Source organism: Salvia hispanica, chromosome 3 (genome assembly GCF_029641045.1).
Source record: "Salvia hispanica isolate PSC_SH4W2 chromosome 3, Shi_PSC_v1, whole genome shotgun sequence".
NCBI lineage: Eukaryota > Viridiplantae > Streptophyta > Magnoliopsida > Lamiales > Lamiaceae > Salvia > Salvia hispanica.
In genome coordinates, this window is record NC_142694.1 from 55,867,812 (window position 1) to 55,930,440 (window position 62,629).

At 35.1% G+C, this 62,629-nt stretch overlaps 4 protein-coding genes and 4 pseudogenes across 4 annotated transcripts in view; 5 read left to right on the forward strand and 3 right to left on the reverse strand.

Moving 5' to 3' along the window:
- The window catches only part of LOC148931110 (uncharacterized), a 1,395-nt gene extending 577 nt beyond the window's left edge, over positions 1-818 (forward strand). Inside the window, exons 2-4 of the mRNA XM_089066725.1 lie at positions 1-90; positions 223-586; positions 732-818. The exon at positions 1-90 is cut by the window's left edge and continues 358 nt beyond it. Of these exons, the coding sequence (XP_088922851.1) occupies positions 1-90; positions 223-586; positions 732-818 (541 nt within the window). The remainder of the gene's footprint in view (positions 91-222; positions 587-731) is intronic.
- Positions 819-3,104: 2,286 nt separating this feature from the next.
- On the reverse strand, positions 3,105-6,138 carry LOC148931111 (uncharacterized; annotated as a pseudogene).
- Positions 6,139-7,956: 1,818 nt separating this feature from the next.
- Positions 7,957-19,071, forward strand: LOC125213242 (protein TOPLESS-RELATED PROTEIN 2-like). The gene is made up of 25 exons (XM_048113672.2): positions 7,957-8,880; positions 9,293-9,472; positions 9,562-9,675; positions 9,752-9,910; positions 10,095-10,272; positions 10,362-10,488; positions 10,588-10,697; positions 10,787-10,934; positions 11,125-11,234; positions 11,401-11,470; positions 11,564-11,637; positions 11,734-11,829; positions 11,902-11,997; positions 12,143-12,270; positions 14,341-14,575; positions 14,667-14,831; positions 15,006-15,107; positions 15,246-15,392; positions 15,547-15,657; positions 15,748-15,930; positions 16,051-16,179; positions 17,433-17,528; positions 17,668-17,853; positions 18,307-18,473; positions 18,649-19,071. Exons 1-25 carry the CDS (start codon positions 8,801-8,803, stop codon positions 18,860-18,862), a joined length of 3,405 nt encoding a protein of 1,134 aa, XP_047969629.1. The 5' UTR covers positions 7,957-8,800; the 3' UTR covers positions 18,863-19,071.
- Positions 19,072-21,267: 2,196 nt separating this feature from the next.
- Positions 21,268-23,356, forward strand: LOC125212508 (pentatricopeptide repeat-containing protein At2g22410, mitochondrial pseudogene; annotated as a pseudogene).
- Positions 23,357-23,683: 327 nt separating this feature from the next.
- LOC125212149 (uncharacterized) lies at positions 23,684-25,241 on the reverse strand. The gene is made up of 3 exons (XM_048112230.2): positions 24,898-25,241; positions 24,454-24,600; positions 23,684-24,378 (listed from the first exon to the last, which is right to left on the reverse strand). Exons 1-3 carry the CDS (start codon positions 24,968-24,970, stop codon positions 23,933-23,935), a joined length of 666 nt encoding a protein of 221 aa, XP_047968187.1. The 5' UTR covers positions 24,971-25,241; the 3' UTR covers positions 23,684-23,932.
- Positions 25,242-33,571: 8,330 nt separating this feature from the next.
- LOC148931112 (putative late blight resistance protein homolog R1A-10) lies at positions 33,572-34,351 on the forward strand (annotated as a pseudogene).
- A 9,749-nt stretch (positions 34,352-44,100) lies between these two features.
- LOC148931113 (putative late blight resistance protein homolog R1A-10) lies at positions 44,101-46,776 on the forward strand. The gene has a single exon (XM_089069341.1). It carries the CDS (start codon positions 44,119-44,121, stop codon positions 46,774-46,776), a length of 2,658 nt encoding a protein of 885 aa, XP_088925467.1. The 5' UTR covers positions 44,101-44,118.
- Positions 46,777-53,330: 6,554 nt separating this feature from the next.
- On the reverse strand, positions 53,331-57,902 carry LOC125210406 (disease resistance protein RGA2 pseudogene; annotated as a pseudogene).
- Between the last annotated feature and the right edge of the window lie 4,727 nt (positions 57,903-62,629).

The window sequence follows — 62,629 nt, forward strand, 5'->3', positions numbered from 1 at the left end:
TGGTGAACCTGAATATATTGATCAAGTTGAGACATCTTATGCTTGGACTCAAATGAGGGAAGATTTGGCTAACTCTATGTGGAACAATGTGTGTATATGCATCTATTTCATATATAAATTTTTTTCTATGATTTGCTTTATTTGTGAATGGGTTGGTAAGACTGATTTAAATATGACACATTCTGACTTTTTTGTCATTTTATTTTTTTTGTTGATTTACAGCCTACTAATGTCAACGACAACAACCGACAGTGACATGATTCCCGAGTGTGTTTGTGGTCAAGGCAAGATGAATCTATTTTGTGCTGGGAAAGATGCCATACACAAAGGTAGATGGTTTTACAAATGCCCGATTAATGCAAATCACTCGGGGTCTTTCTTATGGTGTGACGACTATCATAGTGGGATTGGAGATGGGAAGCAACCGGATTATGTCTTGAACCAAACGTACCGATCTGCAAAAACTGTTCGCAACAAGGATGAAGAGAAGAATAAGAGGAGGGCCAGCACCGGACATGGTTGTGGAGTTTTTGGCCGGTGCCAGGCTGAAATTAGACTGAACTATGTATTGGTTTTCATGGGTTTGGTATTGTTATTGCTTGGGATTGTTTTAGGAAAACTATTCTAGTTTGCATTTGGTCTTATTTTCAAGTATGAACTTTAATTTATGTTCACTGCATGAACATAATAGGTGTTGCTTTTGCTATAAACATTTATATCTATTTTGTAAGGCCTATCACAGTGGACCCTTTGATGAACATTGTCTGAAACTTCTTTGCAGTTTTGTTGCTTATCCATTTCCGGCCAGGGGGAATTAGGCATTCATTTGGTCATAAAACATTTGATTTGTTTAGTTTATTTAGTATAGCATTGATTGAGTCCAATGGTATTGGGTGAAGCATTGAATGTGATCTCCTTTTCAGAGGTGTAGTCTTCAGTTTTAGGCCATTTTGTGTACCTAGCATTGGAGACTAATTGAGGTCATTATGTTTACTTTGCAATTGGAGAAAGCAGATTGGACATATACCAAACCATCACAGACGACGCTTTTCATTAACTAAGGAGCTGCAAGTCTAAATATTAAATTATTGTATCCAATTTATTCCACCCAACAATGAAGATCCATTTACTAATTAAACTACCCACTGCATTCGACGCTGGTCAATTAAGTGGGTAGTTGCATGGCAAAAACCTTAAATTCTTTGTACTTATGTATTCTTCATTATTTTGGCTTATAAATATGGGCAGCATGGTGATACCAAACCATTCACCACTTCAAAATTGCTTGCAACCTTATCATCCCTCCAAAATGTCCGATTACAGTGTTATCCAAAGCTCATTCCTCTACGGCTCACGCTGGAGCCACGAGATTGACTCAGTCTTGCTGGGTACATTGCTAAGGTTGAAGCAGGCTGCAGGTTGCGTGGGGTCAGTTTTTCCCAGCCATTTCATATCCGATGCCAAGCTTGCGATTGAAAACCAGGTTGGCATCTCGTTTGAGTGGTATGATCTGGTTGATCGTGTGCATTTTCTGGAAAAGCGTTACAACACTTTCAACGAGATCGTGGCATTGGAGGCAACCTACTGGAATCCGTCAACCAACGTCGTCATTGTTGTTGCGTCTAATTGGTCGGAAGCGCTAGAAGTAAGTACATCACTTAATAATACTACGTATGCTTTAAAGTGTTGATTTTTCATATATCATTTGGTTTTCTTGAAGCGAAACTCACTTCTCGGAGCTTATTCCCGACGTGGTGACCCGGCATACAATCAACTCAACGAATTGTTCGGTGTGAAAGCTGTCAAAGAGGAGCAAGCGAACACGGTGATCGTGGTGTCGGACTCCCAATCTCCTGGTCTGGTGTGCGCTGGGAAGGCGATGGAGAGGTGAATAGCAACCAGGCCTCCTCATTTGCGAGGAGTAAACTCATGTTCGACGAAGGCGGCCCTCTGGATCGGGAGTCGACCACCAAGAAGGCTGTATGTTACAACGGCCCCGATGCTAAAGGAAAGCTGGAAAGGAAGGTTGAGGGAAAAAAATCTCGTGTACTGCCGAGGCCGTTGCCACCAAAGTCCCATATTGGCCCCATCATGTGCATCAAACAGTCCGAGGATGTGGTTTAGGGTGCTAGGGAAGCCCCACATATGAATGGGGTGACAATTTCTTAGCTTCGCTCGGAAGACACTGTTATGTTTTGCCCAACGTCTTCTACATCGGATGTGAAGCTAGTGTATCCACTATATTATATTGCTAATCGTTTTAGTTTATCTTAGCTTATCTAGATGGCCAATGTTCTTGTATATCGGGAACGATTTTCTTTGTATTCCAAGGCCTTTTTTTGCGGCTAGTATAATTAAGTAATTTAACCTATTATGCATTATCAACTTGATGGAGTTGCATGGAATTATCTGCACATATTCAATTTGAGCTACAACTATAGATTGTTATTATATATATTGAGTAGTTTGGTTCTTCGTTGGTGTGTACACTCCACAATTTTTAGCTGATACATCTATTCATTAAAAGTGGATTATAAGAAGTGATTTGATTTAAAATATTTATTTTTGATCTTATTAAGTATTGCATATTCGAGAGACATTGTATAAATTTATTCATATCATGTAAAAAATGAAGACCGTTTGCATCTAGAGGTATTATACCATATTCAACCTTATTAGAAATTCTTTGTGTTATTTGGGAAATTGCAACTGAATACTTTTGTTCCAGATTGATGCTCAAGTCGGAGCAGTGAACGATCTTGCATTCTCCCATCCCAAATAATCAGCTCTCGGTGATAACATGTGGGAAACTACAACATCATGTCAAAGGGAGATGCAAAGCAGATCGTTTACAACAATTAAAGGGAAACCAAATACGAAATTTAATGGAAATGCAACTAGTTAGTCATACATCATCGCGAACGATTAGTTTTAACGAGCGATTAAGTCGTCCATAATTACAATACCAAAAAAACATCTTCAAATAGCCATACAAAACCCAACAGAGAAGTTTTGGCCACAAAACGATAAGACAAAACAACTACACCACCAGTTAAGTAAAGCTGCAGTGATCATAAGACAAAAAAACTGTGGTGCAACGCCATCTACAAGCGAGCTTCTTTCCCCAGGACACACTTCACATATCCGGCCTTCGAAGCATCAAGGAGTCCTCTAAAGATCTCTAGACGGGTGTTCTCTTTACCAATAATGTCGCACAGATCATACCTTTCATTCTAGGTCAGTTCTGGTATGTTGCACAAATGACTAAAGATTTCAGCCCTTGCTTTTCCCAAATCAATCTCGTACCCAATGCGTGATGCCAATGTTTCCAGACGAGCGTTGGTCTCGGCGTGCAGCTTTCCAAGTAGCTCAACTATGCCGTTATCATCATCCCGGACCTTGCGTTTGCGCTTACTTTTCTGAGGAACCTGAACGTTTGCAGTAGCGTTCGCTCCACTTTGAGTGCTACTGTCACCAACCCCAGTATTTGCAAACGTAGCCTAAACCTGCTCGTCGTACTCCAGAAAATCTTCAAAGCTAGGATGATAATCACTACTCTCACATATCTCAGGTGCATCTGGAGAACTATCTGCCACTGCATCAGCAACCCATTCGGATTGGCCACCATTTGCCCTGTCTTTGCCGAAGATGACCTTCCAGTCTTCCCAGTAAGGCCAAGACCTCGTGCGCATTCCGCGTGCACCGCTGTCTTGCTATGTGTGAACATACAAATGTCTACAAGGTCAGAACCTATGGCAAAGTTTCTATCACTTATGATAACTATTGAACATCTAGAGAAATATAACGAACCTTCACGATTTGATCCCATCGATCATCGTCACAATCAATCTTAAAATCTCCATGTACATTGAAACCCACACCACTCCGGTCAAGGATTTTTGCTAGTGAGTTGTAGCTTTTCTTCACCGCCGTTATCTTAGACTGAATGTGCGGATTAGCTTTCAAATCAGTTCTCGGAAACTCCTTCTTCAGCCACCCCTCTACCACTTTCAAGTAGCCTCCGCGGAAACCATTATCCGATTTCAACCCACGGGCCACCAAATCCTTCAAGGCTGTGACATCCTCAACCCGAAACATGCATTATTTTGCATATTAGCATATTTTCTTGTCATTTATACTACAGAGATATTAAGTGTGTCATAGAAAATATATTTATTATTATAGTGACTCAATATAGTCGAATATATATAGATAGTTTTGATTTATGGGATTATAATAATTTTTAACAGATTAGTATGATGAGTTAGTTATATATTCATAACAAAATTATATTTAATTAATTATTAACTTAAAATGTCATAGGTGTACGAATATATGTATACTATATATATCATGTGATTTCTTTATATTATATCTATAGAGTTATGAAAAAGAGAAAAAGAAATAGAAACATGTTTAGTGATTCTAGAAGAATTATAAATAAAATAGTAAATACAATGCAATTTATATATATAATTTTGTTGCACACATGTTCTCATTTAGTAGTGTCACTAATCTCCTTAAAAGAGAAGCAACATAGCATGCATGTTTATCTTTTGTTTTCATTATTTTATAAATCAAATGTCTATATATATGTGTGTAAAATAGGTGGATATGGGAGGAAGGAAAAACAGAGAACGATGAATACTTTATTTCCTTTAGATATAGACATATTTAGTAGGGATCGGGAACAAAAGAAAGAAAGCAAGAAGAATCGAGTGTCCTGAATCAAGAAGCAAAATTAAATGTTCGGATGGATTATTTTCATAATCAGGTGTGTATAAATCACACTTTTGATTTTACATGTGTTATGTACTTCTTTGCTAAGTGTTAAATAAAATGAATGATTTGATTATATGATGTGACTCTGATATAATTATGTGTTATTTGATATAGATGGTGGAATATGGTATGGATATGTGAAATGATTATATGATAGAAATATGTGATTAGTGCAATTGATATGTTTGCACATGGTTTTGGAATTATTTGAATCATTGGATTAAAGAGGATCTGTGACAATCATGCCCTGAGTCTGATATCAATGGCAATGGACCTACGGGTCATATACAATGGCAATGGACCTACGGGTCATATATACAATGACAATGGACCTTCGGGTCATATATATGTATACAATGGCAATGAGACCTACGGGTCATATATACAATGACAATGGACCTTCGGGTCATATATATATGTACAATGGCAATGAGACCTTCGGGTCATGATACAATGGAATCCCGGGCAGATGTTAGGCTTGATTTGTCACAGAATAATAAACTGAACAAAGTGGCATATGCATATGTACATGAAATTGATTCTAATATTTGTTGGTTATTGTTACATATATTGGTTAAAGAATATATTGATATCTGAGATGTGAAATTAAAGGTAAGGTTTATATGCACTGAGTTGTGGCTCATACTGAGTTGTGGCTCATATAAACCACTAATATTTTTCAGGAATAGATATCAGTGAACTTTTGGGTTAACGTGAGTCATAGGAACTCCACATGTTATCAGGGTCGGCGGCTGACGCATTTTGGCAAATTCTCTTCCTCATCATTTTTGCATGTAGATAAATGTGAACTATATAGAGTCGTGAGAGGGTCCACTACGGTTTAGAATGTTTTGAAATATGTACATGATAAATGTTTGTTTTTGAAATTATATAATATGTGTGTTTTATGTACTTGAAGTGTGGGTTAATTTATTTAATATTTAAAATTTATTTATAGTAAGTGCATATGTCATAAGGGTTGAGGTGTGACAAAGGCAACCACGAGGACAACTTCTTCGCGGTCAGACCAAGAACGACGGGGTACAACAATTCTGGTATCGTTTCCCCTTCGGTATTGGCTATTCCCCGAGACAAATTGAGGAATATAGGGCAGCATGTACAAAAATATCAAAGTCTGTAGACAATACCAGACTATGGACAAGAATAAATTCATAAAAACCCAAACCTTGTGTGTTCTGGCTACCATCTCCTGAGGGTACAAATCGTCGAGGATCGGACATAGCTTCGAAAAAATAAATGAGCAAGAGTCACATTCAAAGTAAACAGTAAAACTCATTAACAGAACATCAAATGCAGGAAATTTAGCAAAAAAAAGCTTAACATTCATACCAACATTTTACATCGAAATTTCAGTGACATACACACATCATATACACCACAAACACCAGGTTTATCTCGTCATGAATTAGTAGAGAAGGAGTGCATAATGGAAGGGCAAACTAAGAATCACAACATAAAATCAGGTTTAAATTAGCAGATGAGCGAAATACAAATAAATAATCTAACCTGGATAGGATTTAGATCGTCTTTCTAAGAGGAATTTTGCAATCGCCGCCGATGTGGGGAGGCTGCTCCGAAAAAAAAACCCGCGCGAATGATGAAAGTCTAAAAGGAATTCGCGTTTTTATGTCTGTGCAATCCTAAAATTCATCTGCAACCCTAGGGGCAAAATAGACAGCACAGCTTAACAGTCCATACCACTACAATCAACCAAACGAGGGGTTGGGCCTTGTTTTAATTTGGGTTGTATTCAACCAAACGCCCGTTTTGTAATTAGCCAAGACATCCTCAGATTATACACCACTGGGAAGCCTGATTATAGACATTACCCATGTTAATAACCAAACGACCCCTTAGGCTCTAAGTATTCTTGGCCACCAAGTCTCAACTCTTTGACTCCTAATATTCTTGGACACCAAATCTAATTATTGACAATATTATCCTTTCTAAAGGAAAAAAAGACTCATATATTATAACATGCTTACTAATCTAATTTTTTTTTCACCATTTTTAAATTTAGTTTACATTTTCACAAGCATATAGCCAGCCATTCATTTGAAAAGATATACAAACGTCTATTTATAGTAAATCCGTTTACTTGTGTACGTGCACGAATATTTAATAATCATTATAACAAGACACTAAAAAGAAAAAGAGAAAGAAATTTGCCAACAGATAAAAGAAATATCACATGCAAGAGAAATTATTCCAGAAAGTCCCTTTCCATTTCATTTTCTCACGCATGGGCTCTTTAAATAATGCACATATAAATATCAATTCAATAAAAGACAACTCAATATTTTTAGTCCATCTCCATGCAACTTTTTATGCCTAAACTAATCCGAAAATGGAAAAAAAAAACTAATAAAGCAGTTTCCTTCAAAAAAAAAAGAACGACAAAAAAGAGAAAAACGATTAGAAGGAAATAAATAAGAAACAAATAATACCCATATAGTATGATTTAAATATATCCATCACACTTAATTTAAGTGGAAATTTCCAGTCATTAGCAGTCATTATCACCATTTTGACGTATAACACCAAAATTAACCTAAGAAACCATACCAACCGATATTAGCAAAAAAAATCTTAGACAACATTTCCTTTTATATTCATATTCTCCTATTTAAAAAAACCCTTAAAATAGTTAAATATAAAGCACGTAGCATTCTTTTAACATGAACTAAACAACACACAAATCATAATAGTAGTAACATAAAGCTTAATCCAAATTTAATTTGACAATATAACTTTAGTTAATTAAGGGAAAGTTTATAACAAAACAATATCCCGATTAACTATACAAGAAAAGAAAGAATGGGAAATTTTATTTATGTGTATAAAAAGGCTTAGAGTATTTCAGCTTTTACTACTCTATTAGTCCACTAATAATAGATTCATAATGAAATTGATAAAATATGAGAAAAAGAAAGATAAAATGAATAAAATAAAATAAAATAAAATAAAAAAAGAAAAAGTAAACAAAATAGGAAAGAGTATAAATTTTTATTTTAGTAGTATAAGATTAATTTTGATGAATGGATGAAACTAGAAAGATGCGATTATGAACATAGATTAAAATATTTGACAACAATTTACAAATATTATACGAAAAGGGGTCTTAATCATCGTCCCCAATTTCAATTTATTTCTTTTGCAGCAAACCTGCTTTTAATGCACATCCCCATAAATTGTTCCTAGTATATATGCAACGGTTACTGTTTTTAGAGAGAGAAACATTTACGTGCCAAAAAAAACCATAATAGTTTAAGAGAGAGAGAGAGTGAAAGACCAGAATAGGAAAGTGGAGGGGGTGAGTGTAGCAGAGAGAATTAAGGATATAAATTGGGTTAAAGAGGCAACGAGACTGTTTCTTCCTAGTAAAACCCTAGCTCTCTGCATTGTTGACTTCTCAGATAGTGCAGACGAGCTCTTCTTTGCGCTGCGATAGGATGTGCCCTCAGATCTGGATATAGTGCTATTCAGCTCGAATTATTGCGGGTCCCGAATGGTAGAGGCTTGCGTAGAGAGCGGAGTTGTGGTTCTGTGATATATGGTTATGGATTGAATTATGAAGGCTTATTTTGTTTTTAGGAATTTGAATTTGTAGTTTGAAGACGTTTTCTCTTTTTTGGGGGTTTCTGATATCCTCGTCGTTTTATTTTGATTTGTTGTCATTTAAAAGGGGCTTTTGATCTTGAATAAGTAAGTGTAATTGGGAAATATTATTTGAGCTCTTCAGGTACTTCTGGAATTTGGATTAGGCTTTTATACCCCTAGATATGGTCCGATATCTTTCATGTTGCCACATAAGTTATTAGTGTAATTTATTTATCTGTTCAGAGAGATTGTGTAATTTTGCATTCGAGAGCAAAGGTTTCTGTGTTCCTTTTCCTGTTGGTTTGGAGAGGTTAGGTTCCACCCTTTCCCTTAATTTGATTTGGGTACTAGTTGGGATTTTGCGCTGGAGTGGCTGGGGGGGCCGGGAGGCGTCACTATGTCGTCCTTGAGTCGAGAACTGGTGTTCTTAATATTGCAGTTCTTGGATGAGGAGAAATTCAAGGAGACTGTTCATAAGTAAGTTCTGTTTTGGTTTGTGTGACAACTTAGCTTTTGTGAATTTATCGTAACATGCGACTGTAAATACACAAGGCATTGCTTCTTTGCTTCCTTTCTGGGTTGGGGTGGGGTGGGATTGAGTATTTTGCATTTATCTTCATATCTCTATGAGGATAAGCTTGAGGTATACCCGGTTTATAAAATTTTGGGTATAATGGAATGAATGAACACCTGCTTGCTTTGAACATGGTAATGTATATGACCCACTAGTTTATTGTAAAGAAAATTATGGGAGTAACTGTTGCTTCAACCACTGCACCTTTTTCTTTTTAAAATGACTTGTCGGCACAAATCAATTGGGTTCCGTTTTGTTGTTTTTTTTTGACACAAAAGGTTTCTGCTGTTTACATTGCATGTGTAACGTGTACAGATTGGAGCAAGAATCCGGATTTTTCTTCAACATGAAGTACTTTGAGGATCAAGTCCAAGCTGGTGAATGGGAGGAAGTTGAGCGTTATTTAAGTGGATTCACCAAAGTTGAGGACAACCGATATTCGATGAAAATCTTCTTTGAGATTAGAAAGCAGAAATACCTTGAAGCTCTTGATAGGTATGCTGTATTTCAGTGTCATCATATAAACTGAAATCTTGTGTGTCTCCGAGCAGTTGTCAAATCTGTTATTTATCCAACATTTTCAGACAAGATCGAGCAAAAGCTGTAGAGATTCTTGTTAAAGATCTGAAGGTGTTTGCCTCTTTTAATGAGGATCTATTTAAAGAGATCACACAGCTGTTGACTCTTGACAACTTCAGGTTATACTTTTGTTTAACTGTAAACTTATCATTTATCCTTTTCACTTTTTAATTTGTATGGGAACTACATTTATAGGCAGAATGAACAGCTCTCCAAATACGGGGACACAAAGTCAGCACGCAACATAATGCTTGTTGAGCTTAAAAAGCTGATAGAGGCAAATCCTTTGTTCCGTGACAAACTCACTTTTCCTGCTTTTAAGGCTTCGAGATTGAGAACATTAATCAACCAGAGGTGACAATCCAGCCCTGGCATACGATTTGGACTTACCTTCTACTAATTATCTGTGTCATTTTTAAGAAGTACATATCTGCATTCATTTGAATTTTCATTATAGCTTATTTCCCATTCCAGAACCACTTTAACATTTAATTTCTAGATTATTTTTTGTTGTTATTTATGTCTGATGGTTTTGCAGTCTTAACTGGCAGCATCAGCTCTGCAAGAACCCACGCCCGAACCCGGATATTAAAACACTCTTCACTGACCATACTTGTTCTTCAAGTAACGGAGCACGTGCCCCCCCTCCTGGTAACAACCCTCTAGCAGGACCTGTTCCTAAACCTGGTGTGTTTCCTCCTCTTGGAGCCCATGGTGTAAGTAGGGTCTTTGTTTTTTTTTTTTTTTAAATCTTGCTGACTGGGTTACATTTATTGGCATCTAACCCTTTGCTTTCTTTTTGCAGCCTTTCCAACCTGTTGTTTCTCCCCCTCCTAGTGCTATTGCAGGTTGGATGTCAACTGCTAACCAGTCTATGCCTCATGCTGCTGTTGCTGCAGCTCCTCCTGGCCTTGTTCAGGCACCTAGTCCTGGTGAGGTTTAAAATGATCACATTGAACTTAATTTGCAATCATCCTCAGCACATAAAAGTAGTGACTAAAAGAACAAGTTCTTTGACATGTTACTACCAGCTGCCTTCTTGAAACATCCAAGAACCCCTCCTGGTGGCCCTGGAATGGACTATCAGACTGCTGATTCTGAACATTTAATGAAACGTCTCCGCCCGGGACAACCTGACGAGGTCTGGAAGTTGGATGCAACTCTGTTAATCTCTTAATATATATTATCTAATGATGTTTTGAGTTTTGACACATGTTTGATGATGTCTAGGTATCATTTTCTGCATCGACCCAGCCACCTAACAGTAATAATATGTATTCACCAGATGACCTTCCCAAAACTGTTATTCGGAATCTTAGTCAAGGATCTAATGTTATGAGCATGGACTTCCATCCACAACAACAGACTGTTCTTCTAGGTTGTTCCTTCTTTTCATTCTTCTTTTGAATTTCAGACTAGTTTACTCTTTTTTATCACGAGACTACCTCCAATTCATTATTGTTACAGAGTGTTGTAGAGAAATCTGAAATTGAAAATATGTCATTTGTAAAACATGATGATGTTAATATATAAATATGCTAATGTTACTGACGTTGTCTCCAATGTAGTTGGAACAAATGTTGGTGATATCAGCATTTGGGAAGTCGGTTCTCGAGAAAGGTTAGCACTTAAAACCTTCAAGGTTTGGGATATATCAGCTTGTTCAATGCCATTCCAAGTGAGTATTCAATGTGCTTGCCTTGTCCTGTGTATCGTACAACTTTTAAGTTACATACTATTTTTTGTTTATATATTATAAATTACATGTATATGTAACTATGGTACATGTTTATAATTGTGAAATTTATGACATATCTATTTATTTATACTTTGGTCTTGTCCAGACAACTTTGGTTAAAGATGCGACAATATCCGTTAATAGATGTGTATGGGGCCCAGATGGATCTATACTTGGTATATAACATTGTCATATTACCAACTATTTAATTTCTACACTTCATAGACTTGTTTGTTCTGTCGTTGATAATTTTTTCTTCGATCTTGGAGGTGTTGCCTTTTCCAAGCACATAGTTCAGATATATACCTACAATCCAGCTGGAGAATTAAGACAACACTTAGAGGTCAGGATTCCTCCCAACTTCTCCTTTGCTCACTCTTTCCTACCGGGCTTGAGAATTGTTTAGAGTTGCAATGACAGATTATTTCCTTAATTGTAGATTGATGCTCATATTGGCGGTGTGAATGATATTGCTTTTGCCCATCCCAATAAGCAACTTTGCATAGTTACATGTGGGGATGATAAGACAATTAAGGTAACAAGTGCTTTTACTATTTGTGCCCCATTGTTTGGTCTCCTTGATCTAAACAAGTAACTTTGCCCCTAGATATGGGATGCAGTAGCAGGACGTAGGCTGTATACTTTTGAAGGTCATGAAGCTCCTGTATATTCCGTATGTCCTCACTATAAAGAGAATATTCAGGTGCGTTATTGTAAATGGATGCTCACCCTCCTTCTCACTGCGTACCCTTTTGAGTTGTAATTTGTAATTGAACTGTGTTGGTGGCTTATTCATTGGTCGAATTGATAAAGGGATATCTGATTCTAGTTTTTGATTCTGTTTGCAGTTTATTTTCTCTACCGCAATTGATGGGAAAATAAAAGCTTGGCTTTATGATTCCTTGGGGTCGAGAGTGGATTATGATGCCCCTGGACTTTGGTGCACGACAATGGCTTATAGTGCTGATGGTACCAGGTACCTGTCAATTTTTCTGGTTGGTTTGTCCTTTTTGTCTACCTTCATTGTTTAAGGTATCCATGACATTACTTGCAAATAATAATTGTTTGATAAACAAGGACATACTCCCTCCATCCATGAATAAGAGTCCCGTTTTTCCATTTTTGTCCGGCCACGAATAAGAGTCCCGGTTCATAATTACCATAAATGGTAAAGAGACCCCACATTCCACTAACTCATTCCACTCACATATCATTTAAAACTAATATATACAAGTGGGACCCCTATTCCACTAACTTTCTTCCACCCACTTTTCTTAACATTTCTTAAAACCCGCACCATTTAGAAATGAGACTTTTAATCGTGGACGGAGGGAGTAAATGGTAAGAAATGCACCAACTACTTCATGAGATTTCTAGTTATTGACTCCGGGTGTCCTATGGAAGTATGGATTTTCCTCTTGCTTGGTGATCACTGATTTCCCAACAATAAAATATTACAATTAAACAATTATTGTGGTCGATTAGCAAACAGTGCATCCATAGTAAAAGAGACTAAAATTATGAAAATACAAGCAATAAATGCAGACACTTTATAGTAGTATTATTCAAGCTAAACTATGGGATTTGAGAATTATGATTATTAACTAGAATACCAAATAAGTAAACTAAAAAAATTAAATTTAAAAAAAGTAGACTCATTTAGAAAAAGACTCAACTGTACAAACTTAGATTAAAATTCAGGAATAAAAGGCTGATGCGATAGAACTATCGACTCTGAAGAAACTATACAATTAACCTATTAATCCAATTCATATGAAGGATCACAAACATAGCCACAATCTCTCTCTGGACAACTTTTGTGATTTGTTTACTATAGCCTAAATCTCAGCAAATTATACAACTCCTAAAAGCTAACAAAGGTTTAAAATCTCCTCTGAATAATCATTCATATTAACAAAGGTTTAAAATCTCCTCTGAATAATCATTCATATTGTGTGTTCTTGAATCTCATTGAAAAATTAAACCTGCAATTCGTAAAGTATTTTATTGAATTATCACCAATCAATAATGACTAACCTGGCAGTTCTTTGTTGGTCATTGTGGTTTGGAAGGCATATGCGAGTTTTCTAAGGACATGAATCCTTCAAGGTGTGGGGCTGCGTTAGGTTTGGAGTTTTGGTTAAGGCTAGCTTAAAAAAAAAGTAGTTTTAGACATAACTAGGTATTTTTGTTGTATTTTGAACTAGGATACTGTCCCCTTTCTGGTGTCACTCGCCCCTTTAAAAAAAATACTAATAAACTTGTCTTGCGTTCTACCAAAATAAAAATGATGTTTTGGCCAAATAAAAGAAGAAATTGAGTAGGTAATAATGTAATATAGGTATGTGATAGATATGCAAGGCGCCAGGCAGTGATGTCACAGTAAGTGTTTGCATAAAAGAGAAACTGTATTACGGAATAGCTAAACAAGCGTAACAACTTCGATCCTCCTTGGAAGCCGATTACAACTCAATATTCAGCATTCCTTTATCAAACCTCAAGACTCCTACTGCTCATAAACAATTGAGACATAAAGATAATCCTAATCCTGCTCGACTCATGATAAACTAAAATAACAAAAAATAAACTCAAAGACAAGTAGACAACTAATCCAATCTCCAAGATCTTGCATGTTGTATTCCACCACATTTTGCTGGCCTCAACGATATACCTGCTATGCCATGGTTGTGGATCAATATCAGTAAGGGGGAAATTGATCGTTTTAATAGTTGAGGAGGACCCCTTCCCCATAGAATCTGTGTTTGAGAAACAGTTATTTTACCTTTTTCATATGTCATGTGTGAGGGAACTTTTAGCTCATATAAGTGAAAACATCACCTTGATTCTGAGTAACTCAGTATGAGCAATGTCAAAAAATAAAAAATGTTTTAAAGTAGAAAATCCAGGATTAATTGCTGCTTACAGGTTCTTTTACTTCCAGAGTTTGCCAATTATGCAGCTCTTTTTTTCCCCTCTTTTCTTAAAAACAACATTATCTTTCATGGTTATATAGGTGAGATATTTATTTACAATAAATTATTTTCAGGCTGTTCTCTTGTGGAACCAGTAAAGAAGGTGAATCTCACCTTGTTGAGTGGAATGAGAGTGAAGGAGCCATTAAGAGGACATATTCTGGTTTCCGGAAGCGTTCTTTGGGTGTGGTGCAGTTTGACACCACAAGGAACCGTTTCTTAGCAGCTGGTGACGAGTTTCAGATAAAGTTCTGGGACATGGATAACATCAATATCCTTACTTATACTGATGCTGATGGTGGATTGCCAGTTAGTATCTTTAGCTTATTGCATCTTTCAGATTGCTGTCATTATTGCCTTCATATTTGAAACCTTAAGTTGGTCTGTACTATACTTGCAGGCAAGCCCTAGATTAAGATTCAATAAGGAAGGTTCATTGCTGGCTGTTACCACCAGTGAAAATGGAATTAAGATCTTGGCTAATACTGGGGGTCAGCACATGCTAAGAATGCTGGAGAGCAGAGCGTTCGATGGTGCTCGTGCTCACGCTGAAGCTAATGTCAAAGTAAATTTCAGTTTTTCTGACTATTTGATTCATTCACTGTATTTCAGTTTCAAGCTCTCCTATTCTGCAGCCTGATATTGCTGGTGCATTGAGTCCCGTTGCTACTGTTTCTGCTTCAGAGTCCACAACACTTATATATTCGTTTAATGTATTTTGGCTTAATTTTCTCTGCAGCCTGCTATTGCTGCTGGTCCATTGGGTCCCATTGCTAGCGTTTCTGCTTCAGCATCCCCCTTTGAGCGCAGTGATAGGATCCAACAGCCAATGTCTCTTCTGGTAGTGGTCTTGTGCAGTTGTGATTCATTCAATCAATCTATTTCACTTTCCTTAATTGATAAGTTAGTTGTTTCGGTTCATCCTCAAGGATAGTTGAGAATGTGCAGCCAGCTCATTTTGCTTGGAAAATTTTTTCAGGCCAGCATGGAAAGCAGCAGGGGAACTGATGTAAAACCGAGGATCCTTGAGAACACTGAAAAAATCAAAAGCTGGAAGTCTTCTGACATATCTGATGCATCTCAACTCAAGGCTCTGAAATTGCCCGACTCTCTGGCACCTAACAAAGTATGTGATGTGGACAATTTGTTGAACTGACATGCAATCCCCTTCAGTTGAAGAATGTCTGCTTGAATAAGGAGATTGCTATATTCTTATTCAGGAAACTGATCGTTGTTTTGGTTATGTTCAATTTGATGTCTAATAGCATAATGCATTACAGGTCGTGCGTTTGCTATACACGAATTCTGGCTTAGCTGTCTTAGCATTGGCTTCTAATGCTCTTCATAAGCTGTGGAAGTGGCAGCGCAATGAACGCAATCCATCTGGAAAAGTCAGAATTTGATTATCATTTGCTTAGCAATAAGCCTTCCTCAGCATTGTTCACTTAAACTAATTATAATGATATGATGTCTATTTTCAGTCTTCTGCCTCTAGTGTGCCTCAGTTGTGGCAGCCAAATAATGGGGCTCTCATGTCGAATGATGTGTCTGATTCCAAAGCAGCTGAAGAATCTGTTGCATGTATTGCCTTGTCTAAGAATGATTCCTATGTTATGTCTGCATCAGGGGGGAAAGTCTCCTTGTTCAACATGATGACCTTTAAGGTGTGCTAACTTCTTCACTTCAGATTTCCAAAATTGCTGTAGTTATTGGACTGTACTACTTCCCACATGAGTATACTTTAAACATGCTAGATAATTGATTTGCGTACTAATTCTGGTCAGGTCATGACAACTTTCATGCCACCGCCTCCTGCTGCTACTTATCTGGCATTTCATCCACAAGACAACAATATAATTGCTATTGGAATGGAAGACTCTACGATACAGATTTACAATGTTAGAGTTGATGAGGTAAGTATCTTGACTGTGTTTGGGGGTGTGCTAGCATTCTAGAGGAATTGATATATCTACTTATTGAATTTATAATCATGTGTCAGAGGGGTACAGTGTGTTACTTATTGTTGGTATTGAGCCAGCCTTTTGCTCATCTATCTTGAATCAGAGAATTTTAGTAGTTAGCACCTTAGTAGTGCTTATTTATTTAAGACTAAAGACCAATTTTGGTCCCTTGCATTTGCCCTAAAATTCTTTTTGGTCTCATACATTAAGTTTGTGACCTTTTGATCCCTAACATATTATTTTGGTACTTTTTGGTCCCAAACATATTGTTTTGGTCCAAAATAACCATTTTCTGTTAAAACTAACGGTCAAAGTGTTTGACCAAAATTTAAGTTTGTAGTAGAGAGCTATGAAAAATCCTGTTTAAATAATCAAAGAATTTTTCATGTATATAAAAATTCAATTTTTATACTAATGAAATTTAAATTTAAAAACATCAAATTTACTCCACTTTATTATCTATCCATTTAACACTCTAAACATTCTTTTCTTAGATTCTCTGCTGAAAAGTTTTGTCTCGGCATTGAGGAAACGGAAGGAGTATTAAGTTAATTAGATTATAATTAAGTTATTAAATTGGTCAAACACTTCGACCGTTAATTTTAACAGAAAATGGTTATTTTGGACCAAAACAATATGTTTGGGACCAAAAGGTACCAAAACAATATACTCCCTCAATTCCATAGTAATAGAGTCATTTTGCCATTTTGGTACGTTCCATAGTAATAGAGTCATTTCCCTTTTTAGCAAAAGTCAACATATTTTTCCACACATACTTTACTCTCACTTTATTCTCTCTTACTTTTTTCTCTCTTCATCTCTCTACCTTTTTCATTTTCCACTTTATTCTCCCTTTCCTTAACTTATCTAACACAATTTTTCTTAATCTCCGTGCCGAAAAGAAACGCCTCTATTACTATGGAACGGAGGGAGTATTAGGGATCAAAAGGTCACAAACTTAATGTTTGGGACCAAAAAGAATTTTAGGGCAAATGTAGGGGACCAAAATTGGACTTTAGTCTTTATTCAAGGTCCTTGTAATGACATAGTGTTTGGGCCTTTTAATGTTTTGAATATGTACACGTAATAACTCATCTTGTCCAATCTCTGAATGATGAATTGTCCCGTGCTTGCATATGATGCTCTTACTGTTTTCATGATCATCTTTAGATTTACTGATTCTGTCATGCTTGTTCACATTATAGGTTAAAACGAAGCTCAAGGGCCATCAGAAACGGATCTCAGGGCTTGCATTTTCTCAGAGTTTGAACATATTAGTTTCATCTGGAGCTGATGCTCAGGCAAGTCATGCCCAGCATTGACTTGTTTTAACCTATGTTCAAGTTATAAAATTTAATATTTCTTCCGAGTATTGCTAAGTTATTAGCTGAGTTGTATTATATGAAAACCAGCATGTTTAATTTTCTATCCCGATTTCAGCTGTGCATGTGGAGCATTGATGGATGGGAGAAGAAGAAATCACGGCCAATACAGCCACCTCCCGGTCACCCATCTACCCTGGTTGGAGAAACTAGGGTTCAGTTCCATAACAATCAATCGCATCTACTGGTTGTTCATGAAAGTCAAATTGCTATATATGATGCTCAACTAGATTGTTTACGTTCAGTGAGTGTTTTTCTTCTCTTTCGTTTCTTATATTTTTCACAAAGCAGTTATTTGAATATTTGCTATTCGTGCATTATCTATTGCATATGGTCCTCCAGAAATAGGTAAAAGTTTAGTTTTAATAAAGAACAGAAGTTTGCAAGTGTCACACAGTAGGAACAGTGTTATAATATGACAAGAGACTAGTGATGTGCCAATAATACAATATATTGAAGTTCATACCCCCTCGGTTGCATGTCTGGAATTTACATAGAGTATATTTGACATGCTAAAATCTCCATGTCACTAATAGTTCCCATTACGGAAATTGGAGAAAACAATAAATGGTTTGTGCTTGCAAATGTTCATGTACTAGTTAGTTGAGTTGGAAGCTAGGTCATAACCTCAAATGCCAATCACATGCATTTTTAATGGCCGAGAATGTCATGATCCGAGTATTTTTTTCAATTGCAGTGGTATCCAAGAGATTCACTTTCCTCAGCTATTTCAAGCGCTATATACTCGTGCGATGGTCTGTCGATTTTTACTGGGTTTTGTGATGGTGCTATCGGCATATTCGATTCTGACAGTTTGAACCTTCGGTGCCGGATAGCACCCTCTGCCTATTTATCATCAGCCAGGTACGTATATTGAAAGATATTCTTATATTGTTGAAACATGTTGATGTCATTCTATCTTAATAATGACTCCCAATTTGGCACTCTGGGGGATATTATGCCAGATCTCTCCTGCCTTAAGTGTTTACAAATTCTTTTTTTGTTTACTAAGTAGTAATTGACATCTTTTCATGTGCAGCAACGATAATCCCTTCCCCATAGTTATCGCAGCACATCCGACAGACCCCAATCAATTTGCGCTTGGCATGAGTGATGGTGCAGTTCATGTGATTGAACCATCGGATGCAGAGACGAAGTGGGGTGGATCAACCTCTCATGAAAACGGGAGCATGCCTTCGATACCTTCGAGCTCTGCATTGAACAGTCAGCCATCAGAAACCCCATCTAGGTGATTAATACAAAGTAAGAAAAAAAGCGCCTCATTGTTTCATTCTCTTCTTAAGCATACCAATGTAAAGTCTCAGTGTTACCTTTTTTATTCCTTGAGAGATAAACAGGTTAGTTTTACTTTGTTGGTTGCACCTCTTGACAAGGGTAGTTCGTGGTCACCCTCTTTTTTGTTTACTTTCATTTTAATCGGTTATTAAATTTATTTTTATCACTGCAATTTCATACTATAGCAATTTCACTGGCAAATTGGTGAGACTTGAACCAATCAAACTTGATATGTATTTTTATGCCGAATGCATCATTTTGTAAATTTGGGTCGAGTCAGCTGAATACCCACTGCAACAGATAATTGTGTAGCTTGATATGAATCTTGTTTCACATATCTCATTTGGGGTACTCCTTCCGTTCTGCCTTAACAGAGGCGTTTCATTTTCTGCACTTGTTTTGGAAAAATAATTATAACTAGTTAAAGTGTATAAAATTAAGTAAGAGAGAATAATATAGAGAAGATACACCTTTATTAACATGGAACATAGAGATTACATGTTAAACCAAATTTTATGATTAGCTTAAGCTAGATATGATAAGACGTACTCCTTCTGTCCCTAGATATGGATTTCATATTTTCTTTTTGGTCCGTCCTCCATTACATGTTCTATTTATGTTTTACTATATTTATGAAGTAAATCACACATTTTATTTAGTACTCCCTCCGTTCAGAAGTAGTGGAAGCATTTCTTATCGGGACGGAGATTAAGAAACATTGTGTTAAGTGAATTAAGTAAAATATAAATAAAGTATAAAATGAAAAAGATAGAGAGATGAAAAGAAAATAAAATAAGTGAGAAGAAATGTATTGTCTTTTACTAATAGGAAAATGACTTCACTGCTATGGATCATACCAAAATATTTAAATGATCACTGCTATGGAACGGATGAGTACTAATTCAGCCTAATTGGCACAATCTGACCGGTGCGGATCAGCTAATGCATATCGTACAAAATTTGCTAAGACAATAATTAAAACCCAACACGTGTATGCTATTTAAAAGGAAAAAATAACAGTTACTAGTATTTTATTTTTGATCGTGTAATCCTTCATTCTCCAACGCATCTCTCATTTGGCTGAATTTTTTTTTTCTGCTTTAGCCTTTGTTTTTGGTTGCCATTTTATTTCTTTCAGATTTTCATTTCATCACCCAATCTGTATTTCCTCTTCTTTGCGTTTTATCACCTTCTCTTTCTTCTTCTGTGTTGTGGAATATATTTTGTAAAACATGGTTCATTGATTTGTCTTCCTGCTTTTGATTATCAATAAATTAACTTATTTTAAGGATAAAAAAAATGAATTGTTGATAGATTTCACCAGATCCACAGCCACCTTACAAAACTCAACGCTTTCAAATAACTGATTCCATTCTATTCAAGTTCTATTTATAATCTTCACTCTTAGAGAGAGAAGGTTGTGTGTGTGTACGTGAGAGAGAGAAAATAAATGTGTATTTTTAATGGCATGAAGAAGAATTTGGTTTCCTCGACATCCTTCAAGTAAAAAAAACATAGGGAGATAATCTCAATATATTGGTTGAAGATAGAAAAGATTACTAGAGTTGAATTTTAATATTTTTCTCTTCTTAAATAGCATACACGTGTCAGGTTTTAATTAGTGTATTAGCAAATGTTGTATAATATGCATTAGCTGATCCGCTCCAATCCGACATATTTTAGTATCTCACCCACCACCACCCAACCTGAGCTAGGATTGTATTTTTTGATATTATATACGTTGCATCTAGGTTATTTTGTACATGCGCTTTGGTTACTTTATGATTATACCAAGGAAGATTGGACCAAATGTTACTAAACTTATGCTAGGCTATGTAATTTTCAGTTTATTTAATGAATTTTTATTAATGTAATGTTTTTTCTTATTAATTACATTTTTAAAATAAAGAAATGAGATAGTAGGACTCATGAATTAAGGAAGGAATGAATAATGCATGAATATTTGCAGGTGTGGTTTCAAGTGAAAGATAGAAATAAAAAATACTCCTTGGTACTTAAAAGTATTGTTATGTCTATCTACCTATAAATCCAAACGTTAATTTTAATTTCAGCAGAAATAGTTGGAGTTTGACCGGATTGAAAAATTTACACAACCTGTATAACTATTTACAATCATTTTAAAAGTACTTAAAAAAGAATCAGGATTCCCTTTTTTTTTTTACTATTCAAACTCTATATGTAGAACTATATTAAAAATGCTAAATATACCGAAGAAGGTAATGATGTTTGTAATTAAACGGCTGTTTAAGATAGCATTATATGAATAAATGTAGTACTCCATAAATCTATAATTATGTGTATTTTTAAAAAATTACTGTAAGAATTATTTAGCTTTACCAGCTCTCCAGTCTCAAACATCGAAACTGGAGCTGAGGTTTGCTGCATATTCATGAAGATGAGCAAACAAAACTGACAAGTTTTGCTATATGAATCATCTTCTACTGAAACAAATATTCTCCTTAACAAATCGATTCAGCTTCAAAACCTACTCTTCAAATTCAAAGAAATGGAACTCAAATCCGAACCCAAATCTCGTAATCACGCACCCAATTCTTCTTCTCACCGAAGCTTGCAATTCCATGTCGCAAGCGAAGCAAATTCACGCCCAAATGATGCGCACCGGCCTCGTTTTCCATCGCTTTCCAATCAGCAGGCTCCTATCCTTTATCGCACTCGACGAAAGGGGAAATCTTCGATATGCAAATGCTCTTTTCTCTCAAATTCCCGAACCCAATGTGTATATCTGGAATACAATAATAAGGGGCTGCGTTAAGAAAGGGTTTTCTGAGTTGGGGTTTTGTTATTTCGTTACAATGGTTAGAGAACGCGTGGAGATGGATAGGAGGAGCTATGTTTTTGGGCTGAAATCGTGTGAAGGTTTGGGGGATTTGAGAGCGGGAGAGTGTGTTTATTGTAGGATTTGGAAATCTGGGTTTGTGGGGGATGTTATTGTGAGGAATGAATTGATACATTTTTACTGCGAGAAGGGGAAATTGAGCTGCGCGGATCGAGTTTTCCGCGAGAGTGAGATTAGGGACGTGGTTTCTTGGACTAGTATGATTGATGGGAGTGTGAAAAATGGCATGATCGATAATGCATTAAAGATGTTTGATGAAATGCGTGAGACTGATGTGGAACCTAATGATGTTACAATGGTGGCTGTATTCTCCGCCTGTGCTCAGAGGGGGGATTTGAGGTCTGCAGAGAGGGCTCGTGAGTTCGCGGAGATGAGAGGGTTTAGGTTTAGTTTGAACATGATGAATGCCATGATGGATATGTATGTGAAATGTGGGGGTGTGGAGAAGGCTAAGGAGATCTTTGATAAGATGGAGGTGAGGGATGTGTTCTCTTGGACTAGCATGATAAACGGCCATGGGAGAAACGGGGAGGTTGAGATGGCTAGGAAGGTGTTTGATGAGATGCCGGAGAAGAATGTGGTTTCTTGGACAGCGATGATAGGGGCATACTCGCAGAATAATAGGCCGATGGAGGCTTTGAAGTTGTTTTCTGAGATGGAGATAGAAGCTTTTGCTCCTATGGAGAGTACTTTGGTGTTGGTGCTCTCAGCGTGTGCTCAATCTGGTCGTATGGATGTAGGGCAACGAATCCATGATCACTATGTGAAGGAGAAACGGATTCCTCTTAGTACAATTCTAGGTAATGCATTTGTTGATATGTATTCCAAATGTGGGAGCATTGATTTAGCTAGGGAGATATTTGATGAGACGAGGAAGAAAGATTTGGTGTCCTATAACTCCATGATTGTGGCGTATGCATCTCATGGTCATGCTGAGAAGGCACTAGGCCTGTTTGAGCTTATGGTGGAGCTCGGATTCAAGCCTGATAATATCACATTTGTGGGTATTTTATCGGCTTGTGCCCACAGAGGGCTAGTCGAGGAAGGTTGGGTCTACTTCAGGGATATGGAGGCATTTGGGGTCACTCCTGCAATGGAGCATTATGCTTGTATGATTGATTTACTCGGGAGAGTAGGGCTATTGGAAGAGGCGTATAGTTTGATAAACTCGATGGGGATGGAGGCGGACCAAGCCATTTGGGGTGCCCTTCTTAATGGGTGTCGGATGCATGCCAATGTTGAGTTGGGGAAGCTTGCTGCAGAGAAGCTTATGGTTTTGGATCCGGGAGATAGTGGGACGTATGTGCTGCTAGCTAGCTTGTGTGCAGATAAGAAGAAATGGAGCGATGTGAGGGTCGCTAGAAGTAGGATGAGGGAGAAGGGTGTGAAGAAGACACCGGGGTCGAGCTTGATCGCGGTGGAGGGCAAATTTCATGAGTTTCTAGTTGCAGATGAATCACATCCTGATTCTGATAGTATATACAGAGTTTTAGAAGAGATTTTGCTGTTTTCAAAGATGGATGATTGTAAATTGGATGATTACCAAAATCATATTGTTACATTTTTGTAGACATTTTTCTGAGTTGGAATGTTGAGAATTTTGGCTAAATGTTGTGTTGCTCAACTGCAGATTAAACTACAAAAGTTGGCATGCTTTGTTGATCATGTTTCTTGAACTTTTCTGTTTGAGTGGCTATTCTTGAGACCGGAAGTCTCGGGTTCAAATCCCACTAACGCCTTTATAGGTCCGAGCATATCCTTCCCCTGTTTGGTTTACCTGTTCTATTGCACACGAACATAGTTTACCGAAGGCCTATTAGTTGGAGAGGAATCATTTTACCAGCATATTGTGTTTCGTTGTCGAGAAACCAGAGTAACTATTGAAAGGCTCAAAAGAACATAAAAGTAAAAGGAACCCGTGGCAATAGAAGATTTAAAATTTACATAACTAAGAGGGAATCTGTTTCTCCTAAACTATTCCAACTACAACTTCACAAACTAGATCACAAAATTCCTATAATGGAAGTAAAACAAAATCCCCTCCAGTAGCAAAGGATGTTGATGAAAACTACCAACTAAATTCTTCTTATAAGCATCATCAACACTAATATAAACTATTGAAAACACATCTGCTTCCCTAACTTTATCCCTAATCAACTGCTGCTAGTATCTTACTGAAAATAAGCTCCACTGGAACACAACTTTTGTTGGGTGCTTTCTCCGAATTCTTGTGCAACTTCACAAAGGGCTTCTCTGCAGACGGGAGCATCGCTTCTTGGCCACTCTTCCTGGGAGCACAGGGCGAGGTCGTGACATAGCAGACGGGGCTCCTCTTAGAGGTCCTCCAAACAAGATCACCAAACACCTTGCGCGTGCCACTCTCGCCTCTTATCTCTCCAACATCCAACGGGTACCCAATGACTGTCACGCCATATGCCTCGCTTACTAGGCTAACAAACGGGGTGTTTTCAGCTCGAGGGCTTTGATTGACACTCAACTGCACATCCACCAGCACTATCTCCATCACATCCTGTTTGTCCAAGAAGCTGCAATCACTCTCAACCTCCAAATCCCCTGCCTTCGTCTTAACTGCACCTGCAATCAAATTCGACAGTGATGAGAAGAAAATGGCATTGAATATGAATATATCAAGAAGGTGAAGCTTTCTACTTGAAAGATCGGATGCTTGATTGCCATCTGGATTCTTGGAGATGGAAGCAGAGGAATTGCATCCAGTTGAATATATACATCTGCTTCTCTTTGCTTTTCTAGACTTCTTCTTCTTCTTCTTTGTCTCTGTTTTCTTCCGCCGCTCGACTACATAATTATAGCATCACCATCATTCTCAGCAGTGATCACACAAATGAGGAATCTAATGAACTATGCGTGACCTAAATTTTCCCCCAAATTCCAGGAACATAGAATTCCAGTAATTGACACAATTCCTAACAATTTGCTTCCAAAACATACACAAACACCTAAAATCTCCTTTTCCCGGCCCTAAAAATTCAATGTATGAGAAAAACCGTTGAAAACAAATACTGGATTTCCTCTTTATACGATAGCAACAAACAAATAATGATTGTAGGCTTAATTCGCAGGCATTTTTGTTACCTTGTCGCACATGTTTGAGGACTTGAGCTACCTCGCTGCATTTGTGTCGTTTCACTGGCTTTGTTTTGCCCATCTTAATCCACGCCCTCACCCTGCCAGTGAGTGAAACAGTGATAATCAAAGAAGTTCCCCTGTAATTTCAACAGAATTGTGGTTGGAATATTCACAATTTCAGCCACCGATAATGTTTAGTGGGTTAAGATGAAGAATGTGTTGAGAGGCATTGCGGATAGAGTTAGGATTTTTTGAGTTTTACAAACTTTTTAAAGAGAGAGAGATGTTTAACAGAAAAGGCACGAGTGCAGAGATGGTACAAACGCTGTCCAATGGTGGTCGGCTACATGTTTTCATGATACGGACCTCTTTTGTCTTAGCGGCTCTACTATTTTTGAGAAGCGTTATCATAAATAAACAGGCAATTTTAAGGTTGCTGCCATGGTGGTTTTGAAGTTTGAACTCTATAATTTGGCTTAAAATATTGACTACTCCCTCCATTCAATATTAAATGTCTCCTATTTAACTAACTCAAATTTTAAGAAATCGTATAATTTTGGCTTGGCTTAAAATATTGACTACTCCCTCCATTCAACATTAAATGTCTCCTATTTAACTAACTCAAATTTTAAGAAATTGTAGTATAATTTTATAAAGAAAAGTGGATAGTAAAAGTTAATGGATTGTGGATCAAATATTACTAGTTTTATAATAAAATGTGAGTGGAATTAGTTATTAGAATGATGTGTTCCATATAAAAATATACCAATAAAAATGAAATAAGACATTCATTGGTGGATAAACGAAAAAAGAAAAATGAGATATTTAATAATAGACGGATAGAGTACTTTATTAGTAGTGTTATTTATTAGTATTATTAATCTATTTAATGTGTTAAATAAAAAGAAAAAATAGTTAAATATATTAGGGATATCGGTCTCGAAAATCATGAACTTTGCCTAAAATTTAGTATTTCCTATAAACTTTGAAATTGTTCTATAATAAGATATTTCCCATAAACTTTGAAATTGGTCTATAATAAGATATTTCCCCTAAAATTTGGTATTTCCTAAAATTTGGTATTTCCCAAACTCACTCAAATAAGATATTTTCATCAAAATCTTATTTTATTTAGGCAATCGTGATACCTATTATGATATTTTAAACCACTTGTTAAGTTCATAACATGTAGGATAAAAAGTCACGTTGAAAGCCACGTTAATTTAATTGTGTCAAGTATGATAAAAAAAGTCTCGTAAGTACTCCAATAGATATGTCATGGGAAATTCCAAACAAAGTGCAAAGTTTGTAATATTATATACCAATTTTAAAGTTCGTGGGAAATACTTGTTGGAATCTATGCCGGTCAATGGACTTTGACCAAAATATAATTTCAACGAGATATTTAATTTTGTGAAATTAAATGATATAGCGTCGATCTACGTTTGGAGTAGATGACCGTGGTATATTCATTTTCTCAAATCCGATTCCGGGTGAGTGAGAAATAATAGATTAAAGTTGTGCAAAATTGCAAACTTAATGAGCTATGAGAGAAGCTTAGGGAATAATTAAGAGAATTAATTATCCCACATTGAAAGTTACAACCTTATTAAACTAGTATTTAATAAGAAAGATTATTACATGTAATAATTATAGTGGACTAAGATGGGCTATAAGAGCCCACACGTGCGCACACGCGCGCGCTGTCCGCCCCGCCCGCCGCGAGCCCGTGCCTTTTTAGACCACCACCGTTTCCACGTTAGTGAGCCAAGCGGGATGACAACTCTGTAACGACTTGTAACGCCTCGTAACCGACGACCGTTACGGTCTAGCATTAATGAAGCCATCAAGGCTGTGTTGACCCCTGCAGTGGACTGAGCCTATAAATAGGCTAGTCATTCTAGCATTTTAGTCACAGAAACTAGAATCCACACTCTGCATCATACAGTCTCTCCTCCCTCTACATTGTTTTTCTGTCGAAGCTCTGTCCTCTCCTCCATCCAGTTTGTCGGAGCTCTGTTAATAGCGGTGCTGCTTCACCAAAGACGCTGCCGTTTTATCTTTGGGGACGAAACGCCAATCCGAAGAGCACTACCGGGGCGTATCTTGTCTTGCGGAAAGAGGCCTCCTCGACTCGGCTATTTCCTGTTCTACGGTTTATAGTTTCGATTTCCGTTTGTAATTTTCGTTTCAGTTCATTTCCGTATTCCTTCTTTAGATTGTATTACGCCAGGTTATCTCTTGTAATTCCACGATACTAAATTTTAGGATAACATAGTCTCATTTGCAATTTGCACAACTGAATGTACTGATTATAAAATAAGCAAAATTATCAATATATTTAAATGAATGGAATCACCGTATCCATTCCTCCTGCATATTTCAAACATTAATTTAGACAAAGGAGTAGTATAACATTTTGGCTATTGAATTCGTGCTGTGGTGCAACTGAAACCGCATGCAAATTACTACAAATAAAATGAAGAAACAAGAAGGAAGAAGTTAGTTTACCATTCATTCGCAATGTTCCATTTCATATGGGGCGTTGAATCGTTCCTTATCAAGAGATGGGGTATATAATCTAGAAAATGATCACCCACATTTATGTGAAAACTTGAATATTATAAATATGTTATATAATTTAAATGTCCATAGCACCACCCGCCATTAGATTGAATAAATTATAGTCTCTGTTATATAATTCAGTATACATGTGAAATTATTTGTAGTAAATGTTTATTAAGCTTTACTCTACCCGTCAAGATGATTTCATTACACCTTTACTACTGAATGCTCCGATTGAAATTTTAAATGGTTAATATATCCAATACTATTGCAATGACACCCATTGGCTCGGCCTCTATTTGAAGAAACTGGCAGCGGAAACGCGTTGCGGGTGCAACTTCGAATTTGAAATAATTTAATAATTATTAATCGAACAAATAAATCACATAATAGTCAGATCTATTTAGCAGATTATTTAGACAAAAGCTATTCGCGTAATTCTCACATGTATCATGCTCATAACTTGAATTAATCATGCTTTAAGTGTATTGAAACCTAAAACATGCTTTTCTACGGAGCAGAAATAATACCTAATTAATTCTCCAAAGAATTGACGATGGCTAGCGACTTCTCCACGTGACGCTTTGAATACTATACCACGGATCTTCTCTCTGGTTCCCGAACTGTACTCCAATATCAGTGTGGACTGATCTTACCGGAATACTAGGACTTAAATAAGAAGACAGAAGAACTTTTCCAATTAGAGGAAAATTTCAAACTCCTCTTACTAGAGGGGGGACAAAATTTTTGGCTATTTTTATTATGATTCTGTCTCCTTTATTCTCCTATTTATATTAAGTTCATTTTGGGCCCAGACAGGGATCTATGGAAGGTTTTGGATATGGGCTCATCCAATTTACTTTTTACTAATTAAATTGAACCCACAGTTTAATATAAGAGCATCTCCAATGGCTTTAGGCCAGCCACAGGTTAGCCACTCTCTCTCCCTGCCACGTCATCAGCACTAAAATTCCACCTGCCACATCATCATTTTACTCAAATAGGCTAGCCTAAGGCCAGCCACAGGCTAGCCGCAATAAAAATAATTCAAAAACAACTACATTTACGCAATTAAATTTACGATAAATTACGGAATTAAATTTACGAGACATATATGGAAAAATGCATTCATTTCATTTAAATAAAAAAAAGATACATAGATAAAAAAAATACATAATAAAAAAAACCGGGCTTCCACACACGAGCCCCGCCTTTCTCTACTCCTCATCACCGTCGCCGCCGTCGTCGTCCTCGCCGCCGTTGCCGCTGCCACTCGGGACCTCCACATCGGTGGCATCTGAGCCCCCCATCAGTGCCCTCGTGACATCCAAATCCACTTGCATGTTCTCGAGCATCGAGTGAAGAAACCTCTTCTCTGTGGGTCAGTTGCGGCCCTCCACTCTTGGAAGACCTTGTACATCTGTTCCCACGTTTTTTGACGCGAGAATAAGGTGTACGCGCGTGGGGGGGGGTGCTGAGAGGACCTCCGAGGGCGATAGGGGGGAGGATCCCCTCGCTGCCCGTTGCGCCCGCTTTTGGCCAACCGGGCGAGGGCGACGAGCAAAGGATGGAGGGGTCAGAAACTCCTCAGCATCCGGGGGGAGGTCGTGGGATCTGCCGCTGCTGCCGCTGTAATCGCCGGAATAGTTCAGCTTCTGCTTCTTCGGCCACAGTTTAAATTGAACCCACAATTTAATAAGCTTTAATTGGAATATTACGAGCCGCCACTACAGAAGTTATATTGAACTCTCCCCATCCAAATCCGAAATTACAAGTAATCCGAGTTTCCATTTTAACTTTCATTTTCCGCGCTTAAGATAAAAATGTCCATTTATTAATTAATGTCTGCTATGGACTTAATTAATTAATTTCTTATTAATTCTAAGAGTGGACTTAGCATGAAACGCTTATTTATTATTCATAGAGTGATCAAACCCCAACTAGCTAGGTTCCAAATAATAAAACCTTGTTTCGCGCTCCTCTTGAGGATATTATCAAACGAGACTCACCTCGCGCACGATTCAATATAATAGCAATTCTAGCACCGCTAGCTATTAATCACCACTACCCAATATATCAGGATTATTGGGTTACGAAAAACGCGCACCATTTGATAAGTCAAAGTAATGCATAATCAATACCGTATGCTCAATGCTAACGTACATTGATTAAGAAACAGATATTTATCAAGACCTCGCCTTTCAGTAGATAGCACAAAGACAAGTCTTGCTGTTAGATCCGTTCAGTGCTTTACCACACCAATGTCATCTTATTTCAGTAAGGCTTAGAAATATGCGGACTGACATTGCAACCTTTCACGATGGATAGTCTAATTCCATCTAGGTCATGAAATTCTTCTTTTTCTTTGTTTAGGACTGACCGTGTTACCTTAAAGTGGACGCCGCCCACAACCGGTCTACTAAAACAAAGACTTAGACTTTGTTAAGTTAACTTATACATTTAAACATGCAATTAACATCCATTAAATGTAAAACATAACAACATTATGACAAAAATAATCTATTTTATTCCTTGGAAAATAAAATAAGAGTTTTACAGTATTCAATGACTCGAAACGTGATTTTTAGTATACAAACTCTAACACTATTGATAAATACTACTACCTCCGTCCTCCAAAATTTGTCCCACTTTGACCCGGCACGGGTTTTAAGAAATATAATGGAAAATGAGTTGAAAAAGTTAGTGGATTGTGGGTCCTACTTTTATATATTAGTTTTATAATAAAATGTGAGTAGGAAAGAGTTAGTGGAATATGGGGTCTATTACCAAAAATGGTAAAAGTGAAATGAGACAAATTTTGGAGGACGGACGAAAATGGAAAAAAATGGAACAAATTTTCAGGAACGGAGGCAGTATATTGATAGTAATAATTTTAGTAAAAACATTTGTGCAAATGCATGTACCATTAATTTATTTTATATTTATTTACATTTAAAAAAAAAACAATATCTATATATAACAAAAATAATAATATAAATATGTATGTAAAACTAATTTATTATAGATCAACGCTTATTATGTTTCAAGATTAAAATTTCAATAACTTCTATGAATCTGTCAACAGAGGGTATATTAGACACTTTTATAATACGGTGAATTATTTAATTATAGAATAATTGTGTAATCTCGATTCCATCGTTCTCTCTCCTTCCACTATTCATGTTAATTAAACCGTTTCAATTACTCCCTCTCATTCCAATTTTTCAACTTTTCGTCGTTCTCTCTCCTTTTCGACTATTCTCCTCCTCAGATCTTAGAATCAACATGGAATCAATACGATTTCAACAAAATATTCAATATCAGTAGAATAAAAGAATTAATGCAATTTCAACGCAAAAAAATCATCAACAGTAGAACAAAAGAATAAACGAAATTTCAGCGAAAAATCAACACAGATTACAGATTCAACAAAAAAGCAACACGATCAATTAAACACAAATTCAAGAAAAAATCTACAAAAAATCAACACAGATTTTAGAATCAGTATAGAATCAATACGATTTCAACAAAATATTCAACTTCAGCAGAACAAAAAATCAACGCAAAAAATCAACAACAACAGAATAAAAAGAATCAACGAAATTTCAGCGCTAAAAATCAACACAGAAGAATTTAACAAAAAATCAACATGATCGATTCAACACAAATTCACCAAAAAATCTTCATAAAATTAAAACAGAATATGGTGTTAAGATCCTTTCGAAGATGTGAATATTTTCAGTTTTGGAAGGTGGGAGAGAAATTAGGAACACATAAACCGTTCAGAAACTTAACTTACAAAAATAACCCCTGTTGACAAAATACATGCTCTGTTGACAAAATACATGCTCTTGTTGAGATAGAAATTCTACGCAATATTAATCACATATATATTATAATTAATAGCTAGGATTAAAGTTTTGAGTTTGTATTAGATATATGGTTTGCATTGGATCATATCCCATGATATTGATAAAATGTAAACTTATATATTGTACAAACTCAAAACTCCTCAAAAGCTTCAACACTGTTTTAATACAATATCAACGCAGTATAAAATTTCAAGATTTTAATGTCAATACAGTATCAACACAATATCAACACAACATCAATTATTGACTATCGTTGAAATTCTATTGACATTTTCCTGTTGATGCTTTTTTGTGATCTGTTGACATTTTTCAATGGTCCAGATCATAGTTTTGAGTTTGTACAATATTTAGAGTTTTCATTTGATCACGTTCTTATGTATTAAAATATAGTAGATTAATATTGGTTGATACAATCAATTTCAAGAAATTTATCATAAAAACCGTTTACTTTTTCAATATACGTTTTACAATTTTGGACTAACTACATTTAAAGTCATACCTAAAACTATTATACATTTAAATTAAATTATAACGGAATTTTTGTTATTTCTTTTAAAACTCTTCTTATATATATGTATAAATAGATATAGATTAATAGATGACATTTAATATAATTCTTTTCTAATAGTATTACCAATAGTGTTTATTTTTTAATCCAATTCAAGATTATATGTCTTTTATAGTTTTAATAATGTGTCAATGAGCTATATAAAAAATTGTATATCCTTATTAATTCTCTTCATATAATACACAATCATGGAGAAACAGTAAGTAACTGCAAGAATATTTACTCTAAAATTTACGGCGGTATATTCTTACTAATTCTCTTCATATTATACACAATCATGGGAGTAACGGTAAGTAACGCAAGAATAATTACTATAAAATTTATTCATATGATTGGTAGTTACAAAAATTATAAATTTTCAAATTTATACCCAAAACTTATACATATTCAAAATATAGGGCAAAATTCACCTTTTATATATGTATAGCTTATGAGATTACATTTGCTGGTGTATCTCATAGCACCAGCTTGAATAAATTATAGTAACTGTAAAAATGTTTTCAAACTTGGATTTGAAGCTATCATCCCGACTTTCCTAGCCACACATGAGGCCCAATAGATGAGCATGATCCATAGGAGACACCCCTGATCCATACTAACAGAACCATATCTCTACCTTTCCGAATTTGTGTGAAAAACGATCTTTTACTTGCTTTATTTAGTTAATTGTCTTTACTTGATTGTTTACTCTTTGCTCTTAGTTTAAGAAAACTAAAAACCCCTTTTATTAGTCTAGATAGTGTTCAAAGTTGCATCGTAGTACTCAAACCGACTTTTAGTCTTCGTGGATCGATAATTTTAACTTGCCACGTGCTACTTATCCCGTACATTTGTGGGTGACGCTTTTGATTGCTAAAATAGCATGAGTCACTAACCCAAATTCTTGTGCCAAATACAAACGCCTCATTTAATGGGACAGAGGGAATAATAATTTAATAACATGAACAAATTGATAATAGTAATTTCTTAAAAATATACTAACACTCGGCATAGATAATAACTTATGGATTAAATTGCATTTCTCAAAAATGTTTTCACTTGATGATTGATAATAGTAATTTGAGAATTTTCTTATGTAATAGTAGGATTTATAGGAGTAATAATGATCACAGACAAACAATGCTTTATTTATTTTCTTCTATTGATTCTACGGAGCTATGTTATAATACTCTTCCTATTCTAAAAAAAGTAGTCTAATTTTACCATTTTGTGAACCGTCCCTTAAAATTAGACTAAGTCTATATTTAATTCCTCCTTATTGTAACTTTTAAACATTAATTGATTACTATAAATTATTTCATTAAAATGAACAATTTTTTACATGAAGTAAAATATATTTCCATGCAATGCACAAGTGTAGTTTATAACCTGTCAAACTGTATTGAATTGTAAGCACTAAGCAAATACGCAAATTTTTGGCGCAGCTTGGCTCGGCCGCCGATGGGCGGCCGCGCCCCAGCTAAAGACGGGCAATCAAGAAGAGTTGAAATTATTGGATTTGTCTCTTAAACTTTAATTAATCGGTTTCTGTTCAACAGGGCTGGTTATTGATTAACCAGTAATCGATTGTGTGCATTATATTGAGATCCCAGTTTCTATATCCAACCTTTTTCACCTTCAAATCTTGATTATCTATCAACATATGAACATTAAGAAACGTGGAGCTTTGTCATGTATGCCGGTAGAAGTATGGGACATGCAGGAATTACCTCATAATGAGGTATGGGAAAAAGACCTACCGACCCCTGATTCTTCTGCTGCTGCATTGGATAGACTTACAGTCTTAAGGGTGTGAGTGAAAAGAGTTGTACAAGAGAAATTCTTAAGAGAATACCGAACTTAAAGGGATTAGGAATTGTGGTAGAATTGCAGCCTTATGATGAAGATTATGATAGAATCCCATTGAGTAACCTAGGTTATATATCAGAGGAACTCAAGTATTTGAAATTTCTTATATATACTGTGAGGTATCCTGATATTAAGCGTAAGTATATAGTTCGTCTATCAATGTTCCCATCAAGTTTGACAGGGTTATATTTGAGTGGCTTAGGGTGTCCATGGGAGCACATGAATGTCATAGGTTCGATGCTACCAAATCTTATGTATCTCAATTTAGAAGGCTATGCCTTACGAAGCCCCGAGTGGAATATAGAAGCAGGGAGTTTTTTGAAACTTGAGACAGTTAAAATTGAGGACACCGATTTGGTGCGATTGATAGCTCAGCATAGAAGTCTCCCAAGGCTCAACCTCCTAAGCACACGTCATTGCTACAAATTACAACAATTCGATTGGACGCATGATCCCTCAATGGTCACCTCTACAATTGAGTTAGTTGAGTGCTATCCCCTAGACGTCGATTCTGCCAAGAAATTAAGACCAGAATCTGTCTTTATGATTCGTTGGTGCTCTTCTTTTTGAATTCCTAGCTCGATCGACTCTCAACTTGGTTAACGGGTTAGTCTTCCTACTCCCTTTAATTTGCACAAAACCACTTAATTCACTTATTTCTTTACTAAAATTCTTGTGCTTGTAAGTGGTTTGGTTATATTGCATTGCAGATTTGTGTTTTAGGCTGTTGGCTGCTTTTTCTTCTTACTAGTTATTTTTTGAATGAAAGTTTGATATCTAAAATGGGGGAGGTTTAAATCACGTAACACATGTTTTGAATATTTATAACACTCCCATGTTATATTAACTAGTATCAACCCCATGCGTTGCACGGCCTATTGAATTTTCTTTATACAAAAGTGAAAATGTAAATTAAATAAACTGTGAGAAAAAGTAAAAATTATATAGTTTTTAAATACAAACCAATGACATCAATTACGAAGCAATCTTAATTATGTTACTAATAATTTTTGGTAATGTTGATAAATTAAAATAGTTTTCCATATTGTCTTATGGATATTTTTACTAATGTTGAAATTTTAATCTTATACTTATGTTTGAATTAATTATATTGTTCATCAATCCATTTAACTACTAATTATATAACATTCAGTAATTTCATTAATTAAAAACAATATCAGAATGCAACCAAGAAATTGAAGAAATCAATAAAAAAAATAGTAGAATCCAGAATCATTTATGCTCATGCAGCTTTGGCCCGCCGCCCATCGGCCTCCATCTATCTCCAACAACCATCATCTTCTCCGCTCATCGTCTCCAACACTTTCATCGTCCTGCGTCTACACCATTTTCTCCATCAAACCAGTTTGCTCTCATATGTAGATAAGAACTTCAAACAAAAGTCAACTATAGACCCTTATTGCAATTTCGAAAAATATTTTCATTCATGAACAATGCGAACACAACTTTGTGTTCTATAAAATTTCATAAAATACTTACCAATTTCAAAACCAAACTTGGCAAGGAGAATGCTTCCATAATTTCAACATTTGATTGATAAAGTTATGATAGTTTGTAGATCACTAAGAAAGATTAATTCAATTTTTATGGTTTCAACAAATATTAGTAACATAATAATCATACAAAAAGAATCCATAAAGTGGTTATTATAAAAAGATAATATTGATAAAAAGCAAGAACCATACTGAAAATAAATCTTTTTTGCAGAAAATCCAGTAATGCAATAGATTATAGGTGAAGGTAATGAGAAAATGAGTAATAAGCCAGCGAATGACATCTACATATATATAGACAAAAAAAATATAGAGAAATTATAGTGCGTTAAAATTTACAATAAATTTTCCTTAATACAATTACTAATAATGTGTAATAAATTTGGCGGTTACAAAGTTATAAATTTCTAATTGGTGTAGTCCCAATTCCATAATTGATGGATATGTAGTGCTTATTATTGAGATTAAATCACAATTATTAAAAAATTGTAACTGCTAATATTTTATAAACCTTTATGAATGAAAACTTTCATGCCACATTTATCGCTCTAATTAGTGTAATCGCCTAGTCTATGGATGAAATAGAATTAGTGTACAATTAAGATGAATTGATTCAAATGATAATAATAATTGGTGACTAAATTGTAACAGCCATATTAAATAATTGAATTAATGTTTTATAGGTCAATCAAAATAGTATCTAATTTTACAAAATAATCCAAAACTTATAAATATTTATAAGTAAGGCCAAAACTCGCCTTTTATTTATGTATAGACTAGTATTTCTCCCGTGCTATGCACGGCACATTATATTTTCTTCCAAAATCTATATAATACCAAATAATTATGTAGCATGAATATTAAATGAAAAATAATTTATCATAATTAATCCATAAATATTAATGAAAATATTTACATATCTAATATAAAAATTGCGAACACACATCAACAACATATAATTAAAAATATATATATATAATTCAATAATATAACACTATCACCAATAAATAAAAAATACAACTAAAAACTCATGATAAAAAATAAAATGTTGTATATCATGAGACTAAAAAATAAAGCAAATTTACATCATACAAAACAAAAAAAAACCTAAAGAATGTATAATTACCACTTCTCCTAATGAGATTTTAGATATTTTTTTATCAAAATCTATAATTTAAGATTGCATTGGTGAGACACTTCCTAGTCGAACTCCATTTGATTACAATATAGTGACTCTATACACTAAAAACCCAAACCTTGAAACCTAAATCCTAAACCCTTATCTTTAAAATATACTCATCATGACCAACAAAATGAGCCAAATATCAACAAAATTCTCCCTCCGTCCCGATTCAATTTTACTTTGTTGATCACTTATTCTATTTTGGGGGTTTTAGATCTGTATTTGATATCTTACTCTGGGTCGGCCTACTTGATAATCCTTACTGATAGTAGATGTTTTTTTACCCGAATCTTGGTTGTAAATCTGTTTCTATGCTCATATCAAGAAAATGCTTTACAATAAGACTATGTGAACGATAAAAAAAATCTTGCTTGCATTTTGATTGAAAAAATTGTCCCGTAAAGAGTATTTATAAACATTTTGTTTTATACCAAAAGTCTTTTTGATTCAATGACTCTTTCACCTTCTTATTCCTATATTAATTTATATGTTATGAGTATTGATTGTAGAATAAAGATAAAATTAACGGCAGAATGACGGTAGATCGATCAAATAATATTTTTTCTATTATTGTTGTCTAGTTTATTTTATTTTATTATTCTAATGATATAAAAGAGGGAAATAAAGATTCAAATGATATTTTATTATTCTAATGATATAAAAGAGGGAAATAAAGATTCAAATGATATAAAAGAGGAAAATAAATATTCGTAACCTCACATTTGAAGCTGCCGTAGTTAAGACAAATGTAATTAAAAAATAGTTTTAATTATAGTTTATAATTTTTAAATTTAAATGATAGTTTTGTAAATATTCCTAAAACTCCCATACATTTTATCATTATACTTGGATAAGTCTTTTGTCACAAAGACATACATTTGACATTATTAGTACACGCAAATATACATACAAATATTATCTATACTTGAATGTATTAATTCATCACAAGTGATCATCATAATCTAAGAAAAAGAATAATAATAAATGGAATGAAAATTACGATGAAAATTATAACATAAATCGAATTATAAGTCAAGTCGAGGAGATCCCTCTTAAAGCAAGACAAATTACGGCACAGCTAGTGCTCTCAGATTGATATATTATCCCTAAAGATAAAACGACATTCTCCTAACGTGTAGAAGCATCTTAAACCAGCTAGTCATTGACGTAATTGATGGAGCTATGAGAATCTAGCAATACAATTCTCCTGAAATGCAAAATAAAATGTTGAGAGATTGAGATAGAATGAAGAATGCTTTTGTTGATATATAATTCATCTACAATTCTAGGCCATTTATAGGAAAAATAGACAACATAAAAGGTCTTAAAATTAAGGTACCATAAATCATGAAGTGATGACAAAAGAGGTTACAAATTCTCCACTACACATGTCATTACTCCAATAAAAGATTCCATTCAATTTTTTCTTAGCATACTATTAGACGTCATATGCAATAGTTTTATAAATTAAATCTTTTCATTTCTCTAATTATCACATAAATAAATAAAATATTTTCATTTTTCTAATTTTATTTAGATAAGATGTGTGAATTTAACACTCATCAACTCACAATAATGATGGGAGTTATTTTTTTTTATAATAAATATATAATCATGCATGAAATATATTGAGAAACAAAATGGTACACCTTATCTACTCGTGTATATAAAAGCCGAGTTTTGGGCAATTTGAATATGTATAAATTTTGGGAATAATTATAAATATTACTTAATAAGTTATGTTTATAATTTATGTAGCCAAGTGAAATGTTAATGCCATTAAATGTATAACTATATACTATGTAGTCAAATGAAGGATGTTAATGCCATTAATTTGGTATAACTATAAATTAATATCCACTAAACTATAAATTACGGCTACAAATTTATATACTATGTAGTCAAATGGAGGATTTTAATGCCATTAATTTGGTATAACTATAAATTAATATCCACTAAATTATAAATTAATGTCGACTAAAAGTATCTGAATCATTTAGCTATATTTTTGAACAATATGTCATTTGCCATAATTTATAAAAGAAACGGCAACAGATTTCATACAAAAAGAGCACCTAAGTCAACGAAATGGCAAAAGTTGTAATGAAGGGTAACAATATGTCATTTGCCATAATTTATAAAAGAAACGACAACAGATTTCATGCAAAAAGAGCACCTAAGTCAACGAAATAGCAAAAGTTGTAATGTAGGGTATGTAGTTGATTTTTGTTTGAAATTATTACATGTAGATGGTAAAAAATTGGCTTATGGAATAGATTGCGCCGGTGCAGGACAAGAAAGGTGCAGGAGATGATAACTGGTGATGAAGAAGGGCACCCGAGCTAGATGGAGGCGGATAAAAGATGTTGGGAAAAATAATAAGGTAGAGATGTATTGGAGTACAAAGAGAAGTCGGAGGGTAATGTTTTAATATGAATAAGTTACTATTCCTAATAAATTGTTCGTTAACAATACATTTTTTAATTAGTTGACCCAACTATATAGGTGAAGGGTTTACATGATTAATTTTTTATGAGACATATATGATATAACAAATTCTTATGGATTTATGTGATGACTTGGATTAATGTGATGAATTTATTATTTAATTTAATAAATTACTCTCTTCGTCCGCCATTAAATGTCTCATATTTGACCGACACGGGTTTTAAGAAATTGTTTGACTTTATGAAGTAAAGTGGGTAGAAAAGTTGGTGGAATGTGAGACTTACTTTTATATATTAGTTTTGTAATAAAATGTGAGTGAAATGAGTTAGTGGAATGTATGGTACACCTACCAATTATGGTAAAAGAGAAATGAGACATGTATTGGCAGACGGACGAAATATGAAGGTAGATTATATTTATTATATTTTTTCTATGACAATGGCTTATTAATAAATTGTATATTAATAATTTCATATTTATGGTGTTAGACATTAAATTTTACTATTTATTGTTTAAATAAGATTGTTATTTTTATATCCAAAAATGTTTTAATTAATATATGTGTTTTTGTTGTTTTAATATAATTTTAAATATTATACTAATTGCATAATTGATTTTAACATTTTACTTAAATTACTCTAGATTGACATTATAGTTATTAGTTGTGATTAATTTTACTATATTATAATTTTATTTTTATACTTAATTATTGCTATATTCATACATCTATTTAATAAAAAAAATTTATAGGAGTATTAAATATACAAATTGTAACTTGCGGAAGTACAATTGTATATGAAATTGAGAAAACCATCTTAAGCCTACTTACCACATCTTTTATTTATTTTTCGAAAAAAATGATCAATAAAGATTGTCTATTAATTCTCGTGATGATCTGAATTCCTAACCTATTGAATTGAGAAAAAAATGTTTTGTCAACTGAGTAGTGTTTCATCGTCTTCTTATTTTAGTATTTTTATTGTACGGAATGTGTTCAAATAAATAATAAGCCTGATTTTTATAATTAAAATTTGAAGATAATTTATAATAGAAATATTTAGGAATAAATAGAATATATAAGAAAAAAGTAGAGAATTCTAGAAGAAAAAAAAAGTAGGATGAAAACTTTAGAACAAATACATATGCAGTCTATATATATGCCTATTGTAAATATTTTGTAGATGTTAAGTTTTTCGCAAGTTTAGTTTTTTAGTTTTCAAATTCGAGTGATGATAAAGTGATATATTAAATTAGTTTTCGTAAAATTAATTGAACCGTGCATCGCACGGGAGTATATACTAGTTTGATGATAATAATCCACAAACTTGAATAACCTAGTAATTGCCGGTTGAGATATATACAAATTAATTATCAAAATTAAATTTATTCTAATCATTCTAGCCTCAAAAATTTTAATTTCATAAATACCCCAAAACTCCCCTTGATAATTCCATAAATATCCCCAAAACTCCCCTTTTATATATATATATAGATTTACTAGAGTCACTTTTCAGGAAATGAGAGGGCAAAAGATGTCAGATAGCAATGTATGATTTATTTCAATTGTATTAGTATTAGCATGTTGTTTCTTAAATATAAGCATATTAATTTGTTGGATTTTGTTGAGGTCTATAAAACCCAAATAAAATTATTGTAACCGACATTGCTGTGAGTTAATTTGTGTGAAAAATACTAAAGACAACCGTTGTAAAGCTTCATAGAAATTAGGAAACAATCTATACATATATAAAAGGCGAGTTTTGGCCTTAATATTGAATTATTTTTAACTTTGGATATAAATTTAAATATTTAAAACTTTGGGGCAAATCTAGAAATTTGTAGTAATTGGAATGAATATTTATGTGTAGTACTAATAACTGTCACTGAAATAAGTTAGTCCAAATAGTTATTCCTATTAATCAAAATTATTAATTACTGATTTCCTCTATATCTATCATGTACTCCTAAATCATGGAGCCGAGCGATTCCATGGCCACAATTGATGTAACCGCCAATGGTGTGGGAAAATAATTAAGTGGCCTTAATTTGTAGATAATTGCTAATAAACGTGTGATAAACATTAATATAAATAATCATTGATGCATTAATCGTTAATCTTAAACTTTCAGTTATAAACTTAATTAATAATTCCAATTAACCCATTCAGTTACAAAATCATTTAGTTTATTTTTATAATAATAATAATAATAATAATAATAATAATAATAATAATAGTTATTAACTATTATACAAAATTATTTGGTTTATTTTTATTATAATCATGATTATTTTTATATAGAATGGTGCTAACATAATGTCAATTTTATATAATTACTAATTACTTTTACTTTTCTAATAAGTGATTTGTTTGTTACACCATTTAATATTAGTGCCGTTACAAATTGAGAATTAATGGATACAATTCAAATCCATGGTTATAAATATATGTCATTTGCTAGCTTGTAACACATTCACTACCTTCTCCTATTGCATTACTAAATTATTACTTTACGCTCTTTTTTTTTTATGATTCTTATTCTAATTATATTGTAATACTAATTCTTTTTGTTTGTGTTTTTCTTGAAGAAAGAAAGCTCAAACCATGGAAATGGAATTCACCGTCCTCAATAAAGAAAGAAAGTTCAAACCATGGAAATGGAATTCACCGTCCTCAATAATCTACAATATAACGTAATGTCATTTATCAATTGAAATCATAGAAGCGTCAATCAGTTGAAATCATGGAAGCATTCACCTAGCAGAATTTGGTTTCGAAATAGGTGAGTATTTTGTGAAATTTTATAGTAATGAACTGTTACGGATTGCGACTTTTAATAGTGCAAATGCAGAGTTATGTTTGCACTGTTAACAAAAGCAAATATTTCTCAGAATTGCAATATAGGATTTATAGTTGATTTTTGTTTGAAGTTCTTACCTATAGATGGGGACAAACTGTCCTGATGGAGGAAATGACGTCGATACAAGATGATAAAAGTGTTGGAGATGATGAGCAGAGAAGATGATGGAAGTCGATGGGTGGTTGGGCAGAGCTTCATGAGCATAGCGAGTTTTGGTCTTATTTTGAAATTATTATAAGCTATGGGATTGAATTTCAATATTTATAAGATTACGTAGAAATGAGTGATATTATAAAATGTAACTGTAGCCATTCATGTAACTGGATTCATTTTTTCTTCTTGGAGCTTAATCAGATGATATTTCAAATGTCCCCATTCATGCATTGTGTATAAGAGCTCTCCAAATTTTTATAATTTGTTATTAATTATTTGATACAATGGTATTGTTTCTAAATTTATTAATTAATTTACAATTTAAAATTAATATTTTAAAAAACCTTATTTTGTGCATCGCACAAGATACTAGTTTATTAAATGAGTAGGAAAATATATTTGATTATGTTTTAATATGTTGGTTTGCATGTTGTAGAAAGCTCACTACAAGAGCAATGTACTCCCTAAGTCCATAATTAATAGTCTCACATTTCCTTTTTCGTCTGTCCTAATTAAATGTGTCATTTATTTTTTACTACTTTTGGTAATGGATTTCATATTCCATTAATTCGTTTCACTCACATTTTACTATAAAACTAGGTCTTATATTGCACTAACTTTTCTACCTACTTTATTACGTTTCTTAAAACCCGAATCAAGTCAACTTATCACTAAATTGTGGACGGACGGAGCATGAATATGTGTGAAGGTCTTAAAATTGCTCTAACTTGATGAAATTTGTTTTTGTGTTTGTACTCCGTCCGTCCCCTATTAATTGTCCACTTTGACTTCGGCACGAGTTTTAAAAAATGCAAAGGAAAGTGGGTTGAAAAAGTTAGTGGGATATGAGTCTCATTTGTATAAATTAGTTTAATAATAAAATGTGAGTGAAATGAGTTAATGGAATGTGTGACCTACTTACCATTTATGGTAAAAAAGTGAATGTGGACAATTAATTGAGGGACATATGAAAATGGCAAAAGTGAACAATTAATGGGACGGAGAGAGTATTAGTTATATGTAGGAGTTTATTCACTTCTAATTCAAAAACTGGTCAACGTATTATACAAAGAGTAATAGATTGATTTGTGTCACCGTTTACGATCGAGTTCTATGGATAAAATGGAAGTTATCTGCATGAAAAGATGCTTTTGTGGCAGGGATATTTGGTGATTTTGGATAGGCACAAGTGGGAGTGCATGGAGTAGTGAAGATTGGCCAATCTGTGGGCCTAAGCTAAACAATGAAGGGATTTCCGGTTGGTATTCTGAGGAAGTATTTAAGAAGAAAATATATCACAAAAGAATATGAATTTTTAGTTTTATTTCCACTTAGAACTCCTCAGCTTAGTTTTACAACTCTCGCATTTCCAATCCTAATTAATTGTTACTTTTGCTATATGAATGAGATCCCTTAGTGGAAGTTCATCAACGTGGATTGTTGAATTTCTTGAGCCAAGAATGGTTCGATATATATATTTGTTCTACCCTAACAAGATTGCTAGGATAGACATTTTATTCGCTTGTTCTAATTAATTGTTTATTTATGGGTCCAGCCACGATAGATCTAAGTTATTATGAATCGCAATTCAATTGATAAGACTTATTCATTAAGTCGAGGGTTCGATCATCAAACAACATGGAAATGGACATGATTGACCCAAATATATTATGTGGCCATTTCCAATATCGTAAGCAAAATAATCATAATATAAATTTGATCATCGTATATCAATGAATTGTTGCCCAAGTCAAGTTCAAATCCAAGCAGGTGATTTACATGGAATTTTTTATGTTTAAGGTTGTATCTTATATCGTCCCCTTGTTCATAAATACTTTATTTTTTAATATAATCAATCATTAAAAATAAATATGAATGCAATTAAATTATCAATAGTCAACTTTGAATTATATTAACCAAATTCGTCATCAAATTATTGTTGGTACAAGTCTCCATCTTAAAATTAGTCAATTGACTGATTTGGTATCAAATACATGTGATTATGAATATAATTTCAAAATAATATTTATATGGCATGCATGATGATATAGAGCTGACTTTGTAGAGATTAGGCACAAAACAACCATTTTCATTTTAACAGTTGCAATCCAAAAATTTTAAACACTTGATTTGCACACCACCGGCGTGGCCAACACCGCCGCTTCACCACCACCTCCGCCACCACTTCCCGTGATCTCTTGATATTTCATATTGAATAATGGCAGCTTATGCTGCGGCATCTTCTCTTAAGAATACAATTCAACATATTCTACAATCGTCTCGTATTTCGCTGGCTCCCCTTTCTTCTGAAATCCTACAGCCGGCCTACGAGGCCATGTCTCGTTTGCAGGAAGTTCTTCTAAAATTGGACGACACCAACTGTAGCAAGATCAGGACGGAGGTGAATGCTTTGGATGAACGAATCAAAGAGGCTGCATGGGAATTCGAAGATTTACTAGAATCCGAATTCGTTGATCAAGTTCTTCCACAACTTGAAATCTTGCCAAGAGTTGATCAGGGAGATAACTTGCCTTTTCATGTTGATCTGGAGAGTTTGCAACATTGCGTTGATAACTTGCTCAAGAAGATGACCGGGATGGAGGAGGAGTATGATATTGAACTGGAAAATATGCCAGAAGAAGAAGACGAACCTATTTCCTCAAGAATTGATTTCGGAGGAATCAACTCAAAGATGGTTGGATTATATGACCAATTTGAACAAGTCCGGGATTATCTTGTAGAAGATGAAGGAACTTGGTTATCAGTTGTTGGGATGGCTGGGGTTGGTAAAACAACTCTTGCAAAGAAAGTATTTGACGATCCATCTGTTCAGAAACATTTCGAGTATCGAGCATGGGTCAAAGTGGGCAGAAAGTGTGAATACAATGAAATATTAAGAGGCATACTAGCTCAAGTGGATCCCAACACTTACCACCAAATGATCACCGAAGAAGACAATGGTGATGATGACGATAAATTAGTTGGACACTTGGAAGATAGATTGAAGGATAAGAAATGCCTAATTGTGTTAGATGATGTATGGGAATGGGATAGACGAGTAATGGATAACTTGCCAGAAGAGAATATCCAAATCTTGGTTACAAGCAGACTAAGAATTAAAGTATATCCAATTCAAGTAGTACGCTTGTTGAATGAAGAAGAGAGTAAAAAATTACTTGGTGAGAAGGTGTTCGGTGAAGAGGGTTTTCCTCTTAGCCTTGAGAAATTGGGAGAGAAGATTGCCAAAAAATGTGAAGGTCTTCCACTAATGATAGTCACAGTTGCAGAGCTCCTATCCGAAGAAGACAAGACCCCGGAATACTGGACTGAGGTAGCTGACATACAACATAGTTCAGTGTTCGTGGATGCATATAATCAAATATCAGAGGTACTTTTTCCAAGTTATGACTACTTACCTCAATATTTAAAAATGGTTTTTCTCTATTTGGGAGCATTCCCTCCATATAGTGATATTGAAATACACAGCCTCTTTCACCGGTTGTGTGCTGAAGGGTTTCTTGAACCAATTGAAATACAAACTTCAAAAGACTTTATGGATGGTTTAGGAGATTTTATGGATGGAGAACAAACTTTGGAAGATTTTATGGCCCAATGCTCGGCAAAGCTTTCATATTGGTATCATCTTGTTTTACTCGAATCAAATCCAGAATCTTGGTTTTCAAAGAAAGAGTTTCGCGTCCATTCTTGTTGGCAACACTTGTGTAAGAAAGAAGCTAGTGAGATAAAGTTTTTGCATGTTTTAGAAAGTTGTGATGATGTTTTGAGAGATCAGCGTCGGTTATGTGCTCATTCAAACACTTTATTTGCCTTCAAAGAAGTGTGTGATTCAATAAAAAGTGATTGTGCGTCCATTGTTCGTTCTCTACTTTGTTTAGGTCCTTATCACCAATATCCAGTGCCAATACATGACATGGATTTCAAGTTGCTCAGGGTACTAGATTCTCTTAAGGTTCGATTTTACAATGTCCCACTTGAATTTCTGACACTAATTAGTCTAAAGTACCTTGCCCTAACTTGCAACAAAGAGCTCCCTATTTTCATATCCAACCTTTTTCACCTTCAATTCTTAATTATCCATCAACATATGCACATTATAAAGCGTGGATTTCTATCATATATGCCGGTGCAAATTTGGGATATGCAAGAATTGCAACATATTGAGGTCTTGGGAACGGACCTACCAACCCCTAATTATGATGCTACTTTGGGCAATGTCTCCAGTCTTGGTGTGAGTGCAAAGAGTTGTACTAGAGAAATTCTTAAAAGAATTCCTAATTTAAAAGAATTAGGAATTCTAATAGAGTTGAAGCCTTATGAAGATGATGATGATGATAGCAATTCATTGATTGGCTTTGATTATATATCAGAGGAACTCCACAATTTGCACATACTATCTTATTATATATTGAACCCTAAAATAAAGTATGAGGTTGTGGTTCCTCTTTCAATGTTCCCATCAAGTTTGACAAGGTTGGAGTTGAAAGGTTTAGGATTTCCATGGAGGGTTATGAATCACATTGGTTCGCTGCTACCAAATCTTAAGGATCTCAGGTTAGAACATTATGCCTTTCGAGGCCCAGAGTGGGATATAGAATTGGGTTATTTTTTAAATCTTGAGACACTTGTAATTGAAGATACTGATTTGGTGCGATGGAGATCTCAACTTGGAACTCTCCCAAGCCTTGGCCTTCTAAGTCTACGGCATTGCTACAAATTAAAAGAGCTCAATTGGTCGCCTGCAATGGTCACATTGCGTACAATTGAATTAGTTGAGTGCAATCCGCTAGCTGTTGCTTCTGCCAGGCAATTAAGACCAGAATCTCTCTTTGTAATTCGTTGCTACTCTTCTTTTTGAAATGAGAAATTCTAGTTGTACTCTCAATTGGTGAACAGGTTAGTCTTCCTACTTCTTCCAATTTGCACAAACCATCTCAATTCATTTCTTTCTTAAGTAAAATGAGTGTGATTATGAATTAAACTTTTGGTGTTTCTTTATACTTTGGAGAATATCTTTGTTCTTATTGTAGATTGTGTTTTTATGTGTCTGACTACTCTTTTGCTTAGTAGTTAGTCTATTAATCAGAATTTGACATCTAAAATGGTTTTGCAGGTTTTGTTGAGGGTTTCTATGACTTGGAATCGAACACAGGGCCAAAGATCTAAGTCATATGATTATATGTGATAGTTGCACTTGTTTGAATATTATGAACCCTTAATCCTATATTCATTTATCGTTTTTAAGGTAAAAATGAAAGTATATGTTACAGTCTTTGATGCAAGAAAACTTGTCCCGCATCGATTGTATTAGGCAATAGATATGGGGTTTATAAACCAAATGAGCTTTCATGATACGCTAGTTTTGGTTTTAATTCTCGTGTTTGGTCTTTGTAGTGTTGGTGCTTTCATTGATAGCATAGAGTAATTGCAAGGATGCGTAAAAGAAAACCATGCTTATGCTTATAGTCGTATTATAAATTCCTTATTTCTCCAATTTATAAGATGAAATTATTTATTTTTTATGGTTTTCCTTTTGTTACTTCCTCCGAGTCCGACTTTGTAAAATAGAAACTTTTGAAATGGCACGAGTTTAATTCATAATTAGTAGAGTAAGAGACATAGACTAAAAATGATTGAAAAATTACTAGTGGAGAATGGATCAAACAAAAATGAAAATAATTTCTATCTTTGAAGAATATAGAGAGTATTATTTATTTATTTATTAAGTTAATTGCAGATAATAAAGAAATTGAACAAAAAGTCCTAATGATGATATTTTGCTCACCCTACCTATATGTAACGAATCATGCTTATGAGCAAGGGACTGCCGAAATTCTAATTCCTTATATATTTATTTATTTTAACAAACAACTAGAAAAGTGATAAATAAATTAATACAACAAAAAATTGTCTTTCTATTTATAGTATATCCCCTATATACATATGCATAATACATAATTTTAAGCATAAGATACTATAATCTAAATTTTCATTTTAAAACAAGATATGAAAATATACACATTAAATACTAGGTCATAATTAATACTCCTGCAATATCACATCGTCGCAACTCATATCTAGAAGTAAACAAGCAAAATGGACATATGGAATTATGGACATATGGCTCACATCTAGATTTTTCAAGTGAGCTGGCCCGGCCTTAAGAGGTCCACCGCCTATATTTTGGCACAGTTCGGCTCATGCCTATGTCTGAGCCGGGTCGGGCCAGGCCTTATATTAATTTTGCTAAACCCGGTCCAATCCAGGCCCACATGTCAAGTGGATTTCTAACGTGATATTACACCGTCCCGGCCAAACTTTTTTTTATTTATTTATTGGCAAATAAAACAAAATTAAACATAACAATATAACCGAATGGATAATTATGTAAACGTGTCAAGCAATAGTATAAGCTCATTTATGAGTTTTCTATTGTTTCCCAAACAGTGAAATACTCGTTTCGTCCGTGAAATATTATCCACTTTTATCATTTCAGTCCGTGAATGAAATGTTGACCACTTTTTTTTTTTTTCCACTTTTGATAAATAGAGTCCACTTTTCACTAACTCAGTATACTCATATTCTATTATAAATCTACTCCCTCCGCCCGTATTTGACTACTCATATTCTCATATTTGACCGACACGAGTTTTAAGAAATTGTTTGACCTTATATAGTAAAGTGGGTAGAAATATTAGTGGAATGTGGGATATACTTTTATATATTGATTTTATAATAAAATGTGAGTGGAATGAGTTAGTGGAATGTAGGGTCCACTTACTAAATATAGTAAAAGTGAAATGTGAAATTTATAAGTGTGGAACCTGCATTCCACTCACTTTTCTTTACATTTTTTATAAACCCGCCGCACGTCAAATGTGGACAATATTTCATTGATAGAAGACTTCTCAAACATTATTCTCTCTCTTATTTTACAATTTCTTCACTTTAACTATTTATTATCATTTTTATAAAATGAGTGTAGAAAAGTGACTAGGTCTCTTAAAGTGGGACGGAGGGAGAATGTTATAACAGATTGACTATTTTACTCTTTTGTTGATATTTTATCTACTATTTATGAAATTCATAAACTTTAATCTCATATATACAATTTTAAAATTAATAATGTAAAATTGGTCTTAGTTGTGCATGGGAAGTTACGTGCATTTTAACACCCGTAATGAATATACTCATTACCAAAATCTAGTTCACCAAAAAAATCAGTAAGATAATGGGATATTATATACTAATTCTGTTATTTTTGCAACGGTATACGATATTAAACTTTTGATATGATCTGTACATTCCTACCTGGCTACCCCTAGCAACAACTAAAAAAATAATACTCCCACCCTCTGAAAAATAGGAACTATTCCGTATTTTCTTATTAATTCGTTTCTAAATAGTATGAATTTTTGTAATTTTGGGATAGTTAAATATTACCTTCGTCCCATTTAAGACGTGCATCTTTCCCTTTTAGTTTATCTCACTCAAGATGTCTACTTTCTATATTTGGAAATAAATCTCTCTCTCTCGTTTCTCCTTATTAAAATGTTCAACTACCTTTTCTACTTACTCCACCTAACAACTTCCTTAAAATCTCGTGTTACTTAAGAATATGGACATCTTGAATGGGACGGAGGGAGAAACACATTACAATTACACATTATTTTATTTACAACTTATACCATTTCACTACACTACTAACAATATAGAGTCTGCTATCCACTAACATTATTTATACTATCATTTATATCTATCTCTTACTTTATTAATTATGTATATTAAAACTTGTGTTAAACAAAATATTTGTACTTTTTAGGGACGGATGGAATAGAATATAGGAGTATTGCAGCAAAAATTAGTTGGATAACGATGCTCCCTCAAGTGAGTAAAAAATTAATAGTCCATATTATCACACAGTGTGTCCAATTGAAGAAATATTCTCTCTCCTATTTTTATATTGGGGTTGGATCTCTGGTTGGAACCACAGCAGGGTGCTGTGATAGACACAATCAAATTTTTTAATAATAAAAAATAATTTTTTTTTTATATTAGAATAATGGGTATGAGTCTTGCACAGCACCCCGCTGTGGTTCCAACCACAGCAGGGGATCCAACCCCTTTTATATTATGTGCAATTGTAATTTACTTGATGCACCACGTGTCAGTGTTCTTGATGACTAAATTCATAGTGGAATATTATTTGGGTTTCTAAAAAATGTGAGAACTGGCTCTAATAATTGAGACACCAATTTGGGGGGAGTAAATTCAATTTTGGTAGGGAGATTGGGATTAGATTTAAACTATGTGGTATGGGAAGCTTGACTATGATGTTGTCAATAATATTGGATCTAGATTTTTGTTAGAGAAAAAACTAATGTCGTACCGATAGCATCACAATCGCATTCATAATTCATAAAACATTGGAACTAAAAATTATAATAAACATATCGTACAAGGGTGTGTTATATTGCTAACTCACTCCTAAATTGCTAATTATTACTCTCTCCGTCCCATTTTAGGAGTCCCGATTGAGTTCGGCACGAGTTTTAAGAAATAAAAAGGAAAGTTGGTGAAAAAAGATAGTGGAATGTGGGTCCTACTTTTATATATTAGTTTTATAATAAAATGTGAGTGAAAAATGTGAGTGGAATATGGAGCCTATTACCAATTATGGAATATTCCAACCGGATCTCCTAAAGTGGGACACCCAAAAATAATAAACCGGGACTCCTACAATGGGACGGAGGGAGTATTAGATAGTAGACATTGGATTATAAAATCAAGGCACAAGATCATCCATTCTTAGTATCAATACAATCCACATAAAATGTCAATCAAAAGTATTAATGTCAATTGACTAAAAGTTAGTTATAACTAACTTTCAAAAAATATGCAAAAACTTTAATTGATTATAACTATCTCAATTTAAATTATTTTTATGCACAACTTATATCAAATTAAAGATAATTTTATAAGGATTCTAATGAGATTTCACTTGCATATGTTACGATGTCAAAATTCGAAAACAAATTCTTTAATTTTCGTATTTTTCAAAAGCAGCTTAATGTCAATGTTGCTATCATAATATATCAATATAATACATATACAATGTCAAAGCTAAATTGTGTTGACATATTCAATGAATCGTATTGATATGTTTAATGCACTATATTGATATTTTGTTCCCAACCCTAATTTTGATTGTTTTCTTATCTTTTTTAATTTAAATAATAATAAAACGAAATTACACATGGCGATTTATAGACTACTAGATCTCTACAAATCTTATGATTCTAAATTAATTATAGTTAGCAATTAAAAGTTGAATTAGCAATTGATCACTCCTCTCGTACAAAATTTCTTTTGAAATTTCAACAAAATGTTTGGCACCATTTATTGGGAAGAGTTATTAGGAAAATCACGACAATAATCATCTTTTTATCAATGGATTATGAGTGATATCCAGTTTAATTTCAATATTAATTATATTCAAAGGACCATCTTATTCATTGAAATGTATTCCTGGAAAATGTGGAGAGGACCACCAATCAGCTACATGCATAAATGCAGCAATCACAATTGCTCCAAATTCCAAAAGAATAACAGTCAGAAATAATAGCAGTAAAAAACTAAGCAAACTAACACAGAACACTTAGACCTTAACTTTTTCATACGGTTTTTTCTTCTTAAGATAGAGCTTATGTAACGTAGAAGAAAGGTTTTGGACTAAAGCTCCACTTCTTGATAGGCTACCATATGTTGCAAATAATACAAAAATAAGTATAACAATATGTGTAAAGAGATATTGAACCCACTATATAAGTCGTACTATGCTAATCTTCAAATCACTAAAGTATTTTAGAATCGAACCCAATAGTATCAGAGCGAGTTATTAACTATGGAAAATTTAAATGAACTAACTGCAGTATATATGGGCAGTGGGCTAAAACTTGAATATTACGTGAAATTCAAGCAACACTGTAAAGGGCAAATGGGTGATCCGCCATCAAGTGAAAACATTTATGTGTGGCTAACTTGCTTAAACCTCCAACGTTTCTCATAATTATTTAAATAATTTTCATATAAAACAATAATACATTTATGTGTGGCTAACTTGCTTAAACCTCCAACATTTTAATAGATACTATAATTTTAACAGATATACTAATTGATAGTTTTGATGAAATAGATACTATAAATTTACCAATACTTATGTTATAATTGCCTTAAGGTGGGTCAGTAGGAGTAGCTATTATCTTTTGGAGAGATAAATTTTGGACGGAGTTAATCCGTAGGCAGAGAAATCCGTGGCCTCGCGAGAGGAGTGTTTTCTTTCTTTTATCAATCATTCTCTTTGTTTTTCAGTTCATGTCTCTTCTAGTTCAATTATTAAAACCGTCAATTATTATTCCAGATTCTATAATATCCCTCTTATCGAGTACGACTTGTGCTCATTATTGTCGACAACCTTTACCTCCTATCAAATTTCAGCAACCTATGATGTTTTGACGGTAAAGATGAAGAATGTGTTGAGTTACATATAGATTTAGAAGCATTGCGGATAGAATTGGGATTTTTGGGTTTAACAGAAAAGGCACAGGTGTAGAGATCGTACAAACGTTGTCCAATGGTGGTCGGCTACATGCTTTCATGATACGGACCTCTTTTGAGAAAAGCGACTTATTTTTTAGAAGCGTTATTGTGGATGCTTTTAATCTAATATACATACATGATGTTTTTTATTTATTTATTATGTAGGAATATATCTTTTCTACTCTCGATACTGAGTTGACAATACTATTTAATGAGTTAAAAAAAAAATATATATTTGAATGTATTAACGGAGAAAGAAAATATAATGGAGGAGTAAAAAAAAACAGATAAAAAGTATGATTAAATGTAATTATTTTTTAAAAAAAACGTTGCATCTTGACATCTATTTTAGAACACCACAGTATATAACATACTACTCTATATGGAGTAACAAAAATTATCAATATAATTAAATGAATGGACCAACGGGTCACTTAGCAGTTGATAACGCGGAGCTGTAGTGATCTTGAGTTCACAGTTTAAATCCCACCATCCATTGGAGATTTTCAGCCTTAATCTGCAAATCCGATTGAGCAGATAAATCGGAATCCACCAAAGACGGATTCGGTACGTACAACCATCTCCACCATCTCCATTCCCTCCTGCATATTTCAAAATAGTAATTGAGACAAAGGAGTAGAAATTATACATTCAACATTTTGGGTATTGAATTCGTGTAGCATGCAAATTGCAAATAAAATGAAGAAACAAGAAGGAATAAGTGAGTTTAACTTCACCTCTCAAGATTCATTTGCCGCGTTGAAACGTCACCTAATCAAGAGATGGGGAATGTGGGCAATCTTCTCCCACTCCTCAGAGCACTCCCAATGGAGTTCCCTAAAAACTCCCTTATTTCTCCCTAACTCCTGCCACATCAGCGCCACATCAGCACCAAAATTTATCCCCAGTTTTTAGCCAAGTGCTACATTGGTTTCTCCCTTATTTCTCCCTTATTTCTCCCTAACTCAACATTTCATTTTTACATCATTATTTTTTATATTATTTAATTTTCCCTACAAATGTATTTAATAAATAGACTAATAATGAACAATTCATCGTTGTATTAATCATTGGAAAATATAATACAACGAGAAAAAAAAAACTACAAATAAAAAACGCAAATAAACAAAGATTTAAAAAAAAAAAATCTAAGACGGAGGGGCCGGAGGGGCGTCGGGATCGAGCCCCAGCGTACTCTGCAGGTGTTGGATGCATTTCCAGAGGGCCGCCTTTTCTTCAGGGGTCCCGCCGCCGGTGAAGTACAGCGTGTACATCTGGGTCAGATTGGCGACATTGCTCGAATAAGTGGCTTTTTCTAAGTCGATGACGGATTCCGACGCGACTTCCGACGTTGCGCCCTTCCCCTTCCGCCTCCCCTTCGCCTTCTTCACTCCCTCCGGGCGCTCGTGCGGACCATCCCCACTCAAGTCGATGTGGGCCGCGCTCCCCTCGCTCTCCGAAACGCTAAGTCGCGAGCGCACCGATTTCCCGTGCAGCGCGTCGTGCATTCCCGTCCGGAATTTGGGGAGATCCTTCAGCTTATCGTAGATGTTCCAATACTTGAAGCCCTTCGTCGACAAGTACTGGCTACTATACATCCGGATGGCCTCATCTCGGACCATGTGCTCGTTCTGGCCACTCGTCATGTGAGTCATCAAGTTAGAATAAATACCGTTGAAGTGCCCGCAGTCCCTCATGAGGCGCTCCCAATGCCGACGGATCGCCTCGCTGCCATGGTCCTTCATTGAGGCAGTCTTGTGGCTCCTGTACTTCGCGGCAATCCGCTCCCAGAATATGATCTCAGTCTGGTAGTTGCTGCGCTCCGCGTCCTGTGACGTGTCCGCCCAGCAGTCGGCTATCAGCTCGGACTCTTGCAGAGTGTAAGTAGTCCTTACCCGCTTCGGCCTCTCATCGGAACCCGTATCAGTCGCAGCCGACGACGCCGGCGCCTTCCCCCTCCCGCTCCTAGAAGGCGGCTCGGTGGGCGTTTCTTCCACCTCGAAGTCCTCCGCGCTCAGTGTCGCGGCCTGAGATTCTTGGTCGCCTGGGGTTGATCCGGGGGTGTCGAACTGGGGCCGATACACATCGTCGGCTGGAAAGGGCATTCTGCCGGCAGAGTTGAAGTACGGAGAAAGTCTCCGCGCCGGAGGAGTCTGCAAAGGAGACGGACCCCCGTATGGAAGTTGGCCGGGAGGAGAACCCATCGCCAACAACGACTGCATCCACTGCTCGTTTGCTTCATCCGTGTTGGGAATTTGTGAACTCGACTCTTTCCCCTTACCCTTATCCTTACCCGATCGGGAACTTTTCTTCCAAAAGCTCATAATTTTGATGAAAATTGAAGATTGGGAGAAGAGATTGAAAATGGAGAGAATGAAGATTGTGGGTGATGAATGGAGGAAGTGGAGGAAATATTTATAGGGGTGGAATGTAAAATAGCCGTTGGGTTCAAAAAAAAAAAAAAAAAATTTTAATTATCGCCGATTATCGCCGAGCGTCGCCACAGTGGCCGGCGATCGCTCGGCGATAATCCGGCGTTAGAACGCCACTCGGCGAAGCAACGGCAACATTATCGCCGAATTATCGCCGACTTCGCCACAATGGCCGGCGATAATTCGGCGATAACCGGCGATTTATCGCCGAGAATTCGCCACCTCCATTGGGAATGCTCTCACCCTCCTCTTTCACACATCGCGCCGCCAGCTTCGGGCAGTCGAATATCGCAAGCGACGCCAGCTTCGGCATCCGCGACGGCGGCAGCGCCTCCAGCTTCGGGCACTGCCGAATCACCAACTCCGCCAGCGACGCCACCTCCCGCGGCAGCGCACTCAGCTCACACAGGTTCCACAATCTGAGCGATCGCAGCGACGGCAGATGCAGATCCAGATCACGCAAATTGCAATCCTTTATGTACAGCTCTCGAACATTCTGGAACACCTCCACCGCCGCATCTCCCTCCACCACTCCCCTCAGATTCGGCAAATTCGCAATCCTCAGCCGCTCTAACGACGCAAATTTCGAATTCCGACTTCCATTTTCATCCACTATATACTCCAACGCATCAATGCCCCATAGATACAGAGATTTTAGACGAGGCAGATTACCGATTAATGGCAGACGCGACAAATTTCTGCAAAATCTCATATTCACTAGACTCAAATTCTCCATCTTCTTCATCCAAACTGGAGCGTACCTTCCTTTGAAGCCGCTTATTTGCAAACACTCGAGATTTGGGTGAGGTTCCAAGCCTTCCAGAACCTTCTCATCCATTGCCTCCGCAGATTCGCCTTCCCAATTGAGGATTAGATGAGCTAGGTTTGGCTTCTCAACTAGCTTTGCTCTCGTCAATTCGCTCTTTGCTCTCTCCAGATGTCGGATTTCAAGCCTTCCTCCGATCTTCAACAGCTGCAATTGATCGAGCTGATTTCCTGCTTTGTTACCGACTATGAACAGAGTGAGCGTCTTTAGATGAGTCAATTCCTTGATTCCGCAAGGCATGTCACTCAGCTTGGGGCATCCATCTAGGAATACATGACGAAGATTCGTCATGTATTTGATGTTCTTTGGCAAAGCTTCCAGAAGGATGCAATCATTTATGATGAGAATTTGCAGATTCCAAAGGTTGCAGAAAGTAGAAGGGAGAATGCGAATGTGGGAGCTTGTTAGATCAAGATAGCGCAAGTGTTTCAATTTGGCTATTGCCTTTGGTAGGGTTTCTACTCTTGCCCAATTTAGCTTTAGAATTCTCAATCGAGGATAGCTCATAGTTGTGGACAGTGTTGGCACGTTCAATGAAATACTAGAACAACCATTTTCCCAGGAATGTTTAGTGAAATGTACCTTTCTCACTTTGTTATTTGATGCATTTGAGCTTGATCCAGGGACTTTGTTCTCCAATATCGACTGAGCTAGATCATGAACAAGATCGTGCATCTTCGCTGTTGTTGTAATTGTCGTTGTTAATATTTCTAGTGTTGTTGTCGTTGATGTAAATAGTTCCTTGGTAGTTCCTTGTGAAGTGACTTGATGGAAGAAGGATCTCAAAGCCAATTCATTCCATATCCGTTCACCAACGTCTTCAACCTCCTCTTCTCCGTTTGGCTTGATGCATCCGAGAGAGATCCAATGGAAGATCAAATCTTGTTTCTCAATCTCGTAATCTTTAGGAAAGACCGCACAATAAGCGAAACATTGCCTCATTTGTAGAGGGAGGTGATGGTAGCTCAGCCTTAGAGCCGGCATGATCATGGTTTCTTCTTCCCATATCTCACTCTCCCTGACATGAATCCATTCCTTTTCTCTCCTCTTAAACCGGAGAAGGCCTCCTAGCGCCTTGGCCGCCAGAGGAACTCCGCCACACTTTCTCACTATTTGCCTCCCTATAGTTTCCAATCCGGGAAAGGCCTCGCTCCCTTGCTCTTGCCCAAACGCTCTTAACTTAAACAGCGACCAGAGGTCCTCCTCGGACAACCCTTTCAGGGAAAATGGCGGAAGCGTTCCCATTGCTTCTGCCACTTTCCTCAAACGTGTGGTGACAACAATCGAAGCACCATTGGAACCACAGTCCAGAATGCTTCTAAGCTTAGCCCAGTCTTCTTGATTGTCACTCCACACATCATCCAACACCAATAGGTACCTCCTCCCATTCAAAACCTCACGGATGCGGCTCTGCAGCGCGTCTAGCTTCACCAGATTTGAAGCGCTTCCGGTGGTGGACTGTATCATGGCCTCAATCAAGAACTTGATACAGAAGTTACCAGAAACACAAACCCACAATTTATCTTCAAAATGACAAGTCACTCTCTCGTCGTTGAAGACTAACTGAGCAAGCGTTGTCTTCCCAAGGCCTCCTATGCCAACGATTGGCAAGACAGAGAGCTTGGATTCTTGGTTCAGCAACACCTCCACAATGCTCTCTCTGTCTTCATCTCTTCCATAAATATGATCACCCTCAATCAAAACCGATCCTGACTCGCGTCTGCAGTCGACCTCCTGAGGCACGACAATCTCAGACAAATGGAAGTTGTTCCTCTCTGCAGCGAGATGATCGAGTCTGTGAGTCATGTCTTTGATTCTTCTCCCCATCTTGCGGCTAAATAGGATCTTCTTGAGGTTGAATTTGGTGGGCAGCTTGGAAGCCTCAGTGCTGCATTCATCGAGTATGTCCTCAATGTCGAAAGCCGCGGCATTGAGCTTGGTGAGCCAGTTGTGGATGGATTTGTTGTGGAACTGTTTGGCTTCTGCGTCTTCAAGGACTGATTGGATTGTGGTGAGAGTGCTTTGCAGCTTCTTCATCTCTTTGTCTACGCCCATGATCACTCCGATCTCTTCTTCGAGTAGATACCTAAGATTGTGTATCAGAATCGAAACAAAGGACTCAGCCATTTCCAGATTTTGTGTAAGAGTGAATACGCAAAAGAATTTATGCTATTTTAAGGGAGATTCTGAATTTAGTATGCAACTTTTTTTGTTGAGGTATTTCAAGTGCAGATGAGATAATTACGTTGGGACAAATAGTTAGGTTGGTTTCCATCTTATTCGTCAAACATGTAATTTGGTTCGTTGATTGTTCAAATCCGGCAGCTTTCAGCAATGGAAGAGAATGAGTAGTAAGTCCAAAATTTGCGTATTTATTTAGTGCTTACAATCCAATACAGTTTGACAGGTTATAAACTATCATTACACTATAGCTTGTGTGCATTGCATGGAAATATATTTTACTACTTCTTGTTTAAAACTGTTCATTTTAATGAAATAATTTATAGTAATCAATTAATGTTTAAAAGTTGCAATAATGAGAAATTAAATATAGTCTTAGTCTAGTTTTGAGAGACAGGTTCACAGAATGATAAAACTAGACTACTTTTTTAAAACAGAGGAAATATTATAACATAGCCCTTGCTGTAGAATCATTAGAAGAAAACAAACAAAGCATTGTCTATAAATCCTACTATTACATAAGAAAATTATCTAATCACTATCTATTATCAATCATCTAAGTGTAAACATTTTTGTGAAATGAAATTTAATCCATTAAGTTATTATCTCTGCAAGTGTTGGTATATTTCCATGCTAATTAAAACTTTATACTCCCTTCGGCCTACACGATGCTTACAGTCAATTTGTTCATCTGATTAAATTATTATTCCCTCTGTCTCGTTAAATGAGACATTTGTATACGACACAAGAATTTAGGTAGTGCTATTTAGTGAATTAAATTGTAGTAATATTATAGCTGGAGAAAATATAAAGTAGAAAACAGAAAGGGAAAATAAAGTAGAACAAAGTAAGAGAGAAAAAGTAAATAAGATAAATAAGAATATGAAATAGCTAGAGTTAATTATTGTTAAAATAGAAAAAATGTCTCACTTATGCCGGTATATTCAAAAAGCAATACGTCTCACTGAGATGGAGAAAGTATCATAAAAAAAAAAAAAAGTAACGGTTGAAATTAGGCCTGTCAAATTGGGTACCCGCGGATACCCGATCCGAAATTTTCGGGTACCCGATCCCGAAATTCCCAAAATCCAATACCCGATCCCGAAATTCCCAAAATCCAATACCCGAAATCCAATACCGGATACCTGACTCGGGTATCCAGTCCCGAAAAATCGGGTATCCAGTCCCAATTGTGATTTTGAATTTTTTTTTTGAAAATAAACTACAAACTTTTAGAATTTATTTAATATTATTTAATTCAAATTTAATACAAAGTTGAAATACTAATATTCAAGTAAAAATAACTACAAACTTTTAGAAATACAAAATTCTTATAGTAGCTCGAATTTAAAAGAAAATAACTACAAACTTTGAAATATACAAAATTTATAAGTTATATTACATATTAACATCTTTCATCCATCCACAATAAGTCAATAACCATCAAAATTCATAAGTTTAAACATTCATCCTTTATAAATATCACAATTCAATAATCCATAAGAATCAAGATCTAACAATAATATCATCAAAAAATTCAAAATTATAAATATCACAAGTCAATGAAATTAAAATATAATTAAAAATTTAAATTAAATATCTTATATGCTAACTATTAAGTATTAATTAAATTATAGTTAAGAAATTAAATTACATTTAATTATAATAAAAATATAATTTATAAATTTTAGAAAATAAATCGGATAATTCGGGTATACCCGATCGGATATCGGATAACCCGATACCCGATAATCCAAAATTATCACTACCCAATCCCGATCCGATATCCGAAAAATCGGGTTTCGGGTTTGGATATCGGGTATCCAATACCCGATATCCATTTTGACAGACCTAGTTGAAATGACGTCCTACATAAATCCATTACATATTAAGTTCAGAGGAAAACTATCATATATGTCTAAAATCGGTAGGTTAACCAACAATCAAACTAAAAAGGATAGTATTTACATACTATTATTTTTATACCTAATACCATTAATTTAAAGCTTCATTGCCAAATCCTCAACAATGCGCCTTCTCAAATTATATATGAGAATTTTTAGATTGAGATTTGTTTTTTATACTATTCTGAAAAAAATTCATGATCTCATCATCAATTTATGGAGAATTTGAACATATTTCGTGGGTGACTTCCATTTTCTCCAAGAAAATTAAAAACAATCATGACGAGAATTTTGATTAATTGGTATATGATACTCATGTTTCGTGGGTGACTTCCATTTTCTCAATGAAAATAAAAAACAAGCATGACAAGAGATTTTGATTTGGTGATTGGTATATATCATACTACTATATGTATTCAAGCATTCATATATGAACTTCCAATTTCAAATTTCCACAATGTGTCCCCATAGTGAGTGGGATCATGACCTTGTAATTAAAATATCAAAATTCCGAATACATATGTATAATCTACATGGTCCATTATGCTACATAGAATTTGATTCAGCGCTATTATGCAATTTCTTCACGTCATATATACACAAGCAAAATTTCAAACACAATGTACCCACTGCATATAATTTAATTCTTCTCGAAAAACAAATTTGTGAACAGGTTGAGTATGTGAGATATGTGATGTATTTGACCCAATCATTTTATTGTAGATGCCCAATCTCTCAAGCCCAATGGCCCTTAGAGTGTCCACTATAGGGGAGCCGCGGCCGGGCCACGGGAGAGCCGCGAGCCGCGAGCCGCGGCTCCCTATAGTGACTGGGGGTGGGCAGCCGCGCGGGGGGTGGGGGGGGGGGGGGGTGGACGTGGGCGTGCCACGATCGTGGCCCGGCCGCGGCTCTTGGGCGGGAGCCGTGGCCCTCCTATTGTATTGGCTACGAGCCGCGGCTCTCCATATTTTTTGATTTTTTTTTTTTTAAATTCTATAAGTATACACATTTTTTTACTTCTTTCCTACACAAATTCTATAAATATACCCGTTTTTAATTAAAATATAAACAAAATGGAAAAAATAAAATTTTTGGTGGCTTGGCCATGTCCACTATAGTGGGAAACATGGGCATTGGTGGCCCGACCACAATTTTGTGGCCTGGCCACACTTTGTGGCTTGGTCCGGCCATGTATAGTGGACACCCTTAATCCCTTTAAAGTGAGATTTTTGTCAAGTTAAATTATACTAACTTATTTCATTCACACTTTTTTATAAAATTAATATAATTCATTAAAATCTGAGCGGGTCAAAAAATAGGATGTCTAATATGGACCGAAGGGAATATATATTATCATGATATTTTATTTTATTATGATATGTGAAAAATATATTCATACTAGGTGACTTGCACCAAGTCCTTTACAAAAGAAAAGCATGTTGACAACCAAGACAACTTTTAGCTATCGATCGTGAGAAGTTACATTGTCATCCCGAAAGTTTTTTACCTAAAAATAAGAACGATAGTACAACACTAGATATGATCTAAATTGAGATTAAACTAATTTATTGTTGATGTTATCTACTGAAAAATAGTATCGTTGTTTGCAGCTGGAAGCGCAATGTGTAAAAGAGAAGGGTGAGGAGTTGGCGAAGATAAAATTAAACGTAAAATCCTAAATTCCTAATAATAAGAGGTAAAATTACCTATTCCTTTAAGTGTCTTGATTTGATTGCATGGTGAGTTTTTTGTTTGTTTATGTAGTTGCTGGTGGTGGAGAGGTAGGAAGGAATGATCGGATTGAGATACGTGTTTGCATCTCCAATTCTTGTTTTTCCTATTAAATGCGCATATGTCTTTGTTATAAGTACATGTCTTAATTTTTTATTTTATTAAGTTTTTTTATTAACTATCCTATTTTCATTTTATGTTTTAGTAATTTTTCATTATATTCCACTAATTTCTTTTGTTATATATTTTATTTTAAAATTAAAATTAGAATTCATTTTCCACTCACTTATTTGATCTATTTAACATTAAAAACTCTTATCAGATTAAAATGGACACATAATTATATTAGAGAATGAAGAGAGTACTAGTATTTTAAGATTCTCGCATATCTTACAATTATTTTTAGTCATCCAATCATTTGATACATTCTACCTGACTTAATTTGTAAGCGAAGTATAGTTGAATCATCGAGGATTAAAGGTTAATTAATCTCAAAGTCCATAAAAATTACTACTACTAGTATACTTTATATGAATTAAAGAAAGTAAGAAAGAAAGGATTATGATAAGCAAATAGCCGAAAGTGAATCAGCAACTTGTGAATGTATTTAAAATAAAAAATCTTCATCTGGGGCCTTACTCTTGGAGTGATTAGTGATGACATAAAAGCTGGATTTGCTTTCATCTTTAAACTTGGAGTTGCTACCTACTTTGCTTTTTAACAAATTCTATTAATAATCCTATCTGATTTTATTCAGTTTTCAAATCGAGATTGCATTAAACGAAATACTAGCATAATACTTTTGCACTTATGATGATAATCAAAAGTGCAAAAGAACTATGGGACAGAGAAGCACGTAATTCTTTTCTAAAAAAAGAGATATTCATATATGTGTGCGTACACGTAATTGAATAGTGGGCGAGTTAATGAATAATCTGTATACTAGCAGTGTTACAACGTGCATTCATTCTAGGATCGTTTTCTTTTTTATAAGTATTCTATAGTTCTATATTCTAATTCTGGATATTTTTTAATTTA

Excerpts from the sequence above, each read along its gene's own strand:
- LOC125213242 (XM_048113672.2), top strand. The coding sequence starts at position 8,801 with ATGTCGTCCTTGAGTCGAGAACTGGTGTTCTTAATATTGCAGTTCTTG. Across the intron at positions 12,271-14,340 it reads TATAGTGCTGATGGTACCAG|GCTGTTCTCTTGTGGAACCA; the intron begins GTACCTGTCAAT and ends AATTATTTTCAG. Across the intron at positions 14,576-14,666 it reads ATGCTGATGGTGGATTGCCA|GCAAGCCCTAGATTAAGATT; the intron begins GTTAGTATCTTT and ends CTATACTTGCAG.
- LOC125212149 (XM_048112230.2), bottom strand. The coding sequence starts at position 24,970 with ATGGGCAAAACAAAGCCAGTGAAACGACACAAATGCAGCGAGGTAGCT. Across the intron at positions 24,601-24,897 it reads CCTCAAACATGTGCGACAAG|TCGAGCGGCGGAAGAAAACA; the intron begins GTAACAAAAATG and ends ATAATTATGTAG. Across the intron at positions 24,379-24,453 it reads TCAAGCATCCGATCTTTCAA|GTGCAGTTAAGACGAAGGCA; the intron begins GTAGAAAGCTTC and ends ATTTGATTGCAG.
- LOC148931113 (XM_089069341.1), top strand. The coding sequence starts at position 44,119 with ATGGCAGCTTATGCTGCGGCATCTTCTCTTAAGAATACAATTCAACAT.